This window comes from Gobio gobio (genome assembly GCF_949357685.1).
Source record: "Gobio gobio genome assembly, chromosome: 25".
Lineage (NCBI taxonomy): Eukaryota > Metazoa > Chordata > Actinopteri > Cypriniformes > Gobionidae > Gobio > Gobio gobio.
In genome coordinates this window covers 14,819,549-14,881,827 of record NC_137121.1, presented here as the reverse complement: position 1 = coordinate 14,881,827, position 62,279 = coordinate 14,819,549, and the positions used below count along the sequence as shown (strand labels likewise).

Here is a 62,279-nt window from a genome sequence, read left to right as displayed (position 1 = left end):
TGTCTGTGTGAAGACTATGCATGAGCCAAAAGAGAACATAAACCCCGCCTACTTTGATTTGATTGGCCATCTCAATCATTTTTACATTGACGAACGCTGTTAGACCTGAGGCAGAACAGACTAAAAATTCAACTTTTAAAACTTTATGACATCCTAACATACAGAGCACTGTAAAATTGTGAATGGAGTGCAGGAGAGAATTTCAAATATTGGGGGAACAATTTGGCCATTTCTAATTATTGGGGGGGACTTGTCCCCCTCAATGTCTATGGTGGTTACGGCCCTGTATTAAGGAGACGGTGCACTCCGATTACTTATGAGTAGGAGAAAGTGCAACGGCCAAAATGGCGAACAAGCCCCGCTTTCTATGTGAAAGATCCAATCATTGATTAGTAAAGTCATTGCGTCATGTTAAAATCTCTGGTTGCTATAGAAACAAGCAGTGTTCTGAGACGCATGCTTAGGACTGCACATACGCAGTATCTTTGTCCAGGCTAAAAAGGTATGATTCAAGTGTTTAGAAACAAAATTTATGAGACAGTTGTTGTCAAATTTCATTGGTGATTTCAAATATGAAATTTAATCGTAAGCTTGGCAAACAGTTTTGGAGAATTTGATATTTCCCCATTTAAAGAAATAGGATCTGCACTTGCATGCCCGAGAGGTGTTTGAAAGTGAAATGACTCGGCCATCAACCTTTTTAAGGAATGTTCTCAAAAGTAAACACCTTTGTGCTCAGTTCATAACCATGGCTGCAATCTATTGTCCTTCTCTAAGAGTCGAGAAGATTTCAGGCAATAAATATGAACCAGTGGAGAGCAAGTTTCAGATAAGTTTGGGGCTAAACAGCACCTTAAAAGACAAGAGACAGAGAATAAGACCAGGGTGTGGGTGTTTGTAGAGGCTGGGGAACCTGGATTGAATTTTGTCTCAAACTTGGTTCAAAAAGATTCCGTTCCATGTTTGTTGTTCTTGGCTGCATGAGTTATAAAAATGGGACGAGACACTGGGTTTTTGCGTATCCCAAACACACCATGGTTTCCCATCATTGTGTGAGAGAATATAGGAACATGCTCTTTGAGCTCAAAAGGAAAAACAAACTATAGAGGTGAACAGATTGAAGAGCAGCAGATCAAGACGAACGAATTTGGAAAAACCTTATGGTCACATTTTTGATGAAGAAAGATGTTCTGCAAGAGTGGAATATCTCAAGGGACGGTGGATGCTTTAGCTGCATCTAACTGATGATCAGGCATCCATAATTGAACAGAACTTACTATGGTTTTGTTCTTGTGTTTTTGCAGGTTATTTTTAGACAAAAAGAAAACTCCATTCAATCCGATTTGCTTTCTATAAACAGGAACCTTTGTCTTAAAGATGTTTCTCAGAACTCCAATCCAGCCGTTTTCCTCTTTAGATCAAAAGAGTGTTTTGACTAACTGTTGGTTGAATTGAAGAAAAGATTAAGAAATGTTTCTAAATTTCAGTACTGATACATTTTATGTAAATTATTAGTTAATTCCCCCAAATTATTAGTTACAAATTTGTCTAAAATGTACAGTAAATCTTGGCCCAAACCTAATAGGCCCTCCAAAGTTTCAGAGATGATTGTTTTCTACTTCTAATCATATCCAGCCCTTGTGATGCCAAGGAAGTGAGACGCCCACGCCCCTCTCTCCTGTTGAGAAAGAAAACTGAACTCTTAAATATCAGGGCACCACACAGCAGCAACCACATAACTTATCAAATAAAAAGTCACCTGCTGTCTCATTTATCTTTAAGCTGAGAAAACATAAATACAATTTCATTCTCATGATGGGGAGGCTAACTTAAAAATGTGTAGATGAGAGCACACGTGCAAAGAGAATGCAGGTGGCTGCAACATATTTTTTCGAAAACTTGCCTTGATGAATAACCTTTAAAATAAATGCAAACCTAGGTCACAAAGTTCATAAGTATTAGTACAACACACTTCCCCCCTGCAGATAATACTCTCCAGGTCGTCGGAGACTGATACCTTGTAGGCATGTGACACGCAAGTCATTCTCTTTGAAACACGCAATCTTGTGGATGAAATTTAAGTTGTTTTGTTTAATTTGAGAGCCAATATCTTTAAAGCCCACAGGGAATGTGACATGATGTTTCAAGGGCTTTTACCTGAAAACAGGAAATTAGCAGGGACAACTTTTGTTATGTTTTCATATGTTTCTTCAGACATTATGATCAAGTTCGGGTCGAAAGAATTTTAAGGGCAGAACCTGAAATGGCAAGTAATGGCAATTCACGTCTAGCCGAGGATTATAGTCTGAATATATTAATAGAAAATACTTGACTGAAAAAAACTTAAGACTAATTATGTTACGAAAACTGATCTTAAGCAGGGTTTTTTTCAACCAGTTGTTCACAAATGCCTAGTTCAAAGTGGAACTGCAGGGGGGTTGTAAGATTAAGCTATGGCTAATACCAAATTAAATAAAAAAAAAAAGGGTAAAATTGAAAACATCAACCAAAATATTCCAACTAACTGTGTAAATTAAGCAAAGACTGATTAGAAAAAAAAACAGCCAAGTCTTTTAGATATTAGCTTTACTTGCTTTCTGAGTAGCTTTTCCATACTATTCGAAATTAATTCTATTTGTAATATCAAGAGAAATAAAAGACCATATTGATTGTCATGAGCATGTAGCCCTAATTCAATTATTATATTTATTTAAATGTTATGACGTGACTTAAAATCTCATGGGATAGGGGGTTAAACTGAATGAAAAAATCATGAAAGGCCCTGATCCACCTTTGACTTGCTCAACCTGCTTTTCCACTGAAACAGGAAGAACATATCCTCCCCTTTTTTAAGAAAAATGTGTTCCCGTCAAGCCAGTCACGACAAAAATAGTCTGCACACTTATTATGATATCTATGGCAATCTGCAGGCAGTGCGAAAAGACAGCATTTTAAGTATTTTTCATTCAGCGAGTCTTCAGCAATACCTGCCTTTCAATCAAATAACGCCAAATAACACCTTTAATTTTCTTCTTAAGAAAAAATTAAGATGTTCTTAAGAAAATATTTGAGAACTTCTTAAGAATCTTTCAAGAACTGCACATAGGAACATTCTAACGAACTTCTTAGAATTTATCTTAAGAATTTGACTAACTTCTTTCTTAAGAAGATTTTCGTGAATCTGACCCCGGAGCAGACTGTGTGCGCTACAGTGGGACACTAACGTGTATCCAGACTTCATTCACCCCAAAGGAAAGCATAATTACACTGTCTGAATCATTCCCTATCCCCTATATAGGCTAGTGCACTATGCCATTCACCACTTAGAAAATAGTAAATGTGTGAACAAATGACCGATTAAACCGCAGCTTCAGCATAATATTTATAATGTAGCGGGACACTTTAGATTCTAGAGAGCATTTGATTGGACAAAAAAAATCTGATGAATGCAGAGTGGTCATCAAAATTGTCCATCCATACTGGCGGAAGTGAGAGTTTTCGCTACGTCCGACATCATACATCGCACCAGTATCACTTTTTTTCATAAGTTGAAAACCAAAGGCGGTCGGGCAGTCTTTAAATATGGATATTTATCTTTGCCGTGACGAAACGATTTAATAAATCTTTGGGAGCACCAGTGGCAGTGTGCTGATTCTCGTTTACTTTGAGTTATATTTTTCTTACCCATCAATTCACTTCAGTAGGCCTTTATTAAACCTCCGGAACCGTGTGAATTATTTTTTAAATGGATGGAAGCACAGGTTTTCGGGTTTAAAATTTTGGTCTGCCATTATAAAGCTTGGAAGAGCCAGGATATTTTTTAATCTAGCCTAACTCTGATTGCATTCGTCTGAAAGAAGAATGTCATGTACACCTATGATGGCTTGAATTTCATGGGGACTTTAAGGGAACTGATACGCTAGAGGGCGGTAGATACACCATTAATCCAGCACTAATGACGCGATTAGGAGGAGGAAAGAGGCAAGGCCGATTCAAGAGATGCTTTTGTGAGTCTGTACAACGTTGACTTGACACACTTCAGAAACCACGTTTCTCCGAGTCAGACCGGACTCCACGGTACCACCGCGCATCAGCGAGCCCAGTCTGAAGAAGCTGAAAGGGTCATTTTCACACTTAATAAAAGCAAAGCGTCTGGCTTTGTTTGACAAAAAGAAGGAATGTCAGGGTTGAAGAAACGGAGTTCAAATACATCCGCGGACCGGGATGAAGACGACAAGCAGGTGACGGAGAAGATGCTCTCCAGCAGAGGTGGGAATGGCAACATGAGCCGACCAGGAGACGGCACGCCTGAAAGCCCGACCGCAGATATCAGCGCTGCGGATGGAGAAGAGACAGTCGAGCTTAAAAGAACTATAACTCTCGTGAACGGCGTGGCCATTATTGTAGGCACCATTATTGGCTCTGGTATCTTCGTAACCCCAACCGGAGTGGTGAAAGAAGCCGGTTCGGTCGGGTTGTCGCTGGTCGTGTGGGCTGTGTGCGGCGTCTTCTCCACTATAGGCGCGCTGTGCTACGCCGAACTGGGGACCACCATCTCCAAATCAGGGGGTGACTATGCCTACATCCTTGAAGTTTACGGCTCCCTACCTGCGTTTCTGAAACTCTGGATCGAGCTTCTCATCATAAGGCCGTCCTCCCAGTATATTGTCGCCTATGTTTTCGCCACCTACCTCCTGAAGCCCATCTTTCCCTTCTGCCCTGTCCCTGAGTCGGGGGCAAAACTGATCGCCTGCCTATGTATCCGTAAGTAACCTGTTACCTACCTCGTTAGGTCACATAAGTTCGTTTTACCCCTTTATTTCACATATAAACAAAATCACTGAGGGCTTAAGCCAGCCTTTATCGTGAATCTCCTCAGTTTAACGTTTCTGACGTAAGAGTTTACCTCAACTGTCATTCCACGTGCCATTCGCGCGCTTCATCTCCTCAGCGTTTAAGTCTCCTCATGTACTCACCGTCAAAATATTCATCACAATTCGGCCAAAATATAAATATAAACAGTTTTACTACGCGTGTGACAAAAGAAATTGAAATTATAGACAGAAACGCCATGTTTTGACACTGATACGGCGTGTTTAGCCTATAGGCGGAACGGAGTATGCATGTTGAAAAGATGCAAGACAATTTCATCATCTAGGGAAGTGGCACGCGATGCTACATCACCTTGGCGGGCTTTATGCTAATTAATTGCATTGTTAGTAGGGCTAGTATTAATTATACCAATTTAGTAACGCTTTAATATTAATTATATAGCCTATTTTTTTTATAACGAATGTATATATTTTGAGAAAATGCACATCAGATTTATTTTAGCATGGAACTTCAAAAAGCAGAATAATTATGTAGATGTTTTAAGTTATTAACCAATAAAACGTTTAAATAACTTAATAATTACTCCACTTTTTTGATATTTAAGTAACTCCACTTACATATACACCTGTAGGCCTATGTAACAACATAACCTGTCTAAACTAAGATTATTAAGATTATTCATTGTAAATGATCAGGCTACTAATTGTATTCCCTTATCACAGTGTAGTGTGTTTCCTGCAGTAAGAGTAAAGACCATTCATGAACGCAGCCCTGCAGTGTTACAATCACAATCACAGATCTTTGACATGCATGCTCATGGTAATATGTCGAGGGTGTGATTTACCATGGCAGCCATGTGAGCAATGAAGCCCTCCCGCAGGTTTAAACCAGTCAGGATTAGCAGAATTATCTCGAGACCTAATTACCAATTGGCCAACAAATTAAAACCCCAAAATTTCTCTCTTTCTTTCCCTGTCTTTTTCTTTCTCTCTCCTCCTCCTTTCTCGTTTAGGCCAGATGAATGCTTCATTGGGGTACAGGAATGTGTAAATTGTGATTGTGAGGGAGTGAATGAACACAGAACCCACTATCCGTTGTAATCTCGCCCTGCTAGTGGCTTGTCTAATCCTTCCATAAGAACCCACATGACAAGACAGAAAGGGAGGTAAAGACGACTACCGCCATAGGTTTAAGCTGTGCAACGACAAGTTATGGGATTTACACATTTGACACAAACAGCTCAAGTGCTCAGTTTTATGGTCTGGTTCCTCATAGACAGTATTTGGGTCTCTTGGCATAGCAGCTGGCCATTGTTCCCCTGACCCAATTTCTTATGTGTTCTGAGGTTATGATTGAAAATGGGACTCCGGGATTGGTTCGTGGCATTAAACTATGCTACGTATCCATGGGAGAGGCCCCCTGAGTGGGACCATGCTCTTGCCATAAGGGAGTTCAGGGAGGAACCTGTCTCATGATCCCTAGTCTACAAAGAATGAGAACTGCAATGCCCGACAGTGTGTGCATGTGTTCTTGCTTGAGGGGACTCTACTGTCCTACCCGATACAGACCCCCTTTTGTACTTTAGGGGCACACAAAGGCCGTCGGGTTTCGCCTCTGTTTGGTGCCTAGACGATTTACAGCTAATGCTGCTTTGAAGTATTCGTTAGTTAATCACATTTAATAGGGAGCTTGGAGTCGGGGGCTGGAGGCTCATGATTTTTCTTATTCCTTCAAAATCTGTTTACCAGTATTTGGCCAGTGAACTTTTATGTTTCAGGCAGGCTGCGGCACATATACCCGCTCATTTTATATTCATACATCCATCGTTTTTCAAACCACTTATTTTGTTTAACTCATCCGGGCCGTCGCTAGGGAAGCACACACACACACAGAACCACATGGTTCATCCAGGACTCAAACTGGGAGACGGAATTTCTTGCCGTGAGGCAACCATGCTACTACCCATTGACCCACCTATATTCATACAGTGAAAAAGATGTATAATAAAATATGATTTCATCTATATTATATTAGTATTGGAATTGTATTGTTTATTTTATAACTTTTACTACAGTGCGAAAGTATTATGATTATAGTGCATTTGTTTATTGAACAAAACAATATGACAAAATTAAAATTTGATTGTTAATTCATGCGGCCCTATACACACAAGCATAGCAAACCTGAAAAAAAATTAAGAAAACGCAATTAGATGTGCTTTCCCAAATCGTTACCCAAGGCTATCGGCCCAGACAAAGCCAATCGGTCTTATTCAAAATTTTGTCGTCCAGTCAATAGGAGTTATATTAATCACATTGAAACAGAATTAACCAAACAAAAAATTCAAGTGGGTGGAATAAGTGGAGTATGATTCAGGTAATCATCCGCAGATCCACCCTGTAATACAATTATAACCCATTAGACAGATTAATGTGTCCTCTAGTATATAATATTTATAGTCGTTTGAACCTCACATGGTGCCTAGTTTGATGTCTGATTTCCCGTTGAACTCAATAAGTACAAATTTGGCAGCCATGCTATTTACTTAGAAAAAGTAGCACACTAGAGAGCACGCTGCCACGTGTAACCTAAATGTAAACAGCGCGTTGTGGATGACGCCTCCTGAGTTCAAGCATGGCTGACAAATTCTACCTTAATTAGTTTACCAAGTATTTAGGTTAACTTCCTTTGAGCCTCTGTTGTGAAAGACTAAAAATAAGCGCCTGTCATTCTTTTTCTCCCTACTTCTCTCCCCATAGTGTTGTTGACTGCTATCAACTGCTACAGTGTGAAGGCCGCCACAAGGGTCCAAGATGCCTTTGCTGCTGCTAAGCTACTCGCCCTGGCCCTCATCATCATTATTGGCTTTGTGGAGATTGGCAAAGGTGGGTAACACACACAAACACACCTAAATGTCCACCAGCAATCAGTCAGGTAACTAAAGCATGAAGAATGTAATGGAAAACAGCCAAAATAGCTGCCATTTTGGCTAATGTTGGTGTTTTCCTAATATAAATGTAAAAAATAAATGTCACATGGTAACCACAAGAACTCATACGAATAGCACATGTTTGTAAATACTGGCTGAGGGAATGTATTATGTTTTTTAATATGAATAAAGGTTTGCATGGTCTTTGTTTAGATTTGCTATGGATACAATGTACTGTTCCAACAATTTTCATTACGATGTTGATTTTGCGCTTTGCTTAGATTTGTGAAAAGTGTTTGCAAGCTACACAAAGTTTGAGACCAAGCTTAGTTCAACATCAGTTTCAAAAAAGTCATTTTCCACGAATTGGATACAAATTGGTGTCCCATTACTTTAAAATCAATTAATAGATAAACTATTAGCTAACATAAAATAAACATAGCATGTGGTTCTAAACATCACATATCCTACCTCAGAGGTTCTGGACTTCTTGAATCATTTCTTAATTAAAATCATACAAAATATCATAAATTGGCATATAAACAATCTCAATTTTTACACAGATTTAGTGTTATAGTCGTTTAACCCTTTTACTAAATATATGATGAAACCATTATTTTTTTAATAATTTATATTAAATATAAATATATCACTAAAAACTAATATTTGGTCCCAAACGAGCTAGGTTTTTTTTTAAAATACACAATCACACATTATTAAAATCATACAAAATATCATTATTTGGCATGTAAATAATCTCATTTCATAATCTCAATTTTTACACACATTTGGTGTTATAGTCGTTTAACCCTTTTACTAAATATATGATGAAACCATTCTTTTTTAAATAATTTATATTAAATATAAATATATCACTAAAAACTAACATTTGGTCCCAAACTAGCTAGGTTTTTTTGTAAAACACACAATCACACATTATTAAAAATAATTTAATTATAAAAATCATACAAATTATCATAATTTGGCATGTAAATAATCTAATTTCATAATCTCAATTTTTACACACATTTGGTGTTATATTGCTGAGCCATATCACTAAAAAAGAAAATTTTATCCCAAACTAGCATGGTTTTTAAAAAAAAACATTTTTGTCCATTTTATTTAATTATAATTTTTTTATTTACCTAATTTATATAATTTTGATTTTAATATTCAATTTACTGGTCATTTCTTGAAAATAATGTATAAACGTATATAAAAAGGAAGTTTAGCTTAAGACTCCATATGTCAGCACTCCATCACTTTTAGGGCTTTCTGTTGCCTGGACTCAGATTCAGGCCATATAAAGGTTAGATAGTTGTAGTTATGCAGTTGTGAACCAGCCAGTTTGGCAGAAAATTGTAGACCAGCTGAATGTGCAGCCAGAACTGCAGCTCTGATTGTTTTCCATTGAGACACTAAAGCACTGACAGCAATAGTCTAGAGAAATAGCGAGCAAACAAAAAGAAAGAGCAGTTTAAAGATTTGTAGTACTAGCTGGCAGACCTTACCCCCAGCCTTGACATGAACTACAGTAGTTTCTGTTTAAATTGTCACAAACTGGAATTAACATGGTAGTTTCACAGAGAATAACATTTACGTTTATACATTTAGCAGATGCGATTTTGGGTGCACTGTTCCTTTATATAACTTCTTTTTTTTTTTTGTTCGGTTTCTCAGCTTACTGGTATAAGCTCAGAAATTCAGAAAGGAACAAGAGGATTTCACAGTCTGAGATGCAGATTAATAAAGGCCCATTCACTTGGTACATGCCGTGTCTACTGCACAAACAAAGGCCTGAAGCTGGTATCACTCCCTCAGTTGTGAGTCAGCGAGACCGGACAGGTTAATGCAAATGGATTATTAGGTTATTAGGTCTTTTATCTCCCGTCCATGTACTGCCCACAGCAAGTGGACATGTTGTGGCAGACAGCAAGAAAAATGGAAAGGAGACGCTGTGCTGCTTGTTAATTACTGAAGCCTGTAATATGGGATCCAAAACTGTGGGGCACGTCTCTTTTAATTGGCCCACCTCACCCAAATTTTGCCAAGACTGCCAGAGTTTGGCCTTGCCTTTGGGTGTGGGTTTCTTTGATTCTCAGACCTAGTTCTTTAGTTACTGAGGTTGCCACGTGCACGATAGGGGCATTTTTTTCATTTCAAGTACTGATAGGTCTCAAAAATGAGAACTCAAGGGCCAGTCTGGACAGCATGCTATCTAACGCTAACCAATCAGGCGATTTCTTTTTTTCTGATTGGTTATTGCGGCATTTTGGCCTAGCCAAAATACTGCAATAACCAATCAGAATATATATATACACTGATTATCTCTTCATCACGGCACCTGTTAGTGGGTGGGATATATTAGCCAGCAAGAGAAAGAAGCAGGAAAAATGGGCAAGAGTAAGGATTTGAGCGAGGGCCAAATTGTGATGGCTGGACGACTGGGTCAGAGCATCTCCAAAACTGCAGCTCTTGTGGGGTGTTCACGGTCTGCAGTGGTCAGTATCTATCAAAAGCGGTCCAAGGAAGGAACAGTGGTGAACCGGCGACAGGGTCATGGGCGGCCAAGGCTCATTGATGCACGTGGGGAGCGAAGGCTGGCCTGTGTGGTCCGATCAAACAGAGGAGGAACTGTTGTGATGCTTAATATTTTTGTTCATTGATGAATAAAAAAGCATTTATTTAAAAAATAAAATATTTGTAAAAATGTCAAAGTCACTCTAGATCAATTTAATGCATCCTTACTGAAAAAAATTATTTGAACGGTAAGTAAGTTTCACTTTGAAGCAATTCAAGAATGCACAGTGATAAGCTCAATGAAAAAATACTTCATTCAATACTGAAAAATAACAATAAATTCTCATTAAGCATTAAGCGATGAGATTTATCTTAATAAATATACTTCAGTCAATACTAAAAGGTATCAATAAAATCCCAGAATACATCGCAACAAGCTCATTGAAAAAAATATTCAAGATAACAGACGAGGTAAGAGAAATGTCTATTAAAAATATACATGTATTTCATTCAGTACTGAAAAATATTACTAACATCCCAGAATGCATTGCGACGAGAAACAGGAAAATCCAAGATGGCAGATGAGGCAAATGAAATGTTGATTGTAAATATACTTATATTTTATCCAATACTGATACTTAAATGTGTTACGTTGAAATGAAAATAGTATTTTAGCAGATATGTGCATACTTTGATGTTTACATTTTGATATTCGGTTAGGCTCTAATGTGAATTGCATATTTAGCTCAGCAACATAAGATTAAAACTCTATAGATGTGTCCCAATTTCTTGTACTGGTGCACTATTCTATGGCTTCTTTTAGTAGAAGAAGTGTGAGTAGTGTTTTTACATTGAAAAAGTACACTTCAAATAACCAAATAAAATTCATATAACTGAGAAGATTCTGATGATTGATAAAAAGTATTCATACACTAGATGGTTGAGTACAGAGTGCATCGTGTGTGCAGTGTATAGTATGTTATTTTGGGACATAACTTATTTAAATCAGTTGTGAGATGAGTTGATTCCCACTATGTGTGGGGGATGCCTGTAAAGTGTTTTAATTCAGTCATGTATAGCTTTCAATTTGAGTTAGAATGCATTAGATGATTGTCCATGTTGACTGAAGGCAGTGAGGCAGCTGGCTATCTATTGGGCGTATTTATGTTCATGGCAAGCTAGATAGATATGCAAAATGCTTGTAAGAAAAGCGAGGCCAGAGAATGAGGCCTGTAAATTTGATCCACAGATAGAAACACCCTTCTCTGTTCTGAGACGGTAATATTTTATAACACATGTGGTTGGTGGAAATGTCCTCAGATATGTGTATGGCTAAAATGACAAGACAAGTGTCCTATTTATTTTATTGAATAAATTGCTGTTGAAAGAGCTGGTTAATTCACAGCGTCTTCCTCTGACATTTCCTCTGTCTGTGTCAGTTTCTGTGCACAAAGTGGCTTCTGTTTGACGGCTTGATAGACTTATCTCACTTAGAAGCCCAGAAAAGGTCTCAGTGTGTATCTTAGCGCTTGTGTTTTTTTTGTTGAGAAGAGCACTAGTGCTTTATATCAGTTGCTTTATCACATCGACACACCCATCTGTTGCGAAAGCGTAGTATGCAATAGGACACCTCGTGGTTTTTGAAACCATGGTGACCTCTTTTGGGACTGGAGCTCTTCCCACATTGAGACAGTGAAGCCCCGCCCACTCCACAGACCCCACCCACTTATTAACATAATCATTAGTGGGATGTTTCACATTTGGGTCTTTTTGCCACTTTGTAGTTGAGAGCTGACAAGTAATGATGGGTAAAACGTATGTATCTATATGTATTTGTATGTAAAATATGTACTTTATTTTGTGATATTGAATGGCTGGTTGTTTGGGGTCAGAAAGAACTTTTAATATTTTTCATATAAATCTCTTTTGCCCACCAAGGCTGCTTTTATTTGATCAAAAATGTAGTCAAAACAGTAATATTGTGAAATGTTATTACAATTTAAAAGAACTGTTTTCTATTTTAATATATTTTAAAGTGTAATTTATTCATGTGATGGTAAAGTCAAAGTGTGTTTTTGTTTGTTCTTTGCAAATAGAGTGACAAACTCAATAACGTCAGCTCGCACATCGTTAACAAATTATTATCGTAGACAATACAGCTCTAATATTTACACATGCACACGTGAACCAGCTTTCTACTGTCGTAGCCTGCTGTACTTTCTGCATATCTTGATTAACAGATGTCTCGTCCAATCAGCAGTAAGTGTTCCATTGGCAAAATATACCTTCCTTTTCCGTTTTGTCTGACTTGTCGTTGCGCTTTCTGACTTTGCTATTTTGTTTTTGGATTTGTTCATTTGTTATTTGTTCGAATGTACTTTCACACACTGAGCTGTTGTCTGTTAGAAAAGTGTGTGTTGAAGGTTGCATGTTGTTTTTAGGAACTCTTCACACTGAATCTAGGCTATGTAAGCTGAGATCTGCTGTCGAAGCATTTCTCTTAGACAGAGATTGGGCTCCTCTGTGCTGGGTTAGTTCTCTGAAGCTCAGGTCTGAGCCTGTAATACTCAAGTTTATACAAAGAGTTTATACAGGCTTTCAGTCTCGTTCTGCGCCTGATTGCCTCGGGCCTACAGTCACGCACACGCCTACCTCGCCTGTCGTGTCATGTGACCTGGTGGCGTTGGGCTCCATCGATCAATGATTCACATGAGTTTGCCTTAGGCTGCAATCATTCTTACACAGCAAACACATTCGCAAAATTATTGCCATTGGACAACACTTTACAGTAAGGCTGTATGGCTGTATATGCTAACCTTAGTTAATGAAATAGCTAACATGAAAAAACAATGAACAGTACTTAATCTGGGTAATGTTCATTTCTAAATAGAATATTACAAATACATACTATATACAAATATATTTGTATAGAAGTCTTATGATCAAAGATACAGTAAAAACAGTAATATTATAAAATATTATTACAATTTTAAAATGACCATTTTCCATTTTAATATACACACTATATTGCCAAATGTTTTGGGACGCATGCCTTCACATGCACATAAACTTTAATGACATCCCATTTTTAATCTGTAGGGTTTAATTTGGAGTTTAAACAGAAGTTCAACTCTTCTTGGAAGGTTTTCCACAAGGTTTAGGAGTGCGTTTATGGGATTTTTTGACCATTCTAGAAGCGCATTTGTGAGGTCAGGCATTGATGTTGAACGAGAAGGCCTGGCTCGCAGTCTCCACTCTAATTCATCCCAAAGGTGTTCTATTGGGGTGAGGTCAGGACTCTTTGCAGGCCAGTCACGTTCCTCCACACCAAACAATGCCTTTATAGACTTTGCTTTGTGCACTGGTGCACAGTCGTGTTGGAACAGGAAGGGGCCGTCCCCAAACTGTTCCCTCAAAGTTGGGAGCATGAAATTGTCAAAAATTTCTTGGTATGCTGAAGCATTAAGAGTTCCTTTTACTGGAGCTAAGGGGCCACACCATAATCCCCCATCCACCAAACTTTACACTTGGCACAATGCAGTCAGGCAAGTACCATTCTCCTGGCAACCGCCAAACCCAGACTCGTCCATCAGATTACCAGACAGAGAAGCGTGATTCGTCACTCCAGAGAACACGTCTCCACTGCTCTAGAGTCCAGAGGTGGCGTGCTTTACACCACTGCATCCAATGCTTTGCATTGCACTTGGTGATGTAAGGCTTGGATGCAGCTGCTCAGCCAAGGATACCCATTCCATGAAGCTCCCAACGCACTGTTCTTGAGCTAATCTGAAGGCCACACAAAATTTGGAGGTCTGTAGCTATTGACTGCTGACCCTGCTCTGATTTTACATGGCCTACCACTTCTTGGCTGAGTTGCTGTTGTTCCCAATTGCTTCCACTTTGTTATAATACCACTAACAGTTGACCGTGGAATATTTAGTAGAGAGAAAATTTTACAAATGGACTTATTGCACAGGTGGCAACCTATCACGGTACCACACTTGAAGTCACTCCTGAGAGCGACCCATTCTTTCACAAATGTTTGTAGAAGCGTCTGCATGCTTAGGTGCTTGATTTTATACACGTGTGGCCATGGAAGTGATTGGAACACCTGAATTCAATGTTTTGGAGGGGTGTCCCAATACTTTTGGCAATATAATGTATTTTAAAATGTAATTTATTCCTGTGATGGCAAAGTATTCTTTTTTTCCTTCAGTGATCCGTTAGAAATCATTCTAATATGCTGATTGGTTGCTCAGTGAACATTTCAAATTATTATCATCATATTTTAGTAATAGTATTTAGTAATAATATTTTTGTGGAAATCGTGATACTTTTTTTTTTTTAGGATTCTTTGATGAATAGAAAGTTCAAAAGAACAACACTTACTTGAAATATACATTTTCTTGTCACTTTTAAAAAAATTTAATGTGCTTTTGCTGAATAAAAGAATAAATCTTACTGACTTAAGACTTACTGGCCCCAAACGTTTGAACGGTAGTGTATGTATGTGTGTGTATATATATATATATATATATATATATATATATATATATATATATATATATATATATATATATATATATATATATATATATACAGTATTAATCCAAGTTTCCATAGTTAACTATTAATTCTCTATGGTGAAACAAAGAGAGTTGTGTGCTTATCATGTGCTTTACTTTCTGGCCCTTAAGGTCGTTCAACCTTTAAAATATGCAAATTAGGACATTAAATCAGTTGATGCTATTGTGTTAAAGAGCTGCTCAGGAATGAAAGGACAAATAACCACACATTCTCAAATTAAAGAAAGAGCAATGAAGAAAGTACAAGAGGGTCTCCTTGTGTAGTGATAGTCACAGAAATAATTTCTAAAGTACTCAAGTTGAAAGTCACTTTTTTATGATTTAGTCTCAGATTCTTCTGTTCTGTATATCCATTTAGTTCTTTTTCAGAGTTTCCTAGCCATAAATTGAACCCATATGGCGTCTACTTGTAGGGAAGCCCTCGTTGCTGTACGACCCGCAGACTTTGGAGAGATGGATGTATGTAGAGGCTTGATCTCCCCCAGCTTTCTCATGGGACAGAGAGAGAGCGGGCCTCAGCCTGAAACAACACTATGTTCATCTGTTGATCCAGTGGGAAATTCACAGGCTTTGGGTGTTCAAGAATGTGCAAACCCTCCGTTTACCCTCCCGTTTTTGTTTTCCCATTACTCTTGCTTTTCAGTTGTGACATCTGTGACATTGTCCCTCATGTGCCGACTACTGCCCACAACCAGCCTTGAGAATGTCAGCATGATGATTTTAAAAATTCATTGTATTATGCTAGCAGGAAACAGTCTTCCACCTTGAAACTTTTCCATGTATTGCTTGTTTGCTCCTCCTCTCATGGAAAATATTGTGGGATCTGTAGAGTACTCCCCAGATATTATGACTATGGGTTGTTTATATTACATGATGTCCCTGATAGTTTGCGCCAGCTCATGTTTCTTGCTGATTGTTTCTGTTGCAGGTGATACTACTGAGCTCCTGCCTGCAAATTCATTCAAAGGAAGCAATACAGACTTTGGCAACATCGGATTGGCTCTTTACAGTGGGCTGTTTGCTTATGGAGGATGGTAAGACCACAGAACTTCTCTATATTTGGGTGAAACTAGGGAGAAAGCAGGAATAGACTATGACTAGGGAGTTAGACTATGACTAGGGAAATCACTAGTAAAATGTAATGCTACACCATGCGATCCAAGATATCTTTCCATATAAATAATTTGTTTTGTCCTAAACAGCCATGACTACAACAACATAGAAGGTATTTTGATGATCGCTTGATTTCTTTTATCCAGTCATGCTGAGTAGACCCGTCCACCGTGAAATCCCATTGGTTCAAAATCCCATTCCACATAACAACATAGTTGTTTGCACAGTGTTTGCACTTGACATGAAAATCAGCTGAACTTTCACTTCACTTTGCATATTTAGCTGGCACAAAAAGAAGTATTATAATATCCACAAAGTTTCGCACTTCCTCTTTATTAGAATTCAAAACAATCTGTCGGCCATCCTATAATTTCTCTCCATCTTTTATATTATTATCGTTATATTATTATCCTCTTCGTCTTCATTTTTGGCCTTCAGCAGTTGAATTTGTTGGACAGCATGTTTTTTTTTTAATGTTCTCATGTACTTTTTTCTTTTTTTTACCAGGAATTATTTGAATTTTGTCACAGAGGAGATGATCGAGCCATACAGGTTAGTCAAACAAATCCCTTTTTTCCTCATTAAAGCCATTTTTAAATAAATAAATAATAAATATTTTTCCTCATTCAAAATATTTTACCCCTAAAAACGAATATAACTTTTGAAAAATATGTTTAAAATCACTTCAATGAAAAGATAAATCCAGTCATTATGGTAGTCTAATAAAAGGTATAGTGTTCACATAAAGATCTCAAAGTTCTGTCATAAAACTCTAGATGGCGCAGACTAGTCCTTAACAACCTGCTTACAATCACATCATTCTCTAGGGCACAGCTGATTGGTTCCTGCTGTATCAGTAGTCAATTAGCTCGCTGCTTAACCTTAAAATACATGGTTAGCATTTGCTTCCCCAGCTCCACCTGTATACATCTGCTATGGGTAATTCATGTATGCTATATTGTACAGCAGCAGCTTGTCTTACTTGCTCACAGCAGCGTGTTGTATATGTATTGGCAGTAGCAAGGCCTGTACTTGCTCTGAAGCAGCAATAACCAACAGCAGCAGTGTAGCTGATCTATTCCAAGACCAAACTTATCAACATTGTCATAACCATTACCATATGTATATATACTCTCCGGCCACTGTTATCTAAAAGTATATTATGATAAATTTGTTACATATCCATGCAACATTTCAGATGAAAATTGATTATAAATGTTAGCTATTATGCTCATTATCTGTCTAGCAATGTATGTTTATAATGAAATACAGTTTATATTATTAGTCTTCATAATAGTGGTTTGTTTTTATAAAACATCTATCGCGTGTCATTCGCATGTGTAGCGAGTTGGCTCACACGAGTTTCATGCTTCAAAATTTCCAGTAAGGGAAAATAGTGAGCATCGATGCTCCCTGGTTTTCACAGTGCATTGTGGGACTTTTTTAGCAAGCAAATGTTTCCGCCCACTGGAAGAATTTTACAATTGAGACAGCCCTTAAAATGGCAGACTCCTTGCTCAGTGCTCACTGCCCTGACTACTGAACAAGAAAGCTAATATCCGTAAATTATCCCAATTTTGCTGCCAAAACTGCCCTGAGCTGTCGAAGCATGGACTTAATAGTTAATTTCTATAAAATTAGATGCAAAAAAACAACAACTGTGCAAACATTAGGTCTTTAATTAAAGTTTTTCAAATGAAAAAGCATAGTGAAGTTTTTGAGAGGAGTGGGTAATGTTATGGTGTATGTGCTGCCGTGTTACAGAAATCTGCCTCGGGCCATCATCATCTCGCTTCCCATTGTCACCGTTGTCTATGTGCTGACCAACCTGGCCTACTTCACCACGCTCAGTCCGGAGCAAATGCTCTCATCTGAGGCTGTTGCAGTGGTGAGTGTCGCCACATAGACAGATTTAATTCCATATTTAGCTCAGTTGCCTTTATTAACTCAATTTATTCATTTATTAACTCAGTTACTAGTTTTCTTTTTATTAATGTTTATTAAAGTTACATAATAATTAAGTTTTTGTTTTCTTTCAGGACTTTGGAAACTACCACCTAGGGCCAATGGCTTGGATAATCCCCGTGTTTGTGGGCCTGTCTTGCTTTGGCTCGGTGAATGGCTCTCTGTTTACTTCATCTAGGTAATGCACACACACAAACACACACACTAACTCACACTTGTTATATATCCTTTGTTGGAAGAGGTCACATTAATTAGATCACTTTACTTTAAGTAGTTTATTTGATTAATCTGTCTGGTTAGTGTTGCACTAAAGTCACCCTGCAGGCTTTTCCACTGCAAACATTGGACAGGTTATCTTGAAATAGATCTGTTTATAATGCTGGTTTGGTATCAGACCTACTGGAAAAAAAACGGTCTCTTATGTATCTTTCTCTTTCCCTTCAGGCTGTTTTTTGTGGGCTCCCGAGAAGGTCATCTTCCCAGTTTGTTGTCGATGATCCACCCTGACCTGATGACCCCTCTGCCTTCACTTATATTTACTGTAGGTGTCCACAACCAACCACATCCCTCACTATGGCTTTAATGCAACAAGTTATATGATTTCCAGTTTCCGATTTCATTTTTTTTTCAACGTATCATTTTAAAGGGTTAGTTTCTCGTAAAATTTCTGTCGTCAATTACTCACCCTCATGTCGTTCCAAACCCTTCATTCATCTTCAGAACACAAATTAAGATATTTTTGATGCAATCCGAGAGCTCTCTGACAGCAACGTCATAACCACTTTCAAGACCCAGAAAGGTAGTAAAGACATCATGAATGACTTTATTCAACAATTTCTTCTCTTCCATGTCAGTCTCCTATGCTGTTCAAGTAGTAAAAACTTCCGGGTTCTATGTCAGAACGCCGGCTCACTATTGGCCGACACTGCTCATGTGAGCACAACGTCACTTAGAGTATTTCAACGGTTTCCCCCCAATGTTTATAGCCTACCATGGTTAATGGCAACATAGAATCAGACTATTCATTAATTATATACATTGTGCATTCAGAGCTTTGATAAGCACTAAGTTTGTGTTTGTCGATTTGTGCGAGCAGTTCCTATCGCAGCGCTATTGATAAAATGCGAATTCTATTGAGAATTTACCAGCTCCAACATAAACCAGAAAGCTACTCATGACCACCTTTACTAGAATTCATCACGTTCTGTTGTATTTATTGTGGTAAATTTAGACTAAAACTTGACTAAATTTATTAAAGCTACACTGTGTGATATTTTCCCCCATCTAGTGGTGAAAAGGTATATGACCATCCAGTGAATTTTAGTTTCTGTTCCTCTCAATTCCGATTTCGTTTTAACTCCTACGGTGGCCGATTTAGACCAAGATTAACATGAATTCCAGCTCGACCTCGTCCACATTCGACACGGTGCCTGTGGGATATTCTGTGCGCAGTGGGACCGTTGGAACTCAACTGGCCTAATTATTCGGCTAGAAAGAACTGCAGCTAATCCAGAGTGAACTTTGATGATAGTAATGTTTATTCAGTCATCCAATTGCAAGGCATAAACAGGTTTGCGTGGATATGTACATAAATGTGGTTTCTGTGAGAGAACAAATAAGGATGGTAAATATACATACACAGTTAAGAACTGTATAACTACCGGTATACTTATAAGTTACATTTGTATAATGTAACCGTAAACCAGAGCTTATTGTACCATATATAGGCGCTAAATGCAGCTGCATTAAAAGGAGCTGAGCTGCAGCTGCAGCTGCTAACAAGCGGTGTCCGGTTACAAAAGTGTGTGCGGCGCTTTTACGTTAGCACTGCAGTGCGCTCTGTATAACAAGTGTTAATATGCCGATCAGACCTGATGCATATTTCCATCAACATACATTACAAGCAAATATTTTCTATAAACGAATAAACATTGTTGATAACAAAATAGGTGAGCATTATGCTATTGTATGTTGACACAAAAATACTTCTGAGGTGACATCAACTGAATTACGTGATGACACACTCTGAAACACATCTACAATGACAATAACTATTATTACTTACGGAGTTATTAACGCACAGAAATACCACACAAGGAAAAACAGACTTTTGAGGAATAAACAAGCCAGGAAAACTCCATATAACTCTGTTACTGGAGCTGCTGAGATGAAAACTCTCTGCACATGCACCAGACAAGTCTGAACAAGTTGACGCGCATATGCGCGAGGCAGAGAATTTTGTACAGTGCCATCAAGTGTTAAAACCGGTTAAAACGCCAAAGGCGAAGCTTGAATTTACGGGTATGTCCCTCTTTGGCTAATGTACTTTCAAGATGGAGGGGCAACATGGCGACCACCGTTAGATCCCATTACCTTATGTATTTTCAATGGCATATTATAAACTTACGAGAATACTTTATTACTTGAAAGAAGTAAATATACATTAATGAGCACATATATTTTTGAAAGAACTAAGTGTTTTTAGCTTAGAATAGACTAAAAAAGTTACACAGTGTAGCTTTAAAGATAATCTGTTAAGAGAATAGATTTTTTCACTAAAGATTTATATTACAACTGTGGCGTGTTGTAGCTATAGTTTCTAAACGTGTACGTTGCTATTTTCATTACAAATATAAAATATATTTTCACTACAGATATAAAAAAAGAAAGACAAAGGTTAACATTGGCCATAGCATTGTGCTGAGGAGTCACCAATGGTCTTACCTCCTTATTGTAACAAATGCTATAGTTAAACAATTACAAGAGCTTTGTTACTTTTTCATAAGGCCAAGTATACGTTAGAATCAAGAGGACCTTCTTGAATTGAAAAATGTCAAATGTGTTCTGCTAATAATGACATATATTTGGTAAACCTGGCTTTCAAATATTCCAAAAGATGACAGAAAATTACCATTTTCAATATAAGAAAATTTTAGTACAGTTATTTTGACCTATCATAGCACTTTCATTTAGAAAATTCTGTTAAACTGGTACATTTTTAGGTGCTTAAATAAAATACAAATACATCATATCATATCATATGTAAACAAATAATTCACCCTTCGCCGCAAGTTTGATTGACAGGCGATCTGACCAATCACATCTGCCGTTTTGTTTGACAAAGCAGTCAGGAGAGTTAGTAGATTAACGTCGGTGGACTTGAACTTGGAAAAACGGTGTGTATTGTCGCCTTTCCGCGGTTGAAACAACATTTATTTTAGTGTTCATGTTTATTTCGTGCTTATCAATGAACTACAAGGAAGAGATAATCGGTTCACGAGCAGCTTTAACTGAGGCGCTACAGTGATCACGACACATTAAAGAGCCACAAAACGGTATTTATTGTTTAAATTTCTTTAAAAAATTACAATTTCAAAGTTGAGACTTTGTTTCATATCAAAAGTAACTTGCTCTGTCCTGTCTGTCGGCGTGTTGTCAGCATCCTCTTTGCTCCACAATGTATTTTCTCTACGTGACAACGTGTATGTGGCGTGAGAGCCATGGCTTGTCAGACATAGCAACAGTAACTAATGGTAACAGTTGCTGTCTATAGGGCGGTCAGAAAGCTCTTGGATTTTATCAAAAATATCCTAATTAGTGTTTCGAAGATGAACAAAGGCCTTGCACGACACAAGGGTGAGTAAATAATGACAGAATTTTCAATTTTGAGTGAACTAACCCTTTCACCAGTTTTAATTTGTGAGCGAATCATTCCTTTTGAGTCGGTTCTTTTTAATGAATCAGTTTAACCAGTTAAAATTTTTGAGGGAATCATTTTGACCTGGTTCTTTTCAATAAATCGTTTTAACCGTTTCCAAATTTTGAGAAAATTACTTGAGTCAGTTCTTTTCTTCGAATTGATTTAACCAGTTCTAATTTGTGAGTGAATCATTCTTTTTAGCCTGTTATTTTCAATTAATTGGTGTAACTGGTTCCAATTTTTGAGCAAATCATTCTTTTGAGTAAATTTTTTTCCCATTGAATTAGTTTAAACTGTACTTTTGAGCAAATTCAATGTTTGAGCAAATAAATCTTTTGAATCAGTTCTTTTTGATGAATCATTTTAACCCAGTGTTTCCCCTATACATTTTTCCAGCAGCGGTGCTGTTACGTGCCGGAGGTTGTTACCAAGTCGTGCATGGGGGGGTCTGGGGGCATGCACCTCCGGAATAATTTTTTTTAAATAACATCTTAAACCATGACTTCTGGCATGTTTTGTGGATAGAAATGGACATTTTGAACATTAAAATCCAAATTAAACTTTTCATTAGTTTAAAAGGTGACTAGCTAACATAGCCTATTTTACTTCACTAACCTCCAGGGATGTGCAGAAGTTCCTAAGGGGCAGGGGCTCAAATGTAAAAGATAAAAAAAAGTTTTGTGTGTGTGTTAAGTTTGTATACTATTTTATGTTTTTGCTAAAAGTCTCTTATGCTTATCAAGCCTGCATTTATTTAATCAAAAATACAGAAAAAAAACAGTAACCTAAAATATTGTGAAATATTTATTACACAATGTTCTTTGTAACTTTTTATTAATCAAGGAATAAAAAAAAAGAAAAGAGCATCACATAACATACAAGAGCTGCAAGTAATTTTCTCTTTGCCTTTTGTTGTTTGATTCACATTAATGGCTCAATCGTCAGCAGGTTTATTAGATGCTGCCCCTTTAAGACCAAAATGGAGATCTAATCATATCATTCTCCCATTGATTTCTCCCAACTATTTACGGCCATTTAAGATAAATTTGTGTTTAAGTGAATACTCTCCATGCCGGTCATTTTGAGATATAGGCTATTTGTTGTGTATTTGATGGTTTAGTCGCGCAAGTCGGTCCGTTTCGCAGCGTGCGCGCGCACACATACACACACACACACACCCGCCTTGAACTTGGAAACGGCGTCTATTGCGCGGATTATTGTGCTTTTAATTTGATCAAACACGTCCTGCAATTTAGCCATAGTGGAGAGAGCATTTGACACCAATCACGGATTGTGCTGAATCTGACGTTTAATGCATGTTTGGGGAGAAATGGAAGGAAGTTGCCCTAGACGGAATGCGGGTATAGTTTATAATAGTTTTACCTCATATCTTCTTTTCATAATCCTTGGGGAAAATAAAAATAAAGCAAAAATAAGATTAATATCACAGCCCTAAAGTGTAAGCAGACTACATTTTTGTTTAGTTCTCTGGCAATCGTCAATCTCTCTCTCTCTTTTACAGTGTGTAAGTGAATGTCGTGATATTACTGATCATGTGAAGATTTTGCAGCGGCGCTGAAAATCCAGCTGCGGCGCTGCGCCGCTGTGAATACATTGTAGGGGAAACACTGATTTTAACCAATTTATCGGTGTATGACTCAGTACCGTGAGAGCGATTAGAGAGCAGACGGCTCCATATGCTTTCAAATGGCACTGGCTGTACTTGGATGTCATACACCGATCGGTCTGCGCAGTGCCGCTTCTAGTCGAACACACTTAAAGGTGAACTATGTAGGATTTTTGCAGTAAAATATCCAGAAACCACTAGGCCAGTGTTATATATTTTGTTCAGTTGAGTACTTAGAATATCCCAAATGTTTTAAACTATTTGTAAATCGTGAGAAATTTGCTATTTTAACCAAGGAACCGGGACGTGTGAGCTATGCGTGTGAGGGAGTCGCCTGTCGATTGCGTCATATCTGCGTCACCCTCGGTCTCCGGTTTTATTCAGTGAAACACTTTACTCTCACTGCATTGTGAACAAGTGTCATAGCAGCCGCCGAGCGAACGTCATAACTTCCTTTTCAACACACTCAGATATATCTAATACGATAAACAGAGTTGGGTTACCTCAGACTCATGACTGGAAAAGAGGAAGTAGCGCCGGCAACCGTGTCATAATAAAAGTCCCGCCAGCGACTATGCCATAATAACAGTCCCGCTCTTCAATCGCTCCTGCGGCCTTGCTCAGCTCCACAACACTCGCTCCTGCTCTACTTCAGACTACAGTAATGTTAATAATCGCATCCATGAACATGATTTCTGCCCGAGTCCTATCCTGACTGTTTTCCACCGGCTGTGAGGTGAAGACCACATGTCCCGAGATTCTGCGCTCAAACGTGGCGTCATCAAACTACGCCTTTGTTTTGAACAGGCGACCTCTAGTGGACGGAAAAGTTACATAGTGTAGCTTTAATCATTTTGAGAATCAGTTTAATTTTTAAGTGAATCATTTGAGTGAATTTTAATTGAATCATTCTTACGAGTTAATTATTTTGAATGAACCAGTTCAACCAGCTCTAATTTTTGAGTGAATCTTTTGAGCGAGTTCTTTTCAGTTTGTATTGATTCACAAATCGGAATGAATTTGTTTGCATTTTACTGAAAAGGTCAATTAATACACAAAGAAATGTTTGACACGCATAAAAAATAACCAACTTAAAATTAAAGACTGCTGAATAAAACCACCTTTTTAAACCACCTTTTCTTTCCTTTACTCCCCCACAGTGTCTCATGACTCTCCTCTACGCTTTCTCCAATGACATATTCTCTGTCATCAACTTCTTCAGCTTCTTTAATTGGCTTTGCATTGCCATGGCGATCGTTGGCATGATGTGGTTACGCTACAAGAAACCTGAGTTGGAACGGCCAATTAAGGTGAGTCGGGGGTGGGGCTAGTTAGCAGAAAACAACTTTTGATTGGCTGAACATCTGTAAGTGAACACAGATGGATTGTGTGAGGGGGAACGAGGTCATACTTTCAAATCCATGAGAAGTGACCTGCCATAATATGTGTTCTCTGTCTGAAACCGGACATAGCCAGCAGGAGAACGGTAACACACTGGCCCTTTTGTGCGCCTCTCTCATTCATCCACATTCTGTCCAGTCATCTGCCGGACACAGAGGGATGTTCATCAAAGGAGGTTTGGAGGCACTGGAGTGAAAGAGGCCATTTACTTATTGCTCATAAACTATTTCTCATTCTAGATCTCATTAGGGAAAATCCATTGTCTGTTGACACTTATTACTGCCTGTAATGTTGTCTTTAGACACTTTACTGATTTCATTGATGGTTTTAACTACTGAAGTGTCAAACTTTTAGATGGTAGGGATCCTTATAATACACTAGGAATAAAGAGTATTATAATATTTTCAAAGAAAATTACAATTTTATTTTTTCTTAAAATTCACAATAAATAGTATTTCCTTAGAAATTAATTATACAGTGCTATTCAATAGATTGGGGTGGGTGAGATATTAATTCTTTTAAAATTGCAAGGGCATATTAAATTGCCAAAGTGACAGTAAAGACATTTATAATGTTAGAAAAGATTTCTATTTAAATGCTGTTCTTTTGAACTTTCTATGCATCAAATAATATTAAATAATAATGTTTCCGCAAAAATATTAAACATCAGAACCGTTTTCAACATTGATATTAATAATAAATGTTTCTTGAGCGGCAAATCAGTATATTAGAATGATTTCTGAAGGATCATGTGACACTGAAGACCGGAGTAATGATGCTTAAAATTCAGCTTTACCATCACAGGAATAAATTACATTTTAAAATATATTAAAATAGACAACAGATATTTTAAATTGTAATAATATTTCACAATATTACAGTTTTACAGTATTTTTGACCAAATAAATGCAGCTTTGGTGAGCATAAGAGACTTCTTTTTTTTTTTTTTTTAAACATTAAACAATCGTACTGATCTCAAACTTTTGAACAGTCCAATTCACCGTTGACCACAAAAAGTCTTAATGTACTCTAAAAATTAAATACTATAAATATATGGTGTATATAACTATATATATATAATATATATATAAATGTTAATGCATATAAATAAATAAATTCTAATATTAATAATATAATAATAAATAATAAATAAATAATAATAAAAACTAGATCCTTATGTATTGTATAAAAGTCAATGCTGTATGTTGTTGGCATTGCAAAAAATAATTTAAACCATTTTTTACAAATAGTTTAAACCTGCTAAAAAGAACAGCTCAGTGCATTGGATAATAAACTATGTTTCATGTCCCTGTGGAAGTTACATGTACTGACGTTAGAAATGAGCTAGTTTTTATCAGAGGCCTTGTTTACACCTTAAGATGCGTTTTGGTCGATCGGATCACAAGTAGACGAGGGAGACACATTCCCGTTCACACCTGGTGTTTTAATCCGTCTCTTTTGTCCACTTTAAACCACTTCTGTCCTGATTTCTATATGGGGAGGGTCTATGGGCAGGTAAATGTATAATTTTTTTTTCCAGATCTTTCAATCTAATGGACAAAATAAGGTAGCACAATTTACATAAAAACGTGCCCGGAGACGACGGAAAACTATACGGAAACCAAACCAAAACGTGGGTCTTTAGCCAACAAAGTTTAAACCCTGTTTGGCTAGTGCACTTCCCATAATGTTTACGCATTAGTTCAGTAGGTGCTCTTTTTTGCCATTATTGAGCGACACTATGAAAGCAATCCGGTCTAATGCGTTTTTGACTACCTCTGGAAGTGGTCGAAAGTGGACAAGCTCAAAACGTTTTAGACCTGTATTTTGTGTCGTCCTCTTGTGATGCGATCGAATCAAAACGCATCTTAATACCAGGTGTAAACAGGGCCAGAGAGAGCTTGAGGAGTCTGCCAGGCCATCTGTAAACAAGCTGAAGAAAGTGGACCACCTGCTGCAAAACCAGATCAGTCCGGCTATCACAAAGAGCAAGAAGCTACAATGGGGAATGTTGTTATAAAATTGTAAGGAGAAAAAATACATGAGAAGGCTATAAAAAGAATTGCTTTGAACCATTCTTAGAGCTCTGTGAAGTTCATTGTATACAAATGGAGAAAACACAACCCAAACATCAAAGATCAGGATGTCCTACCAGAATGAGCAGCCAGAGAAGAATGGTGATTGTCAGAGAAGAGCAACCTTAACCTGTACATTTCTGCAGGCTTTCATATGTGAAATAAATGTTCTTTAATAAACATACTTTATACTTTCCGACATTTTCAAAGCTGTCCCACCTCTCTCTGTCCACTAGGTCAATATTCTGCTGCCCATTTCTTTCGTACTGGCCTGCCTGTTCCTCATCGTGGTGTCCATCTGGAAAACCCCTGCGGAGTGTGCTATAGGATTCGGAATCATCGCCACAGGAGTTCCCGTGTATTTCTTCGGCGTTTGGTGGCAGACCAAGCCAAAATGGCTCTTGCAGATCATCTGTGAGTGGCTCTCCTCTTGTGTGCCTCATGAAAATGAGACAAAAAAAGATGGTTTAGACTAAGGGTGTCCAATCCTTATCCTGGAGGGCCACTGTCCTGCAAAGTTTAGCTCCAACCCCAATTAAACACACCTGAACAAGCTAATCAAGGTCTTATTAGGCATACTAGAAACTTCCAGACAGGAGTTGAGGCAAGTAAGAGCTAAACTCTGCAGGACAGTGGCCCTCTGAGTTTGGACACCCCTGGATTAGACAGTTAAAACTGCATTCTTGAAATCTGAAACACTATTCAGGTATTGAAGGCTAACTTTGAGTGCCATTCTTACATCTGACAGTTAATGTTCAAATCAAACTTGTGACTACACTGCTTTTCAAGACAACATGAGATATTCACAATGCATTTAACCTCCATAATTTGACAGCTTTAAAGAGTTAAAAGAATATTTGATCGGAAATAATTTAGGGCTTGATGTGGCTTGTTTTTATCCAATGAGATTGGATTGTTAAAAATGGACTGTTATATTGTGTTTTTAAATAAAAAAAGATCAGCATTTATTTGAAATAGAAATCTCTTGTAACATTACACAACTCTTTACTATCCCTTTTGATCAATATTTTTATATTGTTTATTTTCTCTGTCCAGTCTCTACCACGGCGACATTCCAGAAACTGATGGAAGTGGTTCCTCAGGAGTCCTGAAGACCAAACGGAGCACAGAAAGTCTCCTCGTATCCACCTCTGACTCCCTTACTGTATTCCTCGACTGCCTCACCTCTCCTCGTGTGAGCCAGAAAAATGTCTTATCCTGCTGCCACAGGCAAAATCTATATTAACCACCACGTACGAAACCAGACAACATCAGAGGTCACAGGAGCATTTCAATTGAGATGTAGATTTTGTCAGTCCTTCCTCAATCAAATGTATTATACTGTATACATTTCTTTCTTTATGTTCGAGTTACACGTTTTCAATCAGGATTTTATATATTTTTTTAAACCGTTGGAGATGTGTGTCATATAACCTCTGCGAGTGGTTTACTTTGGTCATCCCTTTATTTTAGGGCCTTTGAGTGTTTTCAGCGTTTGTTTCAGAATGTACGCGAGGAAAAGTGCGTACCGGAAAAACTTTTGGGGAGACGCCATCTCTCTCAGCAACCAGAAACATGATTCCCACCTAACTGACAAATTTGCTTCTTGGATTACAATAAGTTGTATGAAATCTACGCGCATTTCCTTTTCTACAGCAGATTTGACCTGTGCCTTTTCTGCCGGTGTAGAAATTTATTATTTTTTGAGATCAACTTGAAATGACTTTATACTTCGACAGATTTATTTTTGATAGCTTAATGCATTTTTTTAATTGCTATTAAGAATTTCAAGGAATCTCCTTTTTTTTCCCGGTCATGGTCCTCTAATTGGATTTATCCAATTCTTTATTATTATTGTTTTTATGGAAGGCATAGACATACAGTATTCATAAATTCAGAATCCGAATACCTAGCCTTTCTGGTTACCTCAGTGAATATACAGTACATTACACTCATAGACCTGGCTGTCTATTTTTATGCCTAATTATGATTTTACGAAGCACAAAAGATGAGCCGCTGTCTTGTCTTTTCTTTCAAGTACATTTTTAATATTTAGCACCTTTTTTCTCCGTCTGCCACATATATACGTGAAGTACTTAACACTGGACCATCTATTTTATTTCATTCTCGTATTTTGACAATTATTTAAACAAAGCAAATTAGTATGGTAGTCCAATTTTTTAAGAAAATTGTCCGTTATCATAATTATTTAAGTTGTTATACATATGGCCTGTTGGCTATTGCGTCTCTTTATTGTACCGTCATGGTATCATTAAAAAATCCCCTTACTGAAGACATTTTAGTGCCTCATCAGTTTGCGAACTGAAAAACTCGGACTGATGTAAAATGCGACATGTCAGTGTGTTTCAGTTTTAGGCGGCTGCTTTTGAATGCAGTGTTTTTGAGTTATCCTAGTTTTGGTTAAATGGTTATTTGTTCCTATACTGGAGCAAATTTGCTGTATGTGTGAAAATGCACATTTTCCGTTAAAGGTGATGAGAGAGAAAGTTTTTTTGGTAATGCAGGTGATTTTATTTTAGGTCAAAATGGAAGTTGTCCTTTGATCATTATGATTACAGAAACATTTCTTAGGTTTCTGCTTAGAAGGACTTAAAGAACTGAGATGCTTTTCTTTAATGCTGTTATGATTTTAGTGGGTGTTTAGATAATGAAGCTTTGTATTATTTAGAGAATTACAGCAGTATGACTAACACTCCAGCTAATAAGACCAATTTATCTAATTTAAATAGTTATGTAGAAATTTACTTATATGTATTTATTTATTTGTAGGGTTATTCAGACAGTGCTCTAATAATTTTTACAGGGCATTTTTCTATATGGAAATGCTAAAAATTGTTACTGATATTTTAGCTTCTTCAGAGTGAATTTTTTTTATATGTATTTTTTTTTTTACTAGTTTTTTTTTGTGTGTTGAGAATCTGTAAATGTTTTTTGTAACTGCTGGCTTGGTTTAGTTTCCATTGGTGCCCATTAATATAAAAATAACTGAGGGGCTGTTTACACCATTTTCAACTAAACACAGACAACTTTTTATACGTTTTGGCTGTTCATTTACCCGACAATGTCATTTTGGGGGCCTGAAAATACTAACTTTTGAAAACGATAGCGTTTTCGTCTCCATGTAAAGTACAAAAATGCGAGTTTGTGAAAACGGTGACGTGATACTTAATATGTGTTCAGTCTATGGGTGAGCAGTTTTTTTTTTTTTTACAGTGACAGCCTACTACTGGCCTGGCAGCAAAATACAGCGCTTTTAGTCGTTTTCTCAGATCTGTGTGAACGGCTCGGTTTGACAGCGTTGTCGTCTGTACACAAGACTTTTCAAAAACGCAAACGCGTTTTTAGTACATTGTTGTCATGTAAACATACCCTGAGCCTTCCCTGCACTGACATTTGCCCTCTATGAAATGACATTGCAATGGCATCACAGTGACAGACAGTCACTACATTTCACTACTTTTGTGACAAATGATTAATTACATTTGTTCGCCAGTTTTTGTTTTTTTTGTTTTTTTTACTTTAAATAAAGAAAAACAAAGATTTGACTGATTCTTATTTGTATGCTTGTTATCAGAATAAAAATGTTCACTAAACAGTTTCTTTTAAAACTTTTAAAACCATATTTTTGCATTTACAAACTGGCATGTATAATTAACCTGTAGACCACAAACATGAACATCCATCTTTGTGTCACACAAGACATGCAAACCCTTTTGCTCTTGGGCAGACTCAGTCTTTCGTCACTTCACTTTGAAGCTTGTTTGAGAGAAGACTGTTTTCTTGTGTGATCTGTAGATGCCGTGTTCAGCTGATCTCTGATCAGTCAGCTACACTGCTTGTAGTACCTGGACTCTGTTAATTGTAAGTATTCTGTCCTGTCTTCTCTGTGATGTGAAATATATTTTCTTCTGATGCCATGGTTATACGTCTACTGTACAATTTTGTTAGACATTAAACAGTTCATGCTCTTAAGTGATTTTTAATTTGCCACAGAACATTGAGTATTCAGAGAAATAAAACATGAATGCATTCAAAACTTGAGTACTTGAGTGTTTTTGCAGATTAGCAGTTTTTATCAAGGATAAAGCAGCACAAATATGGAGACACTTAATAGCTAAGTCTTAATAAATTAATGCATATATAATGCAATTTATATAATAGTAATATATAGTAAAATTATAATTAAATCATTTAAACATTTCATACTACGTTTTATTATGCAATGAAAAATTCCACAAAGGAATATTTAGTTGAGTCTGGATGGAAGTTTTTGGTGATGTTCTAAGATATCAGAACGTGACTTGTGACTGTTTGCCTACAAGAATGAATTCCCTCAAGAAAACTTTCTCTGTCATGAACTCTTGTAGCTCGTGACTCCTAAAAATGGGTTCATGCAAGTTGGACTCAGAGAAACTGACCCAAAAGTCATTTTTCTCCAAAGGGTATCTGTAATAGCCCTGGTCTCACATCAGCTGCTGTGGCCTAAGGAAAGCTTTCATGTCATGTGAATTGCGTGGAAAAGATTAGCCAATGTCATTGGACTTCCTCTTTTACTTGTTATTTATCCAAGATTCAAACTAGTATTATTTGTTTAAAAAGCAGATGAACCGCTTCACTGATAAAGCGTGAAGGGCACTAATTCAGCTGTTTTAAAGTACAGTAAATTATTTCTGCCCCATTAAATCAAGTGGTGTAGTTTATAAACAAACACTGGTGTGGGAAGTCCTTATATGGACATGGTTTAGGCGCGTTTTATGCAAATTACTAGCTGCGACCACTGAAGTTGGTTCATAACCATTCGCGTGATCAGGATATCGGATTTATCAACATTAGAACGAGGTAAAATTAATTTATGTGCTTAACTTACGTGTACTGGTGTAGTTACATGTGAATCCCGCACATATTTGGTCTTTCTACGCACATTAATAGGTAGTACGTTGTACGAAATTATTAGTCAGTAAGGCCCAGCTGGTCGTTTGATCTTGGTTTATAAATTTTTTTTGTGTGCAGTAAAGTTATTTAGTGAAATTTAAAATATTCTGATCTTTACATTTAGAAAATTAGCTAAACAATTGCTATTATTTGACAGATAACATTACGTAACTTGATTGTGCATTGTTTTAACAATCACCCTAAAAGTGCCAATACTTATAAAGGGACTATCAGCAGTAGACTTAAATGTATAGTTCAGCCAAAAATGTTTTGTCAGCATTATTGGTAACCAGACAGTTGACCGTAGCAATTAAAGGGATAGTTCACCCAAAAATAAAAATTCTGTCACATGGCTCTCAAGTTTTGAACTGAGTTCAGAGTGAGATTTTGGCGACGGCAGCAGGGGTTTGGGTGGGGACTAGGTTCTGATCTGAAAAATTTGTATAAATAAATATATATATATATATATATATATATATATATATATATATATTTATTTATTTATTTATTTATTTTTTAATTCAACATTTCAGTGTGTGTGTGTGTGCATAGTATTAATTCTTGCATTTCTCTATTTCAAAGATGTCAGGGAGGAGGCAAATTAATAATCCATAATATTTTTTTAACAATTTTTTTTTCTCCAGAATTTACTGTGTTGTAAATATAATTTATTCTGAAGCAATAGCCTCACCAGTGTTCAATCAGCTTCGAGATATTTAAATCTGCATATATTTGATATTTTTACCTTTTATGAAGGGCATTTTCCCATGATCTTATTAAATATAGGCTATGCTTCAAGATTTCATTTTATATTCTTAAATTTGATCTATAAATTAAATTAGAATAAGACACTGTAGGGCTAACGCCAATAAAATTAAATCATTTACACTGAAAAATGTTATGAGATTGTTTTAAATATTTTTGAATATACAAATAAATGTTGGAAAGAAAACATTAAACTAAACCACCAGTAGGTGGCAGAATGTAAACGTTGTTGTTGCGGGGATACAGCAATGCTATTTTCTGATTGGCTGTTCGGTAGCTATATTTTTTATTTGATTGGCTGGTTGGTTAATATTGTGGCAGGGCCTTCTGAACTCTATGTGGAAATCACTTGATTCCTCTTAATAGCGGCGCAACTTGGTGGGCATTATCCTGGAAATTTCTTTGCGTGAGAAATACAAGGTGTGGCGTGTGAACGGTTTGAAATGCGTGTGTCTCACGCCCAATGCGTGAGACTTGAGAGCCCTGCTGTCATTAACTACTCACCGTCATGTCATTGCAAACCCGTAAGACCTTCGTTCATACGGAACACAAATTGAGATATTTTTGATGAAATCCGAGAGCTCTCAGGCCCCTCCATAAACAAACAAAAAAATGACTTTCTTCAACAATTTCGTTCTGCCCTGTGCGCCACCTACTGGCAGTTTTAGTTTACATATTTATTTATTTATTTTTAAGTAGCCGTTGTGGAGCAACTGTGCTCGAACCAGAGCTGTTCGGACCAATCAAATTGTCAGAGCAGGCTTTATACGATGATGGACAGTAGGGCTGTGCGATATTGAAGAAAAATGCGATATGCGATATCCTTGTTAAATAATGCGATATGCGATACAATATTGCTTTAAGTGTGTAAAATCTATTTCTTTCCCCAACTGATATCTTTCACTTAAAGCATAAAGACTGTGTTTACATGAATACTCATCAAGACAGCCATTTTGACATAACTGTGTGTGTGTATTTGACAGTTTGCGTGTGTAACAAGACACGAAAAAAGAACGGCTTGTGCGCACGTTTCTGTGTGTCAGACAGCAGACAGTGCGAGACTGCGAGGAGTTGTTTTTCGCAAGTTATTGCATTTAATAACTCTTTTTAAGAGTCGTGTGCCCAGTCTATTCTCTGCTATATGCATCAACCTAAAACGTACACTTTTCACAATGTTGAAGTAGCCTATTAAAATCATTCAGATATTGCGTGCCCTTGCGATATGCATATTGCGATATTTATATTTGCGATATTTCGATAATTTCGATATATTGCACAGCCCTAATGGACAGATGATCAAAAGTAACGTAACCATCCACGTCACCAAAGAACGCTTGGGTTTACACATGATGATTTAATTTCAAGTGTTCGTTTTTTAAATAAGTTTAGTTTTAGTCAGTTATTTGATGCTATAATAACGGGGGGTGTGACGTCATGATTGACAGCTGAGATTGACGGCTTCTCTGAGTGAAGTTGTCACTGAGGCACCAACTGATTGGAGCTTTAGCTTTAATTTCTAAATTTCCATAACTGTTTATTTCACACCAACATAATGAATTGTTCTGCATCTGTGAGAGTGTGGGCAGGCTTTTGATATCTCGCCTCTACTTCCTGCTCTCTACAGCGCAGACTCCAGTCCTGAGGTCAATTTCGCTGTACTTGTATAGTGACAATAAAGAATCGTTTCGTATCATATCGTACTACCGCGCAGACTCGGTCCCAAATCTGCGCAAGATGTCAGCGCCATATTCGGACCTCTGGAGGCTTCACTTTTCTTCAGCGGAAGCGAATGAAGTCGCGTTGTACATATTTTTTACGTCTATGGGTTGAATTCGTTCTAATCCTAAACGGAGAACTTCGTATATGCATTCACCTTTACTATTTCTCTCAAAAATGATGATCGTGTTGGTAAGTACTCCTAGCCTGGCTCCGCCCTCCTACGTACTTCCGCTCAATTTTCATTTTCCTTCAGTACTCCGTCTGGGACTGCGGTATATTCTTAGGTTTTCTCCGAACAAATTTTTACCGGTCCAATCAGCAAACAGAGGGAGTGGCTGAGAACGATGACGTTGATGTCGTGCGCTAGTTTGAGTTGTAGTTCACTAATGGCGACGGAGAAAGATGTGAGCGAAGCCATTCATTCCGTTGTGGCATCGCTGCCGAATATCCAGAAGTTAAAGCCGGAGCAAGAACAATCTTTGCTGAGTTTTGTTAGTGGCCATGATGTTGTGGCCCTCCTCCCCACAGGGTTCAGGAAAAGTTTGATTTTCCAGCTCGCTCCGTTAGTGGTGAAGGAGTTGGCTGAAGCCCTTTTCGGGCGGTAATTGTTTCTCATGGGGTCGGAAGGTATTGCCATCGTTTAACTTACAGGGGCTAGTCAGTGATTTTATTGCCGTCCGTCTCCCACCACCCGCGTAAAAATCCCCGGCCGAATTACCTACTGTTTTAGACAAACACCAAGGTCGTGTGGTAATTTAATTGTTTTCAAGAATATACCACTTCAAAATTCACTGTTTATATCCTTTTTGACCCCTGCAGAGCACCGTACGGTTGCGCTTCGCTGTAATTTGGATGCATTTCTAGACTTGTATTTCTTTAAATGCTGGCAAGTATTTACAAGAGCAATATATTTCATCACCGCTCAAAAAATAAAACGTAAACATTTGAATTGGGCCGTTATTTATTTTATCATACCAAGCATATGACATTTTATTTACACCATACAATCATGTTAAGGACCACGTGAGCAGCGCGTTCCCGATCACAAAACTCTCCCCTCCACTGTGAATAAATCACAATTCGAATGCACAAGTTTTAGGTTTTATCACTGAGGTGGCATGCACAATCTGCACAGTTATTTTTACGGACTTCCATGTGAGAAACAGAGGCGAACGGCGCATGACATACGTCACGACCAAACGTTAGCGATTGGTTATGGCAGATCCAGAGTGGCTCTTGGCAGATCCAATAGTTTTAAACTTCAACAGAGTACCCGCCTTCAAGGAAGTAAACGCTTGTCAATGGAGAGTGGTCAGACTCTGTACAAATGAAATGTACGAGAGTCTGGTACATTTCAGGCTAAAGTACTCCATGTGTCCTTCTACTTCTTCCAGCGTGCGTGCAGTTGAGTTCTGTTGACAACTATGCATTGCTCAACATACGTCACTTACTCCATTGCTCTGATTGGTTAGGTCTATCCAATTGAGTGCAGAGGCATTTTCTTTCCTTGTTCGGTTGAAACCAACCGGCAACCTCCCACAGTTTCTCTTGAAGCCAATATGGAAGTGACTTAAACTGCAATTCATCGACTGGCCACTAGGGACAGGCTCCCTATAAGGGAGCAGAATCTCATTGAGCCCCATGTTAAAATGCCCAACTTTACAGCAGAAAAACAAATTTTCGCAGCCTGGTACAAATTGTGGTTTTGGTATTTACGGCTAATTTTGCCCTTCATGACAACTGTGAGGGGGGTGACATTTTTTTTTCAACTGTGAGGGGGGTGAACTCATTCGTTTACATTACAGCTTTAAAGTCCTGCATAATTAAGGGTGTGGCCACTTTGAGTGACAGGTGGATAGCCATTTATCTGCTGTCTATTAGTCATCGTGTCACCTCAGCTCCACCCACGTCCCGCCTCTTTGCCCATTTTCTATTATCCGGGAGTGACGCGCGATGGCACGCTGACAAGATGGCAACGGCCCCTACTTTGCGCTTTCAAAACTGCTCTTCAGAATCCTATGGGTCACGTCACGGACACTACGTCCATATTTATTTACAGTCTATAGTTGAAACACGCCCTATAATCACAGCCCAATGGAGCAGTATCAGACTCAGAGTATGACGACGTCAGGCTATATAATTATATCTTCAACAGTGTAATTGGATTACTTTACCAATTACTCTCTTTCTAAAAACTATTCCATTAGGTTAATTATTCCTTTCTAAATCCCATATCAACCTCGACCAGTTGAACAATATAACGATAGACATCTAACTGCTCTTTTAATTCAAATAAATAATATAAAATTGCATAAATTATTCTTATCGACCAAAGTATTTAAAAGGAGAAGGATCCATTACATTTTAACATAAGATGTGAAATTTTGATGTTATGTTAAATCCACTTTTGTTTGATATAGAATTGTTGTAGTCTATACAGTATTTAATGGATTCGCATCAGAAGTAACTGTAGTTAAATTGCAAATAAATTAAGAGTAATTTCTTACTTTACTTTTTGAAATTACAGTAATTAATGAACTAGTTAGTAATGCATTAGGCTACACCAAAACTGATTATGCAACTGCAGTGTAAATCCGTTCATCCCGCATCTGAGCTGCATTAAGTGATGGATTTTGTTGATACTGACTTCTTATTCTGATTGATTAAATGTAAGAATCTGACATAAGAGGATATGACAATACATTTAAAAATACTGTTCTGATCTCTGGCTTTCTTGCTCAGTGTTATTTCAGGGGTTTGATCTTCTCTCAACTAAAATAGCACATCCTGTATTATAATGAGTATTTAATATTACCTCTGAACTTTGACTAGGATAGGCATGTTGCATATTAAAGGTCCCATGGCATGAAATTTTCATTTTATGAGGTATTTCAACATTAATATGAGTTCCCCTAGCCTGAATATTGTCCCCAAGTGGATAGAAATGTTGATCGGTGTAAAACCGAGTTCTGGCTGTCTTTCTCTGCCTTTGAGAAAATGACAGGCCAGACGAGCCAATCCTGAAGTCTCCTGGTTTGACGTCCAAGCAGGAACGGTTACCTCCCTTTCCCCCGCCCAGAGAATCTGGCACGCCCATGCAAACGCGAGAGATCATTAATGTTATTTGTGAACGAGTGAACACTGGCAGTTTCTCAGTGTTTGGATGTACAAATGAAAACAGAAGTCTTTCTTCAGTTCCTTCTGATCTGTGATCATTGATTTCTTATGTGTAGCTTATTATTTATTATTTGTGGACACGCAGCGCCCTTCTCTCTCTCCCGACAGAACAGTGTTTTCGTGTTTTCTATCTTGTGAGTCAGTGTTTTTGTACGTCCTTGTCGCGTCTATCTGTTCTAAAATGTGCATACAGTCTTTTCTGTTTAACATCAGCAGTCACATCTTTAGAGATAAACTTCACACACGCCGAAGCTCGGCCTCCAACATCCCTGACCCCCAGTACTGCATCTGGCCCACAGCGGAGGCACCAAACGCGGCGTTAGATTAAGCAGAAGGGGGGTAAGCATGAGGGTATCCGGCTAGGCTAGCCAGCTTTCCCCACAATAAACTGGATTACATTCGATTACTGCTGTTGTGTCTTTGTTTGCGCTGTGTAACGTTACTCAATGCGCGTCAATGACGCTATTCATATGATTGGAACATATCTAGAAATAATGCTATACTCAACACTTACTAACTCGTTCATCTCGCTGTAATGGTACATTGCATGTGTTACAAAGTTGGTAGAATAATGATGAAGAGGACTCGGTGTGACTGGGACTCGTGTTTATTCAGAACTCTCAGATACAAACACAATAAACTCGCGCTGACTGACAGCGCTCTCATAACTCAGTAGTTACTATAAATAACTTTGTTAGCAATCGCTTCGTCTCCGTGATGTCCGGTTCGCGAACGAATCATTCTTTTGAATCGGTTCTTTTTAGTGAACCGAACCAGTTCACCAAATCGGACTGAATCGTTCTAAACGGTTCGCGTCTCGAGTCAGCGCTGATCCATAATTTACTAAAGTTACTAACTTTCTGACATGAGTGACAGTCCCTCCGACTAGAAATAAACTAATAACCTGAAGTATATGCTAGTAACTACAACAGTTCACCCTGAACTGAGACATGCTGAGAGAACTGATGAGAAGTGAACACAGGTCCATCCGTCTCTCTGGCAGACTCGTGCCTGCTCGTGCCTCGTTAAACCACGCCCCTTCCGCTCATTTAAAATGCAAAGATGTCAGCCAATCACAACAGTGGGCGTTTTTACTGAAGTCTCACAGCAGACACGCCTCTTGAAGCAGGGCATTCAGCCACAGGGCAAACAGCAGTATAGAAAAAATGCCTTTTATTTCTAAATTATGACATTTCATGATGTAAAAATCATACTAATAATATAAGTACACCTCAGAAAACACTATAAAATAATAGAAAAATGCCATGCCATGGGACCTTTAATTGTTCTAGTAATAACTTCGAGTAGTTGACACTATCCTACTTAGCAGGGATACTTTACTGTTAAATGTAACATATAGACACTGACTGACCTCCTTCTGACTGCAGGCCTCATCATGTGAATGGACAGTGTGTCGTCTGTCAACAACAGAATAGCACCTCTAGTCGACTGACCGATGTGATGCTTGACAGATGAGTCAGATCTACTGCAGCTCTATTTTCCATATTTGTTATGAGATGTTGGAGACCCTGTCAGGTAAGAACAGGTAAGATTAGTGAAACAGTTAAGATGTCCTAGCTTGAAGTCAAAGAACAGCTCCTGTTAGTTAAATGTAAAATGAATTTCTGCAGGAAAGACTCGGGAGAATTATATCGACAATAGTGCATTTAATGATAGCTCAGCAAGCTAATAATGTACAAAGTCAATTTGGCGTAGGCCCCGTCCGTAGGCATAATCCGAGGGTATCGGATCTGCAATTCCTGCCTGAAGACAAGGGCAGGGGCGCAGCCGACCCCCCGGGAGGTATGGACAGGACCATCCTGGTGGTGGTGGGGAGGATGGGGGTAATCGTCGCTTCAGATCTGCGTAATCGTCGTTTCAGATCTGCGTAATCGTCGCTTCAGATCTGCGTAATCGTCGCTTCAGATCTGCGTAATCGTCGCTTCAGATCTGCGTAATCGTCGCTTCAGATCTGCGTAATCGTCACTTCGGTATCTGCGAACTCAAACATGTGTAAGTACTGGGCTTTTATACGGTGAGCATGAGAATATAATTGGGTTAGAATGAAGGCAATAAGTGACGTAGTAATTGAGTCTCCCCAGCAGAACTTATGCTAGAGCTTTCATAAGTATTTTAGTGCTATTTTTGATATTACATGAAATGTGAGCATTTTTGTAATCAACATTTCTTGAATCATCTGCTTTCTAAATGTTTTTTTTTTCACTGACCAATGCATTTTGGGATGGCCATGTACACTAAGGAAATATGCCTTTTCATTTAATCAAAATAATGTGCATACCTTTTTTGGAAGCCTTTGTGCTTGCCTCAATATGCTCCCTACGTAGGCAGCACACTGTTTTTTTAACAGAGCTACTATTGCCCCTTTATTGCCCCATCTGCACTGCTCAAAACTTGTATGGTCTCAGTGTCAGGAAACACGTGTGATTTTACACCGAGGTGTTTGCTGTGATGTACATCTTGGAGAACATGGGGTTCTGTGTGCACTTTATGTGCGAATGAGCCTGCGGTACCAGAGAAAACAGACCCTCCACTCCATTCCGATATCAGCTGCACAAAAGGCTTCTGTATTAGAGTCGTGACCACAGAGACGTCTGTGATATAAAGAAATGAGATGAGATCGGAAATTGACCATAATGAAAATATTGCATACTATGGCAACAAATGATTTTTATCTTTGAACCAGAGAGAAATTACTGATGATTTGTCTGTTGCCAAGAGACTAAAGCAACAGAGTTAATTCTCTCAGGTAAACACACACACAACACAGACACACAATATCAATGACAACTGCAATACCCTTTTATCCGAAAATGATTTATTTAGTGTATGGTAGGCAACATGGCAAACAAAACTGTGTCATATAAAATATTCAGTTAACAAAATAAAAATAAAAGACATTCAATTTAGAAAAAAGAGAGTAAAGTAAAAAATTTATAATGTTCATTTGAACCTTCTATTCATCCATTATTCCTGAAAAAAAGTATAACAGTTCCCACAAAATATTATTTATATACAAATTTTGTCATCATTGATATTAATAATACATGTTTCTTGAGCAGCATATCAGGATATATGATATTGTAATGATCCTGAAAATTCAGCTTTGTATTACAGGAAGAAATTACATTTTAAAATATATTAAAATAGACAACAGATATTTTAAATTGTAATAATATTTCACAATATTACTGTTGTACCGTAGTTTTGATCAAATAAATGCAGCCTTGGAGAGCATATAAGAGACTTCTCAAAAACATTTTAAAATCGTACCAATTCTGTTGTGTTCATTGAGGTGATTCATTTTGTTGTGATTGGCTTGCAACCTTCTAGCAAACAGACGGCCCTTGAATGTATTTTAGGATCTAAAACCTCTTCTTTGCCTCAGGCAGACTGACGTGGCTCTGACCGAGAGCAAAGCACTAAACCTCTATGACTAATAAATGTTATTTTACTTTATCTGCATTCTGAGGTAGAAATTTCCATCCGGTTGCCACATCAGAAAACTTAACCCGCACTTAATCATTTAGCAGACACTTATATCCAAATGAGGATTGATAACACTTTACAATAAGGTCCCATTCGTTAACATTATGCATAATTTTAGTGCATAAAAATACAGTTCTTTGTTCATGGTAGTTCATTACATACAGTACTTGTTAAAAGATACATCTTTTGATTTGAATAATGTATTAGTCAATGTTGAAATTAACACAAACTAAGATGAACAAATGCTGTAGAAGTATTGTTCATTGTTCGTCATGTTTACTAATGTTAAATATGAAACCTTACTGTTACCAAATATTTGTATCTTATTTTAAAGGGACAATTTTCATTTGTTCTATAGATTTTAGATTATCTAGTTAGCAATATGCTAATGTGAAACTCTTTTGGAAGAAATTGTTTTTTTTTTTTGTTTTTTTGTGTGTATTTTTTTTTAGCTTTTTTTGAAACAAGACTTTATTTCAAAAAGACAATTCAGTAATGTTCACATACTTTTGAAAAGTCCCTGGATGACCTAGGCTATACTTCCACACAGTTGTGGGCGAAATCGCGTACTGTCTGAGTAGGTACTACTTTTGAATTAGAATTGACTTCGCAACCTTTAAAAAAGTACACTCTATATATGATGCGGCATAACATTATCACCTTCCTAATTTTTTGTTGGTCCACCTTTTGCTGCCAAAACAGCCCTGACCCGTCGAGGCATGGACTCCACTAGACCCCTGAAGGTGTGCTGTGGTATCTGGCACCAAGATTGGTTTGAGATCTGTGGAATTAGCAGGTCAAGTCAACACCTCAAACTACCCAAGGTTTCCCAGAAGAACATTGCCCAAAGCATCACGCTGCCTCCGCCGGCTTCTTCTTCTTCCCATTCTGGTATTCCCCAGGTAAGCGACGCACCTGACCTGCACCAGGCCATCCATGTGAAGAAAATGTGATTCATCAGACCAGGCCACCTTCTTCCACTGCTCTGTGGTCCAGTTCTGATGCTCACGTGCCCACTGTTGGCGCTTTAGGCGGTGGACAGGGGTCAGCATGGGCACCCTGACTGGTCTGCGGATATGCAGCCCCATACACAACAAACTGTGATGCACTGTGTATTCTGACACCTTTCTATCAGAACCAGCATTAACTTCTTGAGCAATTTGAGCTACAGTAGCTCGTCTGTTTGATCGAACCACACGGGCCAGCCTTCGCTCCCCACGTGCATCAATGAGCCTTGGCTGCCCATGAGCCCATGACCCTGCTGCCGGTTCACCACTGATCCTTCCTTGGAGCACTTTTGAAAGATACTGACCACTGCAGACCGGGAACACCCCACAAGAGCTGCAGTTTTGGAGATGCTCTGACCCAGTCGTCTAGACATCATAATTTGGCCCTTGTCAAATTCGCTCAAATCCTTACGCTTGCCCATTTTTTCCTGCTTCTAACACATCAACTTTGAGGACAAAATGTTCACTTGCTGCCTAATATATCCCACCCACTAACAGGTGCCGTGATGAAGAGATAATCAGTGTTATTCACTTCACCTGTCATGTAATGCCTGATCGGTGTATGGATATACTGCCAAAAGTATTGGAACCCCCCCTCCAAATGATTGAATTCAGGTGTTCCAATCACTTCCATGGCCACACATGTATAAAATCAAGCAACTAAGCATGCAGACGCTTCTACAAACATTTGTGAAAGAATGGATCGCTCTCAGGAGTGAATTCAAGTGTGGTACCATGATGGGTTGCCACCTGTGCAATAAGTCCATTTGTGAAATTTCCTCACTACTAAATATTTCACGGTCAACTTGAGTGGTATTGTAACAAAGTGGAAGCAATTGGGAACAACAACAAATCAGCCACAAAGTGGTAGGCCATGTCAAAATCACAGAGCGGGGTCAGCGAATGCTGAGGCGGACAGTGTGCAGTAATTTTTGGAGTCAATAGCTACAGACCTCCAAACTTTGTGTGGCCTTCAGATTAGCTCAAGAACAGTGCGTTGGGAGCTTCATTGAATGGGTTTCCATGGCCGCGCAGCTGCATCCAAGCCTTACATCACCAAGTGCAATGCAAAGTGTTGGATGCAGTGGTGTGAAGCACGCCACCACTGTACTCATTGGAGATTTTTGGGAACATTTTGTGGATGGCCCCTTCCTGTTCCAACATGACTATGCAAAGGGTGAGCCAACCCTATGGATTAAGAATGGGATGTCAATAAAGTTCATGTAGAGGTAAAGGCAGGCGTCCCAAAACTTCTGGTGTTTTTTAATTCACTGAGCCAGAAAAGGTCATATAAATGTCAAATCATGCATGAATAATAATAATAATAATAATAATAATTTGTTACATTTATATAGCGCTTTTCTAGGCACTCGAAGCGCTTTACATATAGAAGGGGGGAATCTCCTCAACCATCACCAATGTCCAGCATCCACCTGGATGATGCGACGGCAGCCATATTGCGCCAGAACGCCCACCACACACCAGCTGATTGGTGGAGAGGAGACAGAGTGATGAAGCCAATTGTGTATATATATATATATATATATATATGGGGATGAATAGGAGGCCATGATGGACAGGGGCCAATGGGCAAATTTGGCCAGGATGCCGGGGTTACACCCCTACTCTTTATTGAAGGACATCCTGGGATTTTTAATAACCACAGAGAGTCAGGACCTTGGTGTAACGTCTCATCGAAGGACGGATGAGACGGATTTGGTCTCTACATTCCCCTGAACAATGTGTAATGTGTTAACAGAGTGAACTGATCAGGTTTACATTCGTTTACCATGGGATCCCTCCTATGGGCCCTGACCCACATGAAGCTCTGTCTCCCATCCTCCTCATAACTGTGACACTAATTAGAATGCATGTCTTGTGCAAAGCCTTTAGTTTGTACACCTCTCATTGTTACAAAGGTTCCATTATAATATGTGGTTAACAAATGCTAAAGCCAGATGCGTTATGTGTTGACCTAACAAACAAAACAATGACAATACTCTGTCACGGGGCACATGTTGCAGTGTTATGTAACAGTCCAGGAGACCAGAGGAAATGAAAATGATCTGAATCTGTGAGAAATATCCTCTTGCACTGTTGACACACACAAGCAGAGGAGATATCCTTATCAGACAGACACTCTTATTTATTACTAATCAGTACCATGTATGTGCAAGAGAACCTTTATGAAATGTCATTGTAGTTTTCTTTACACACAGTAGAAAAAGTAGGCCTTACAAAGTGAATTCCATGTGAAAAATTAGACCACAAAAACGGGCTATCCTAAAAAAAAAATGTTAATACAAGCAATTTTAGTGAATAGAAACACAGTACATCTGTGATTTTGATTTTAAAATCTTGGCCTCTGCCTTGGTTAGTAGATATGGTGCATTGTCCCTTTCAAATCGTTCTAACATAAAGGACAAATAAAAGTCTGTGTTGCCAAGCACATGACTGCTTGAATCGTTCTTCCAGTCACCTGACCGCCATTGTGGGGGTGGAATTGTGACTTTCAGTGAGAGATTTTTCTAATTCTGTGTGTGAGCCTCTCTGCCTCCAGACTTCCAGTCATACGTCTCACCCCAACACCTTTTGACCTCTCTCCCTCCTCCCCTTCCAATCCCAGCCTCCTGTTGGTTTTTGTTCAGCCCCGCGCTTTCCGTAAAAACAAGTGGGGCAGAAGGACACGACACGAGGCCTGCCAGGAGTGATTTTTCTGCTTCATTTCTTGTATTTAAGTGTACAACATGCAGGATCACTGAGGATTATTTCCAATATGTTAAAGAGAAATGCTGTACACTTTCGTATCCTTTTATTTTTCAACCTTTATCTATTTATCATGTTAGTCTTAGTTTTGCACCAAAAACAGACAATTTAGCATTACATGAGCATTTTGCACCCTCTTTCTGACCCTTAGAAGTAAACAGCTGTACTTTTAAGACGTCTTTCAGTAAAATGATTGATATGATTGGCTAACTTCCGAATATCGGCATAGTTTATCACGTTGTTTATCAGAAACTTGCTAAATACTTAACAAGTGTAAATGTGGGCGGTCATATGTTAAAATGTCAGCATGTTAGTGTGGTTATAGTCTCGCATAACCAGACCTTCAGACTTAACTGCAAAAGGTCTGGACTCCATAGCCGCTTTCATTGGCCAAGGAGTCAAGGACCGAAAAACAGTAGACGAAAAGTCCCCGAATGACCTACTACTTCCACAGACGTTGTGTCAAAATCGTATACTGTCTAAGTAGGTACTACATTTAAATTTGAACTTACTTCGCAGTTAAAGAAGTATGCATATAATTGTTGTAGTATGAATGTAATCCGGATGTACTACATCCGTCATGTTACCATTATCATGTGACCGTCAGTTCCATTAATAAATTCTCTCCCGTGGCCTCATGGGATAGTAAAGTGTCCATCAAATGCACACTTCAGAATCTCTGTAGAAGTAGTAGGTCATCCAGGGACATTTCACTTACTGTTTTTCAAATATTATGTATTTGGACATACTTCTCTGTTAGCATACTATTTTTTGCATACTATATATAGCAGGAAAGCCTTCCATTTCGGACGTAACGAGAGATTCTGAAGTGCTAATTCTATGGACTCTTTACTATCCTGTGAGGCCATGGAAGGGGATTTATGAATGGAAGTAAAGCGACACAACTGACGCTGGTTGGTTCATACTACCCATAATTATACAATATACACAGACAAGGCATAACATTATGACCGATGAAGAGAATAACAACGATTATCGGCACCTGTTAGTGGGTGGGATATATTAGGCAGCAAGTGAACATTTTGTCCTCAAAGTTGATGTGTTAGAAGCAGGAAAAATGGGCAAGGGTAAGGATTTGAGCGAGTTTGAAAAGGATAAAATTGTGATGGGTAGATGACTGGGTCAGAGTATCTATAAAACTGCAGCTCGTGTGGGGTGTTCCCGGTCTGCAGTGGTCAGTATCTATCAAAAGTGCTCCAAGGAAGGAACAGTGGTGAACTGGCGACAGGGTCATGGGCGGCCAAGGCTCATTGATGCACGTGGGGAGTGAAGACTGGCCCGTGTGGTCCGATCAAACAGACGAGCTACTGTAGCTCAAATTGCTCAAGAAGTTAATGCTGGTTCTGATAGAAAGGTGTCAGAATACACAGTGCATCGCAGTTTGTTGCGTATGGGGCTGCATAGCCGCAGGGGACCCATATAAAAATTATAAGAATGAAACAAACTAAAACATTAGAATTAAAATGAAAACTGAAAATATAAAAATAAAAGCAAATTTAAAACATGAATACATTCTGGTATATTAATAACAACACTGCTTTTATCCTTATGACAGCAGATTTATTTAGCTTTTTCTTCTTCATTCCTATTATTTTATTAGAGCCCTCAATTTTTATTTTTACAACAATAATAAGACAAAGAAAGGTTTTCTAGTCAAACTAATGATGATAAGGAGTAAAAAGTTGAGGTAAAAGTTTTTCAAAGAGAGTGACATTGATTCAATTTGTTCATATCACATATGTCAGTATTTTCTTTTTTAAAGTTCTTGCAATATTCACTTTTATAACTCCTTTTTTGACATTTAATAACAGAATTGTCATCACTAGTCAGGAATAATGGCACTTAACCAAGTTTAAAGGTTTTTGTTCTGTTTGATATTTAAAACAGGACAGGAAAGAAAGATTATAAATAATCTTTATGATTTCTCTGGTTCAAATCACTAACTATATTGCAGGATTACTTTTAACAAACACAATTTATGTTGAGGGAACCAATTTATGTATATTTTTGCCTTTAATTTGCCAATTGCTTCCGAATTAAAAATAAACCGTCAAAATTAGTACAAAAATTAAAATAAAAAATAAAATAACATATTTTGATCAAAATCTATATGATTTACAGCAGTGGTCTCGAACCAAAAATGGCTTCCAAATCTGTTCAGAAAGGGTCATGGAAAGCAGGGTAAAAACCATCCTAAGCAAATAATAGAATTACTTTGATGGAGAAATAATAAAAAAAAAATACAAGGACAAAATGGTGGGGAAAATAGGTCGTGATTTAAAGTCAGAAGAACATGCTTTAGCTGCGTTTAAATGTCAAAAACATCCATTCATTTTCTTTTGTTCAATTTCTCACACACACATATGATAACACGTATACATTCTCCTTCTCACAAACAAACCCTTTAATTATCGCAGCACACACACACACACACACACACACACACACACACACACACACGTTTAATCTCATTCCTGATCCTCAAAGAACACCTTGGCCATGGCATGGCAGACCTTTTGAACTTTCTTCTCTTTGGCATCAGGACCCATGTTTGCTCGGGCCAGACCCAGCCAGTACTTCTCAGTCCGCATTTGATAATCCGCAAGTGCTTCTCCAGGCTTTACTGGAGGATGGTCCGCATCTAATAGAGAAATACAGAGAAAATGTCAACACCTGTCCAGATTACTGCTTCCACTTCCTCCCTAAAATATACCTTTATATTCTCCTAAACAACTTCGGTATTGCCACTTGATGTTCAATGTAAAATCTGGGACCTGAAGTACTGAAATGGAGATACTTTGAACACCTCTGATAAGGATGAGGAGGCAACAAAGTCTCTTTGTTTAGCATGCTACCCAACCACGAGGCAGCCACAAGCTAACAATCAGTGACGTTATTACAACTGACAAGCGAAACAGGCATCTAACAATAATGAATTTAAGCGAGAAGGACCCCAAAGCAAAACACACAGCTCTGGTTGTCAAAGAGGATCAGTGGATGTTGACCTGGGTCTTGGCAGCCAAACCCTTGGTCATGTCTACCTCATGGACCTGACCCAAATCAATCATGGCCTTGATCATTAAGGAAAATGCATGTGCCCGCCCACAGGGATGGGCTTTGAATTGCTTAAGCAGGTATGAAACTGATTATTTTGATCACTTTGAAAGTAAAACTGACTATCAAAATACTTTTCCCTGTCATAAATGTGTCTGAACTTGTGGTAAAATACATACCTTCTTCCCCCTCCTCTTCAGATGTCTCCTCTTCCTCATTATCTTCCTCATCATCACCTCCCTTTGCCTCCTCTTCTTCTTCTTCTTCTTCTTCTTCATCTTCTGATTCTTCCAGCCACTCCTGTGTCTCTAAAATAAGAATTCAGTGCTTGAGTGTGGAAATATCAAAATACTGTTGGCATTCAACATTTATATGTGACGTTAATAGTATGAACAGCAGTCTATGAGAATTTTTATCATTCTCTGAAAAGTGTGGATGTAAAAAGAAGAAAATAGGAAAAACCTAGAAACATACAAAACTATTTTCACTTGGTTTCATCTCTATTTTCAACACATGGACGGACAGACAGAGCCATAACATTTTCCTGCTGAAGCTAAGGAAATTCTGGGCTGTCTTTCCACTTACTGGGATCCATTTCCACTAGAACGTCCCACTGGTCCATCTTATGCAGGTCCAGGCTGTAGAGATCACTGAGGGTGAATTGTCGATCTCCCACCTCAAACATTCCGCCATACAAGTACAACTTGCCGTGCTTTACTGTTGCCATGGCACTAGAGCGAGGACAAGGCTCCACCAGGGAAGCCATTGCAGCCGCCTCAACTTCTTCATCCTCCTCCTCTTCCTCCTCATCCTCAATGTCCTCCTCTGCCCGTGCGGCTGGAATCACTTCCTTGATGGTCATAACCGTTCCGTCCTCGGCAACAATCTCTTTAATAATCTCAGTGGGACCCTGTGCCTTCTCTTTGTCCTCTTCGGTTTCATCCGTCTGTTCTCCCTTCGTCCCACGGCGCCTCTTCTTCTTCTCTGACTTGTTGCCCTGCCAAGAAATTTTTTTAATAAATACTAATGTCTCTATTTAGGGGCTTTATTAAAGCAAAACGTCACACCAACCTTTAGCTGTGCAGGAAACCACCGGTTTTTGTTGATATCATAAAAGTAAAGGTCATTAAAGAAGTCTCCTTCCAAAGACTCCTCGTCTTCCTCGTCGCAGACACCACCGAAGAGGAGCGCTCGGCCCCCGGGGCCCACAGCCAGCGAGAAGCCAGAACGAGGATGGGGCTTCACTCCTGCAGGGTTCACTCGCGTCCATGTCCACTTTTCTACAGGACAGGGGTCGAAAATCACATGCTAATTTATCAAAAAATGTGAAAGTGTATCTTCAAAACCAGAAATGGAGAGAAAAGCAGCCCACGTTAAACAAGCGATCATCGTGGAGGCTCTAATGATGGTACCTTGCTCCTCTTTGCCTTCCCTCCTCAGCAGGAACATGTCAGAATGGATGGTTCCTTTATCCACATCTTTCTTCGCTCTCTGGAAGAGAAAAGCAACCATTACCACCTACGTCTGTTTACTCTAGTGGGTTTACTCAAAGACAAGCTCTTGGAAATGACACAATACCTTGCTCTCTGTGTAGAGCAGCCTCATTTTGCGTGAACATTGAAACAGCAAATCAACATGCTCATGCAAAATGAGGCTAAACATAACCCAACTTACCCAACTTACCTAATGATGGGCAAATAAGGCAAAAACATACTTTTAAATGAATTAACCTGGAAAAGTTGCGTGTTCATAAATGGAGGTGTTGAATATCACCATTTTAAGCCTTTAAAATGAACCGTCTTCAGTTTAATTGTCATATTCATATTTTGCTGCACAAGTTAAGGCACTGTAAAATAGCTCATGTGACCGGACATCAATAGGAATCTATAATAATGTGCCAAGTTGCTTAGCAACTACTACCATGATTTATTGGACATAGTGCGACCATGTAATTACATGTACAAAAAACTTGGTACTCCTACAGTATACTATAATAGTACCATGATAGTAGAAAGTGAATATAGTATTCATACTGTACTATGATATACATCAAAGTACTATGATATCAAGATATCTTCACCATAACAACTTCACGAACTACTTTCCTGAAAATATGTTATTCGTTTACCCATATTCAATTATTTATTGAACAATAAAGCCAGTTATCATTTTGTTATTGCCGCCATTTTCCTGTTCGACTTTTCATATATCATGCCAAAACAAAGCAACAACTTTTGATTGAAATAAGTCTCTTATGCTTACCAAGGCTGCACTTATTTGATCAGAAATACAGTAACAATTGAAACATTTCAGAATATTACCATTTAAAAGAACTGTATATATATATATATATATATATATATATATATATATATATATATATACTTTTATTTACATATACATTATATATATATATATATATATATATATATATTCTTCTGGACATGAGATTAATATTAACCCATGGCAAAAACAACATGAAATATTCCATATATTTAAAACCTCAGCTCGGATTTTCAAACAGCTATGTATTGCTACAATGTCGGTAGTATACGTTAAAAAAAAATGTCTACTTGTTCTCTGTGTTGCCTGGAACGAGATATTCACGTTCATTTGTTAGCAAAAGCTTTGCGTCATCTGGAAGACTTTTGACAGCTCTCAGGGCTTTCATGAAAACTACAGATTATACTTGCGCATTTTTGAATACCCACCCACAGACATTTGGATGGCTCGAATAGACAGAGTTTGAAATGTTGACTACAAACACGGAGGTTTTTCAGATTTTCCATCGCAGCGTTCTCTTCGTATTTACGATTATTTGCAGCCTTTAGCCACTGCCTTTTTTCGGTTTACTCTAGTCACAATAAAAAATATTTTTTGCAGCCTTTCTACTGTATATGCAGCCTAGTTTTATTGAAAGCCCATTTGCCAGCAGTGAAGAACCCTTTTAAGTGTAAAATCTGAGTAATCAATTGCCGTGTGCATAATAAATAAAAATCACAGTAATAATCAAAACACATACAGATTTGGAGTATCCGCCATAGATGATGACGCCATTGCCGTCCGGAGTGGGGGTCATTTGACAGGCTGAACGTGGACAGGGACCAGTTCCTGTGGGCTGGAGACGGCTCCACGTGAATGTGTCCAGGTTAAATGCATGAATATCATTGTAATATATATAATCCCTGTAGAGCGGAGAACATATGCATCATAAATTGTAGGGCTGGGTAAAAATATTGATTCATCAATGCATTGCAATTATTTGTTTCTCAATTCAATATCGATTCATCAAATCCTATGAATCGATTCAGCCCACCGGCCAGTGGCAGCGCTGTGGGTAACACTCTAGTGAGAGCGTTCAGTGCGGTTCAGTTCAGCGTTGTAGTACAAGACGCGCTTTACAAAAAGCTGACGCTCAATTAAAGTTAAAGCACACTTTTAATGGACAAAATAAATAAGATTTCACACAAAAGGTGCTCAAAATGCACACAAGAAGCACATGCAGTGTGTTTTAACAAGAACCGAAGAGTGTCAGAAAAGAAAATTAAAAATAAAAAGATATTTGTAGAAGATTTACCCATTAAACCGTTTTAATTAATTAGCTTGGGTGAAAGTATATATATATATATATATATATATATATATATATATATATATATATATATATATATATATATATATATATATATATATATATATATATATATATATATATATAAACATTATTTTAGGCTACACAGACAGGTCTAGCTCTAGCACTATAAATCAAACAAGAGTGTGCGTTTTATTTTTGTCTACGGAGTTTGCTGTCTTCTAAACATATCGAAGTATGAATGAAACCACATGATCGCAGTTTTCTTGGTTGTGTTTGTCGTTTACCATTTACATGCAAATGTTGCAGCCTACACCTCCCCATGTTAACAAAGTTTCAAGAATATCAAGTTTATAAATGACCACCTTCTAAAAACAAATATAGGCTAGTTGTCTCTATAAAGAAATGCTCACATATGATATAAGTGAGCATTATATGTAGTATTGGAGCCGCTGCTGTGACGCTGTACAAACGCTTCCAGTGTGAATACTCTTGCGCGTCTGCAGCTGCAGTCACTGTGTAGGTACGCTGACGTGACGCTCACGCACTGCTCACGCTTGCAGTGTGAAACGACCGTAAGCCGGGAACAAATGAAGAGGTGGATAAAACCAAAGTGGTCTGTAAGCATTGCCACACCGTTCTTAAACTTTAGAGGTGTTAATAAAGCACCTGTTTGTTACAGTTGTGGTTTGTATTCAACACATGTACAATATTGTACGGTTTGTTCTGCCAAATAAACCATGACAGGAAACATGCTGGGGTCAATTTGTTCTTAAACATTGGTAATACTGCACACATTATTTAAAAATATACTCAGGTACTTCATTACTTGTGTATTTAATTATTATTGAATCGATATCGAAGCTAATAAATCAATATCGAATCGAATCGAAGCCTCAAGAATCGAAATCAATGTCAATGAAAAAATGTCAAATTCCTAACAATACCCAGCCCTAATAAATTGTATTAATTCTTTCATTTCATTAAATCCAACATACTATAATAATAATAATACTTTATATTATTTGTTAAATAAATTTGCAGTATTCCAAGGTCATCTCATCTGATAAATCAATACATTCACTGAATATATGAATTCATATTCTTATACACATTTTCTGGAACCTGTAGCTCATTTTGGAATCACATTCCCACTTTAGGGTACAACAAAAAGTTTGTCCTTACAATACTGATTTTAATAATGACAAGTTGAAGCTGGGGATCTATGCATCTGCCTGTACCTGGTGCTCTCATGGAAACCTCCAAACACAAGCAGTTGTCGTTTGCTCAGGACCATGCGATGTCCACTCCTGCCAGACGGAGCGCCAGGAGCTCTGAGAGGACAAAGCAGACATATTTCAACAGGTGGACAGACGTCTTAAAGTGCATGCTGAGCTTCCATAAAGAGCAAATACAATTAGACTTTCGGTTCAACTTAATGAACACGGTCTCTGTGAATGTCCTTTTCAGTGTTGTTTTACTATCGAGATACTATTAGAATATTCTTTAATATTTTGAATGTTTTTATTTTTGTATTTTCCATTTTCAGGTTTTGGTAATTTTGTTGTGTTTTGTCATTTTTATTGGTTATTGCTTTTGTAAAATATGTCTATATATGTTTTTTATTATTATTATTTTAGGTATTTTAGTACATCAAGTTGTTGTTTTTTATATTTTATTTCAGTTAACTTTTATTTTATTTTGTGAGAAATGTTCAATTCTAGAAAAACTGTGAAAAACCTCAATTCTAGAATATTGCAGTATTTATTATTCATTTATAATAGATTTTTCTCTCACGGGGAGCCATTTCACTTGTATATATGTCAAAAAGAAAAGACTGTCAAAAATTCAGATTCATACTGACTTTAAAATAGTCATGACATGGATTTTTTTTTAAATATTTACTTTTAATGGTAAAAGTTTTTTGCACAAAAGACAAACAAACAAAACACACACATACACAACAATGGGGCAAAAAAGTGTTTAGTCAGCCACCAATTGTGCAAGTTCTCCCACTTGAAAAGATGAGAGAGGCCTGTAATTTTCATCATAGGTACACTACTATGATGAGACAACTATGAGAGACAATGAGAAAAAAAAAAATCACATTGTCTGATTTCTAAAGAATTTATTTGCAAATTATGGTTAAAATACGTAAGTCTCCACAAGGTTTTACACACTGTTGCTGGTAGTTTGGCCCATTCCTCCATGCAGATCTCTAGAGCAGTGATGTTTTGGGGCTGTCGCTGGGCAACACGGATTTTCAACTCCCTCCAAAGATTTTCTATGGGGTTGAGATCTGGAGACTGGCTAGGCCACTCCAGGACCTTGAAATGCTTCTTACGAAGCCACTCCTTCGTTGCCCGGGCGGTGTGTTTGGGATCATTGTCATGCTGAAAGACCCAGCCACGTTTCATCTTCAATGCCCTTGCTGATGGAAGGAGGTTTTTACTCAAAATCTCACGATACGTGGCCCCATTCATTCTTTCCTTTAAAGTTTACACGAATCAGTCGTCCTGGTCCCTTTGCAGAAAAACAGCCCCAAAGCATGATGTTTCCACCCCCATGCTTCACAGTAGGTATGGTGTTCTTAGGATGCAACTCAGCATTCTTTCTCCTCCAAACACGACAATTTGAGTTTTTACCAAAAAGTTATATTTTGGTTTATTCTGACCATATGACATTCTCCCAATCCAGGGTTTTTCCTGGGTCAAAAATGGTCTTCGGTGGTGGTTGACACACACACACACACACACCCTACCCACGTGATCTGCGAGCGCAATACTGACAATAAATTAAAAAAATGCTAGTAATTTTGATCATCTTATTTTGATATCTCATATTATGTATGATCTCTTACATCGATGTTTGTTTCTTTTGTTCCTCATTTTTTACACTATTTACAGATAATTGTTTGGTATATAATCATATCAATATTAAAAAGTATCATTAAAAATTAACAAATAGCCTAATTTTCTGCCATATGCAATTTAATAAAATTATCAGCTAGCTAATAACTTTCATCTGGTTTCACCTCACTCCAGTTCAAATGATTGTAGGCTATTTATTTTACTACACATTGTCAACAGAAATAAGCGGAAATACTGTTGATAATTAAAAATAATTCTTACTATCCACTCTTGCTAAATTGGGTGAGCACACTTGTGTTCTCATGTCAGATGTGTTCTGAGTAAATTAATAAACTGATTCGTTAGTTCAGTGTTGGACAGATCAGTTGTTCTAACCAGTCAAAATGATTCAGTTCAAAGGAGTCATCAGATCGCGAATCGGACATTAGCTGACACGTTGTGTGCGAATACAGTCTGTTAGATCATCGCGAAAGATGTCAACACACAGAAAACACTGCATAACTGAATATCATTTGTTTCCCGTTTATTGAAAGTATGCTTTATGTCCGCTGGTCAGAGAAGAGTCAACGTTGCACCACGTGCAACATGGATTCGGTCTTCCGACCTTTTGATTTGGATTAATATGTGAAATATGAGAAAGAGCTAACAGCTAACAAAGTGATTATTTTGAAAACCCTGAGAGTACGCGCGGGGGAGAAGCTCTCTGATCGTTCTCTCTGTTACTCAGTCACAAGCGCAGCATCTATTCTACATCATTCATAAATCACAATAACTCATCAAATTAGGCTTTGGCGGGACAAAAATTCATTTTTGCGGACGCAAAAAAAATTTCAATGCAGGAAAAACCCTGCAATCCTCTTCTGGATCATCCAAATGCTCTCTAGCAAACTTCAGACAGGCCCGGACATGTACTGGCTTAAGCAGGGGGACACGTCTGGCACTGCAGGATTTGAGTCCCTGGCGGCGTAGTGTGTTACTGATGGTAGCCTTTGTTACTTTGGTCCCAGCTCTCTGCAGATCATTCACTAGGTCCCCCCGTGTAGTTTTGGGATTTTTGCTCACCGTTCTTGTGATCATTTTGACCCCACGGGTGTGGTGTGATCCTGCGTGGAGCCCCAGATCGATGGAGATTATCAGTGGTCTTGTATGTCTTCCATTTTCTAATAATTGCTCCCACAGTTGATTTCTTCATACCAAGCTGTTTACCTATTGCAGATTCAGTCTTCCCAGCCTGGTGCAGGTCTACAATTTTGTTTCTGGTGTCCTTTGACAGCTCTTTGGTCTTGGCCATAGTGGAGTTTGGAGTCTGACTGTTTGAGGTTGTGGACAGGTGTCTTTTATACTGATAACGAGTTCAAACAGGTGCCATTAATACAGGTAACGAGTGGAGGACAGAGGAGCCTATTAAAGAAGAAGTTACAGGTCGGTGAGAGCCAGAAATCTTGCTTTTTTGTAGGTGACCAAATACTTATTTTACACCATAATTTGGCAAAAAATTCTTTAAAAATTAGACAATATGATTTTCTGGATTTCTTTTTCTCATTCTGACCCTCTGTCTAAAATTATCTGTTTTTTAGGGACGGCTCCTTTAAGGCTTGTCAGTAAACGGCTAACATCCCTGCATAGAAAACAGTAAACACCCACTTGCAATTGCATGTGATTAAGGGTTTTGAAAACATTATCCATATAAAACTGTCATTTACATACAAAGCATTATGCATTTGTTTACTTACTGTTTTTGATGCAGCTGCTGTCAGATAGCTGACTGCTTCATCTGTCAATAAATGTCTTTGCGAACTCTCCATTACACTCTGCCTCGTTTACAAAACAATCTGCTGTCAAATTTCCTGAACAAACATTTAATCCTCTGTTGCGATCCAGGACACCATTAAAAATAAACCATCCAATTGTTCCTGACGCTGGTATCATTCTGATGTTTCTACAGAAATGAATAAATGAGCTGTTTAAACAGGGCGCGGTAAAGTGAACTTTACTTTACACTTCCCATTACTTTTCCACTTGTCCTGTTGCCGACAGACTCGCGTGTGTGGAATATGTCAGAAAGTGAAAAAGCATCTGTATACTTTATCCAATGTAGACAGTGTCAGTGATTATAATGGGCTCTATTTGCTTTTGATGCAACGCTCACATTTGGTGAAGGCAAGTATCAGCCGCTAAAGAGACTGAACGGCAATGGGCAGGACTTACTGTGTGATGATGTAAAATTATTAGTCGCTGTCTTGCTCTGGAGGCAGGCATATATAAATGTATTTGCCCATATGAAATCACAACTTTTAAACAGAAAATGCTATGATATTATTGCTTAATATTATGCTATTATATACACTGATCAGGTGAAGAGAATAACACAGATTATCGGCACCTGTTAGTGGGTGGGATATATTAGGCAGCAAGTGAACATTTTATCATCAAAGTTGATGTGTTAGAAGCAGGAAAAATGGGCAAGCGTAAGGATTTGAGCGAGTTTGACAAGGGCCAAATTGTGATGGCTAGACGACTGGGTCAGAGCATCTCCAAAACTGCAGCTCTTGTGGGGTGTTCCCGGTCTGCAGTGGTCAGTATCTATCAAAAGTGCTCCAAGGAAGGAACAGTGGTGAACCGGCGACAGGGTCATGGGCGGCAAAGGCTCATTGATGCACGTGGGGAGTGAAGACTGGCCCGTGTGGTCCAATCAAACAGAAGGGCTTCTGTAGCTCAAATTGCTCAAGAAGTTAATGCTGGCTCTGATAGAAAGGTGTCAGAATACACAGTGCATCACAGTTTGTTGTGTATAGGGCTGCAAAGCCGCAGACCAGTCAGGGTGCCCATGCTGACCCCTGTCAATCGCTGAAGGTGGGCACGTGAGCATCAGAACTGGACCATGGAGCACATGCTTTACACCACTGCATCCCACGCTTTGCACTTGGTGATGTAAAGCACTCTATGCACTGTTCTTGAGCTAATCTGAAGGCCACATGAAGTTTGGAGGTCTGTAGCAATTGACTCTGCAGAAACTTCTGCGCACTATGTGCCTCAGCATGCGCTGACACCGCTCAGTGATTTTAGGTGGCCTACCACTTCGTGGCTGAGTTGCTGTTGTTACCAATTGCTTCCACTTTGTTATTATACCACTAACAGTTGACCGTGAAATATTTAGTAGTGAGGAAATTTCACAAATGGACTTATTGCACAGGTGTAAACCTATCACAGTACCACGCTTGAATTCACTCCTGAGAGCGACCCATTCTTTCACTAATGTTTGTAGAAGAGGCCTATGTTGTCTGTAAGCACATTTTAACAGCTTTTGGCTCGCACAAAATTGGTGATGATGGTGTTTAGATATTAGCTCAGATTAAATTGTCTTTCTCTTGTAACACATTGTTGAGTATTGCACAGTCCACAGTAGACATGTGCCGGTAAACGGTAATACGATATACCGCAATAATGAACATGCACAATATTGTTATCGTGGGCACTTCAAAATACCGTGAATAATTATTTCTTACAAATTATTCAGATTTTTAGAATGCATTTTAAGAATACTTTACCCATCAACCGTTTAAAATGAACAATATGTCAAAGAGGAACGCGCACTGATGTAAACAAAGCCCAACGTGCATGAGAGCACATGGCGGAACGTGCTGAAGTGCACATTCCCTCTCTGACAGCAGAGAGCGCTGACGGAACAGCAGAATTGCATCCGTTTTCTAAGTTCATTCATTAACAAACTGATAACGAAAAATACTTCTAAAACGTGTATTAATCTTAGTTAAATGTAAATTTCAGCATTTAATAACATTATTAATATCAAAAGTTGTAACTGTATTATTTAATGGACCTGAGCTAACACTAACAGTTGCTTTTTAAACTAACATTATTAAAGAATAATAACTGTAAAAATTTAGTTATTCGCTCTTTGTTGATGTTAATGCATTAATTAGTGAGACCTTATTATAAAGTGTTACCTATTGTTCTTTATAATTCTTTTGCACTTTAATCTGTTTTAAATATTTGTTTACTTTATAAATTTTTGTGTATTGCTTTATTGTATTTAAATGTTTGGTTCTTTTGTAATAAGAAAGTTATTAAACCTGTTATAGTATGACAACACTTTTTTTGCAACAAATTTCAATATCGTGATAATACCGTATACCGTGATAAAAGCTTCAGCAATTAATCGCAACATGAAAATTTGATACCGGCACATGCCTAGTCCACAGTGAGTTGTAAAAAAAAAAAACAATACTCACTTGATTTGCTCCCATGTGCGTGTGCCCAGGTGAAGCACCCACAGATCTTTATAGTGATAGAACGTCTCACCGTCAGGGGACGCAAACTCCCCCCCAAATATCCACATCTGCCCCCCGCCCTGGGAAACTACCACTGCCTGCCGGGAGATGGAGAGAGAGAAACAGAAATATGCTTGAGAGAAATGATTATTATGTTGGAACATTCTGACCCATGGTGGTGAAGTCTGAAATAACATGTTCAGCATTACCTATAGAACATCGCTACTTTAACTGGTGCTTTTTGTTCATATATTTTTTCAGTCAAAACATAAAGAAATGTTTAAATATTTTAAGTGAGTTAAAGGAGTACCTGTTGAGCACAGCGTCTTGGAGGAGGGTTCGGGATCTCTGCCTTCACCCAGGTGTTCTTCTTGATGTTGCAGAAGAATAATTCATTGTACAGAAAAGTCTGGAAGAATGGAAACATTTAAGTGACATCGTGTCAAGGTTTAGTTGGCACATAGTAATTATCAACTGCAGCCTTCACAGTATCCATGTAAGCACATAGCACAAATCTGTTTCAATATTTACATTGATTTTTAAAAATGTAATTCTGTTAGTGCAGGATTTTCAATCATTTTGATACCATAATCACAGCCAAATATGATCATCCTCATGCAAGGGACACCCATCCTAAAACTTAAAAGCCAGTCAGCTATATATTTCCATGTATGAAGACAAAATGTATACTGTGAAAATATGTTATTTATTTAAATCAATGTTTTATTATGAATTATATATTTATAGAATTTGCTATAAACTATGGATAATTTACAATGGCAAAGTTTTGTGAGGGATATGAACTGTGCTGGAAAATAAACAGATAGCTTGTTTTATAGTTGGTCCAAGCTGGTCATTACCTGGTAGACATCTCGTACCAGCACCAAACCAGCGTAAGGTGGTCAAGATGGTTTTTGGAACATGACAGCTGATTGACCAGCTAATGACCATCTTAGACCAGCTAGAAACCAGCTCCAAAAGCCAAGCTACACATTTTCCAACAGGGGTACCATGAAATACCTACTTTCTTCCCATTGAAAAATTCCCCTCCGAATAAAATCAGCTCGTCTTTTTCGGGATGCGCACATAGAGAGGCGTTCAACCTGCGGAGAAAACGAGCTGTCAGTCAAATGTCACAGTAACGGTCACGTGATTCACACCTGTACACATGAACGCGCACCTGGGTGACGGAGGGGCACACGCGGTCTCGATCACCTGCGTCTTTTTTGCGTCTAGAGATTGAAATTCTGCTATCAAAGCCTCTAAATCCTCCTATTTCAATAAAACACAGAATAAAAGTATTATTTTCTGACATGTATGCTGGTTTAGAGTGTTTGTTTTGGTATAAGTTCCCTCACCTCCTCTCTTTTCGATCGTTTTGACACCTTCTTCTCCATTTTGGCAGCGGTTTTCTCTGCTCCTTTAACTTTCTTTTCCTTTTTACCCTTTTTACCCATTTTGCTTGCTTTAAAGAACGCAAGTATGAAGTAAGCGTGACAATTACAACCACATGGAGATTTAAACGAACTACAAGAGAGATGACATACTTCCGCCAACAACACTCGGTGGTTTGTTGTGAACGCTCCTGCGGTACAGCGACACTTGCTGGTCTGGGGGAAGCTATTGTGAATTGCTTGTATCTGATGTATCACAAATACGAAAAATTTAATTTAAATAGCTAATATTAGGCTGTATATAGTGTGTATGCGTGTGTGAGCCTCTCTACCTCCAGGCTTCCAGTCATGTCTGCATAACATCAAGCAGCAAACAGAAGGGGGGCTCTGGGCATACACCGTAGGCCTATATAGAATACTAGAATATGACAATACACTTTTCCAGAATGAATGTTGAATTGTCTAGAATGACCAGATGCCCTAGTTTTCCTCACTATCTACCTTTGATCATTAAGTTGTCCAGATTGATGCGACTTAATTTCACACACTGAGCTATTGTCTGTTAGAAAAGTGTGTGTTTGAGGTTGTTTTGTTTTAGGAACTCTTCAGACTGAATCTAGGCTAGGCTATTTCTTTTAGACAGAGCCTCTGTGCTTGCGTAGTTCTCTGAAGCTCAGGTCTGAGCCTGTAATTCAAGTTTGAAGAGTTTTATACAGGCTTTCAGTCTCATTCTGCGCCTGATTGCTTCGCCTGTCGTGTCATGTGACCTGGTGGCGTTGGCCTCCATCGATCACTGATTCACATGAGTTCCCTTGGGCTGCAATCATTCTTAGACAGCAAACATGTTCACAAAATTACTCTCACAATACATTGCCATAGGACAACACTTAAGTAGGTTGTATATGCTAATGTTAGTTATGCAATAGCCAACATAAAAAAAAACAAAATGAACAGTACTTAATCTGGGTAATATTCATTTTACAAATATAATTGTAAGTCCTTTATGTTCACTATGTTCACCTTTATGTTCTTGTATCAAAGATACAATAAGAACAGTAATATTATAAAACATTATTATATTATTACAATTTAAAATGACTGTTTTCTATTTTAATATAGCCTATTTTAAAATGTAATTTAGTCCTGCATGTGATAGCAAAGCCTACTTTTTACGTTAGAAATCATTCTGATATGCTGATTTGTTGCTCAGTGAACACTTCAAATTATCAATGCTATTCTTTAATATTTTAGTAATAGTAATATTTTTGTGGAAACCGTGATACATTTTTCAGGATTCTTATAGAAAGTTCAAAAGGACAACACTTGTTTAGAATTAAAAAAAAAAGTGTCACTTTATAAACAACTTTATAGGTTTTTGCTGAATATAAGAATCAATCTTTATGACTTCTGACTTACTGGCCCCAAACTTTTGAATGGTAGTATATAATATACAGTGATCAGGCATAACATTATGACCAGCATGAATGATTTCTAAAGGATCATGTGACACTGAAGACTGGAGTAATGATGCTGAAAATTCAGCTTTGCATTACAAGAATATATTACATTTAATAAAATAAAATATATTCCAATATATAACAGTTATTTTAAATTGTAATAATATTTCACAATATTACTGTTTGTTTTGTATTTTTAATCAAATAAATGCAGCCTTGGTGAGCATAAGAGACTATATATATATATATATATATATATATATATATATATATATATATATATATATATATATATATATATATATATATATATATATATATATATATATATAAACACACACACACACACACCAAAGACTTTCATCCAAAGATTTATGAGTGGTTTTAGTTTATTTTTCAATATTCATTCAATGCTGGTGCTAGTAATGGTGCAGACATGATTTACTGTACTTTAAACAGCTGAATTAGTGCCCTTCACGCTTTATCAGTGAAGCGGTTCATCTGCTTTTTCAACAAATAATACTAGTTTGAATCTTGGATAAAATAACAAGTAAAAGTGGAAGTCAAATGACATTGGCTAATCTTTTCCTCACAATTCACATGACATGTAAACTTTCTTGAGGCCACAGCAGCTGATGTGAGACCAGGGCTATTACAGATACCCTTTGGAGAAAAATGGCTTTTGAGTCAGTTTCTCGGAGTCCAACTTGCATGAACACATTTTTAGGAGTCACGAGCTACAAGAGTTCATGACAGAGAAAGTTTTCTTGAGGGAATTCATTCTTGTAGGCAAACAGTCACAAGTCACGTTTAATAATATCTTAGAACATCACCAAAAACTAAAGATCCCTCTGTGGAATTTTTCATTGCATAATAATACAAAGTAGTATTTTGTTTTGAAATTATTTTGTGTTTAAATTAGAATTTTTCTATATATTACTATTATATAAATTGTATTA

At 37.9% G+C, this 62,279-nt stretch overlaps 2 protein-coding genes across 2 annotated transcripts; one reads left to right on the top strand and one right to left on the bottom strand.

Annotated features, from left to right (window-relative positions):
- The first annotated feature begins 3,951 nt into the window (after positions 1-3,951).
- slc7a5 (solute carrier family 7 member 5) lies at positions 3,952-30,802 on the top strand. Its single transcript, XM_079809990.1, has 10 exons — positions 3,952-4,764; positions 7,593-7,718; positions 15,797-15,902; positions 16,489-16,533; positions 17,746-17,869; positions 18,021-18,124; positions 18,391-18,487; positions 24,434-24,583; positions 26,986-27,163; positions 27,806-30,802. The coding sequence occupies exons 1-10, from the start codon at positions 4,179-4,181 to the stop codon at positions 27,859-27,861; spliced, it is 1,572 nt and encodes a 523-aa protein (XP_079666116.1). The 5' UTR covers positions 3,952-4,178; the 3' UTR covers positions 27,862-30,802.
- Positions 30,803-46,206: 15,404 nt separating this feature from the next.
- On the bottom strand, positions 46,207-60,025 carry LOC307122079 (kelch domain-containing protein 4-like). The gene is made up of 12 exons (XM_079809901.1): positions 59,828-60,025; positions 59,650-59,741; positions 59,494-59,572; positions 58,780-58,878; positions 58,431-58,567; positions 52,552-52,644; positions 50,741-50,903; positions 49,131-49,209; positions 48,790-48,998; positions 48,304-48,715; positions 47,898-48,026; positions 46,207-47,305 (listed from the first exon to the last, which is right to left on the bottom strand). The coding sequence occupies exons 1-12, from the start codon at positions 59,924-59,926 to the stop codon at positions 47,133-47,135; spliced, it is 1,764 nt and encodes a 587-aa protein (XP_079666027.1). The 5' UTR covers positions 59,927-60,025; the 3' UTR covers positions 46,207-47,132.
- Positions 60,026-62,279: the final 2,254 nt, after the last annotated feature.

What these genes read in the sequence shown, in the direction of transcription:
- slc7a5 (XM_079809990.1), top strand. Translation starts at nt 4,179, where the DNA reads ATGTCAGGGTTGAAGAAACGGAGTTCAAATACATCCGCGGACCGGGAT. An exon ending in CTTTGTGGAGATTGGCAAAG is followed by an intron (nt 7,719 to 15,796) that starts GTGGGTAACACA and finishes TTTCTGTTGCAG; the next exon opens with GTGATACTACTGAGCTCCTG. An exon ending in GAGATGATCGAGCCATACAG is followed by an intron (nt 16,534 to 17,745) that starts GTTAGTCAAACA and finishes GCCGTGTTACAG; the next exon opens with AAATCTGCCTCGGGCCATCA.
- LOC307122079 (XM_079809901.1), bottom strand. Translation starts at nt 59,926, where the DNA reads ATGGGTAAAAAGGGTAAAAAGGAAAAGAAAGTTAAAGGAGCAGAGAAA. An exon ending in GGTTTCCTGCACAGCTAAAG is followed by an intron (nt 48,716 to 48,789) that starts GTTGGTGTGACG and finishes ATTTCTTGGCAG; the next exon opens with GGCAACAAGTCAGAGAAGAA. An exon ending in TGAAGAGGAGGGGGAAGAAG is followed by an intron (nt 47,306 to 47,897) that starts GTATGTATTTTA and finishes TTTCTCTATTAG; the next exon opens with ATGCGGACCATCCTCCAGTA.